The sequence below is a fragment of the Humulus lupulus genome, chromosome X (genome assembly GCF_963169125.1).
Source record: "Humulus lupulus chromosome X, drHumLupu1.1, whole genome shotgun sequence".
NCBI classification, from domain to species: domain Eukaryota; kingdom Viridiplantae; phylum Streptophyta; class Magnoliopsida; order Rosales; family Cannabaceae; genus Humulus; species Humulus lupulus.
The window spans coordinates 107,948,362-108,020,450 of record NC_084802.1 but is presented as its reverse complement, the minus strand read 5'-3'; the positions used below and the strand labels follow the sequence as shown (position 1 = coordinate 108,020,450).

The following is a 72,089-nucleotide window of genomic DNA, read 5'->3' as shown; positions in this document are numbered from 1 at the left end:
CCGAAGGGCATTACTTTGTAACAGTAAAGCCCTGTGTCAGTCCGAAAGCTAGTGTGATCCTCATCAGGGGGATGCATACTAATCTGATTATACCCGGAGTATGCATCCATGAAAGAGAGAATCCCATGCCCTGCAGTGGCATTGATCAGTTGGTCGATCCTAGGGAGTGGGAAACAATCCTTAGGGCAGGCTTTATTGAGGTCTATGAAATCCACGGATGTTCGCCATTTTCCATTCGGCTTGGGAACTAGCATGGGATTAGAGAACCACGATGGATAAAATGCTACCCTGACGAATCCATTCTCCTTAAGCTTCTCGACTTCTTCTTTCAAGGCCTTTGATCTATCTTTGTCGAGCAGCCTCTTTTTTTGTTGTACCGGTGGAAAACTTTTATTTATATTAAGGATATGGCTAATGACTACAGGGTCTATTCCAACCATGTCTTTATGCGACCAGGCAAAGAACTCCTAGTTTTCCTTCAAAAATTCCACCAGTGCTTGTTTTGTTGTTGTCTCTAAATTTCTACCGACTTTCACAACCCTGGTCAGATTTTCTTCATCGAGTTGGACCTCTTCAAGGTCCTCGATGGGTCCTATCTCTTCCTTAAAATCCCCAAAGCGAGGATCTAGGTCTCTATCCTCACTTTGGGCAATGCCCTATTTGGCAACATTATCACCTGATTGGGTTTGTACATCAACTGCCATTTGTAACTCTTTTCCGGGAACGTCCCTTGACACACCTTTCTTCGCCTTCGTTATCAAGGCGTTGTAGCACTCCCTTGCTTCTCGCTGATTTCCCAACATGCATCCTACCCCTACGTCTGTTGGGAATTTCATGGCAAGGTGCCATATTGAAGTGACGGCTCGCAGGTTGACCAGAATTGGTCTCCTAATTACAGCATTATATGCCGAAGGACAATCAACTACTATGAAAGCAGTGAGTAATGTCCTATTAGCAGGTGTAGTACCTGCTATTACTGGAAGCCTAATCGACCCAGTTGGGGCGAGCCCTACGCTAGAAAAACCATAGATGGTTTGGTTGCATGGCTCCAAGTCCTTGACGGACATCTTCATTTTCTCCAGTGAAGACTTGTATAGGATGTTGACCGTTCTACCTGGTCAACCAACACCCTCTTCACCATCATGTTGGAAATTTGCACATCCATGACCAGCGGATCGGAGTGTGGGAATCGTACGTGCTGGGCATCGTCTTCAGAGAAGGTTATTAATTCCTCCTCTGCTCGAGCCTTCTTTGGTGCTCGATCCTCCACACTCATCATCTCGATGTCCTGGTCATGGCGTAGAGTTCGAGTGTATCGTTCCCTTGCCTTTCCACTGTCCCGTGCATGGTGTGGGTCGCTGCAGATGGTGAGTAAAGTGCCTGCCACAAGAGCTGGCTGTAAAGGTGGTGAGCGCTGGCGTGCAGGCACCTGCTCGTTGCCACCATGAGCCTCTCACTAAGACCCCCATGCGGCTCACACATATCTCCTTAGATGTCCCTACCTAATCAGGAACTCAATTTTGTCTTTCAACTAGTTGCATTCGTTAGTGTCGTGCCCGTAGTCGTTGTGAAAACGACAGAATTTCGTCGTGTCTCTCTTAGATATATCCTTCCGGATAGGTGCGGGTCGTTTATAACGCATGTTAGAGCTGGTTACCTGGTAGACTTCCGCTCGACTTTCGACAAGTTCCGTGTAGTTGGTGAATCTTGGCTCGTATAAATTGCCTTTGGGGCGTTTATTCTCAGAAGCTGAGGGTTCATTGCTCACCCATTTTCCACCATTCCTACCATTGCCATTCCCATTTTCCTTGCCATTGCCATTGGGTTTCTCCGACCCGTTGGCAGCCTTGGCGGATTCTTCCTTTGGCCCCTTGTCCTTCATGGGCGATTTCCCCTCATTGGCAATCGCGTCCTTGAGCTTGATATATCGATCAGCGCGATCCAAAAACTCATGGGTGCTTCTTACTCTAAAGGGGGAAGTGGCGCCTAACCCTTGCAGTTAAGGCCATCATCTTGCCTTCATCACCCACTGTCTTGGCTTCAGCCACTGCTCGCATAAAGCGCTGGACATACTCCTTCAATGGCTCTCCCTCCTTCTAGCGTATCTTGACCAGCTGGTTGGCCTCTGTGGGGTGTACCCGACCCGCATATAATTGTCTGTAAAATTCCTTCACAAATATCTCCCAAGATACTATAATAGCAGGAGGGAACTTAAAGAACCACTCCGGGGCGGTATCAGATAGTGTCGCGGGGAAGATCCTGCAGCGGGCATCTTATGACACTTTTTGTATATCCATTTTTATCTCAAATTTGTTGACGTGAGATACTAGGTCTCCGTACCCATCAAAGTTTGGCAGTGTCGGCATCTTGAATTTATTGGGGGTTTCAGCCGCAGCAATCCTTTGCACAAACGGAGTGCCCCTCCTCCTATCGTACTATATGTGGGACGTTCGTCCCCCGACCAGCTATTGTACTGCTTGGTTCAGAGCATCAATCTGAGCCTGAACCACTTCTGGGACCGCTGGGGCGACCAGTGCTGGGGGAGTGTACTCATCATGCCTCTCATGATGGTCGCTGAGTACGTCCCTTAAATCATCATCCCTGCGTCTCTGCTCGCTAACTCCTAGCCAGTCAAAGACGTTATGCTGCCTGGGTTGCCCCCCAGCGATATGGCTAGCTGGCCTATTTTCTCTAAGTGAGGGGTTTCTGCCTCCACCTCTCTCCTCATTCCTCCGACCAACATTTCCTCTTCCAGAGTCAGCTTCATTATAATCATATCTGTCTCTAAACTGGGGCAGACTATGGTGTGATGGACTGTTCATGCTATTTCCTCCTCGGGCTGGTATTTCCCGAGCGTTAGGGGGAGGCCTGTGTTGGTCGTTGGGTCCCTTTGCATTATTATGGTGTGAGGGTCCCCTGACCGCAGAGCCTGACTTGTTGTTCCTTCTGTTGGCAGAAGGACTCTGTCCCCTGCTCGGTGGATTTGGCTCTTCATCCCCCAGGCGTCTAGGGCTATGGGGCAGTTGCCCAGCCCTATTATGCCTCTGGCACTGGGGATTTCCTCGACTAGCTTGAGATGGAGGCTACTGCTCAGGATCCCGAATTGGGACATCATCCTGAGCCACAAGTAGCTGCTCCGGCCTTTTGGGGCTTACTGGCTGGAGTGTAGGACTTGGATTGTGAGCCCGCTGCGATGGCGCGCTCGGTGGCTGATCCGGCTGAGAGGCCGGCGCAGCCTGTCCTCAAGCTAATTGAATGGCTGCTTCGAGAGTGGCCATGGCATCCCTCTGCCGACGGTCCATGTCCGCCTGCCTCTCACTCAGCTCCTAGCGTTGACGTTTAATTTCTCTCTGCTGATGCGCCATTGTCTCCGCTGCATTCTCCTGATTGGCCCTCAGATTGGCCAACTCATCCTGCAACACCCCCAGTGTTGCCCTCAGTGTTTCCGTATCCAACTCCTCCTCTTCAAACTCTAAATGTGGTTCATTCTCCACCACATTTGGAGGAGGAGGTTGAGATGATGCAGCGCCAGCGGCTAGTCCAGCTTTCTTAGATGTCTTTGCCATTAGATTTTCTTATAGCTTTTTGATCAATCTATCAATGAAAGCACCAGAATGTTGACCATCGATTTAGCCAACGACATGGAGTCAAGAATACGACAAGAAATGAGATAATAACCAAGAGTTTAATATAATGGTCAAGAATAAACACAGATGATTTATAGTGGTTCGGCCCCAATGAATGGTAATGACCTACGTCCACTTAGTACTATTATTAATATTGAATTCCAATGTCGTGATCAAAGAACTAGGGTTCTTGAGTTTCACAAACCTTGAGAGAATTACAACAAGACGATGGATAATCGCACTATATGCTCTCTCTCTCAATATTCAGAAAAAAGATTCAAAGGTCAAAAGTCCCCCCCCCCCCCCCCCCCCCTTGAGCTATTTCATGCATATTTATTGGCTCAAGAGGGGTTACATGGGCCAATGGGCCTTAACTATCCTTAATATCCGAGTATCAAGGCAATAAAGAGGAAATAATCAACGTAGTTATTATAAGATTACAATCTTAGAAGGACATAAACCGAATCATACGACCAGACTGGTCGTATCTAATAGTCAGGCTTAATGAAACAATGTGTAGCTGATCGATGATCGAACAGCACTGCCTTATCTTGACTCTGCCACGTGTCAACCACGTGTGAGAAATCCTTGCCACGTCATCAGCAGTTGTTTTTGGGTAAACATATATATATTTATAATAAACCAAATTTTCATCACATTATTTAAAATAACAAAATAAAAAAATAATTAGAAAAGTTAACAAAATATTAATAATTTTAATTATAAAATTCGGAATATTATAAAAAAATTTAAAAAAACATAGAAAAATAAAAAATTATCATCAAAACAATGTTTTAGCAATCTATAGATGTTTTCAAGCTCAAAAACATCTTGCAATGAAAAAAATCCGGTCAAAATCCGACAAGAAACACCAAGAAACCATGAGAAATAATACCCACGGCCAAATGTATTTTTTTCTCTAAAAAACCAAAAAAAAAAGGATATTGGGGCTATATTTCAGTTTATAATAAAGAAAAAACAAAAAAAAAAGGTTTGAAAAACAAAAATGGTGTTGGCTCACGGTTGTTGTTTACCGAGTTTTTTGGAAACCTTAATAATAGAAGATTAGAGAGCTTAGAAAAAAGGATTTAAGGAGTAAAGACAAGGTTTTTACGTGGTTGGGGCATTAATAAGCCTTAGTCCACAAGACAGTTGTATTAGAGCTTAGAGAACGTTTGACAATGGAGTTTTTCTACAAGTTTTTGCAGAGTAACTACTTATAATCAAAATCTCGATCCCCTCCCTAGTGCACTGGGTTGACCCGAGCCCAATAAGGGCGTAAATATCATTGGCTTCTCAGATGGGAGCCCAGTACAAAGGCTTAAAATAAGAAGCGTACAATAAGCTAAGCCCATTGGGCCGAACCAAACAATATCTTATTCTAAGGAATGAGACAAACTGAAGTTTTAGTCTGGGTTCTCTGGGCTACGAGGAAGATTTGGGGGACAAGATCGATCAGAGATGTGGCGGCGCTGTTCTGAACCAATGGTGTGCAATCCCGAGGTAGCCTCTTCTGCAGGTTTAAGCATGGGGACAACCCCCACGCTTCATGGGACGATGTCAGTATCTTGGGCACTTTACCTTGCCCACCTCGGACAACCGACCCGGGTTCGTTTACCTACGTCCCCCTCCGTTCACCAAGGTCCCGGACCATCTACCAGGATCCCAGACTGTTTACCAGGCTCCAGGACTATCCACAACAATCCTGACTCCTATCTTGGTTTCCCGACCCGCGTCCTTCTCTGTCGCGCCTCGGGGAGTTGGGGGGAGCGGTCCCAAGACCATACCTCCTGCCCCTGGTGAGGTCCCGGCTCGAACTCTTGGACGCTCTTTGGGCCTTGCCCAAACTTGGGCTGCCAACATCCATTTTCCTCTTGCCAAATGGGCCTGATCTAGGCCTTAACTCCAAACCGGGCGGCCCACGGGCTTAGAGGGTGGGCCCGGCCACCCGAGAAGAAACGGGGATAACAATTACCCCCCAAGCCTTCATCTGGGCTCGCGGTGGAGGCTTGTCTCTCTCCCGGACCATCTCGTCACTTCCCGATTCATTTCTAAGGCGACGGGACTGCAGGTGCGGGACATTGTGTGCTAAACAATCATGGAATTAAACCCTGCTATGATATCCCGGGCTGACTCCAAAGGGGCCGGATCGTTTACCAGGATTCAGGTTCGTTTACCAGAGCCCGAGTTCATTACGAAGTGTGCACATGTCCCCTTGCCACTGGCACATTGATGGAATTAGGTTTTTAAAGGTCAGCAAACACCCTAATGGCTACTACGCTAGGGTCTAGCATGTTGGCTCGGCTTACAAAGCGTCCACTTCCCACGAGTGTTCCCATTATTGCCTCTACGACAAGGTGGACCGTTGGATGGGGCAACCTTTGAGGTGCCCTGATTCTGGGCCATTGGATTAGGGCGGCGCGGATCCTACCTCGGGGGTACCGTGATCCAGTACTCGAGTAGATCCATTAATGTCCCTACACGATCCAGGACCGTCTAATAGGGGGGATCGCGCCTAACTGTTAGATCAATGCAGCCTTTTGGCTCTTATATATAGCCTCAGGTTCTCATTTGAAATCTTTACATTCTCAGAGAAGAAAAACACTTAAAAGGATCTTTTATGACTGAGCTTACCGACGACATTTTTCATCGTCTTCGCCGTCGCCATCGCCGTCGCCATCGCCGTCGCCTGTTCCCTACGCGCCTAGTATCCATACCTTTGCCTGAGCAGACGACGTCAGCCTGCCCCATAGACGAGCTTTTGGGGTGCCTGCACCTGTTCAAAGCCATGATCCTACTGCTGCTGTCGCCGGAAACCCACCATTCTTCACGACCAGCCTTTTACAATAAGTTTTCTAGACTTGTGCTTTTATTTTCCTACGCTTGCCATATCGTCACATTTGTCTATTTAGGCTGTTAAATCTTGCCTGCATTTAGATTGGCTCTGGGTTCCCTAGGATAGGTTAGGGAAAGAAAACTAGTCCGAACTTCCCCGGATCTCCTCGGGTTAAGGTGGTTCCCGAACAAGTTGTCATAGGCTGGCTTAGGAGAACAGCCAGATCCTTTCCTTTTCTTTTTCTATTCCCGATCAAGGTTCCGCGGCTTCTTAGTGAGCCTGGACCTAATCCGGAGGGGACTCCTCCAAGAAGTTCGTAGGAGAGCCCCCGTACCTTAACCGACCTTCTTGGGTTTTGGTGCTGACTGCTTGGTTGTTTGTTTTGTTCTGTTTTGCTCCCAGATCATTAGCCATGACCTCGGGCGTCACCATTCACTCAGAAGAACAAGTTAACGCAGCCCCTATCACTCTACCCGAGTCCAAGACTCCCAGAGGCATTAGGTGGGAGATGGACGTGGCGCCGAACCTGTTCCGGAACTACCGGATGTTGTATGCCCTGAAGAAGCGTTTGGACGTGGATACGACTCCTGGACTATTCTATAACCACCTGGCCAGGAGAAAGGAGAAGGCTCACACTGGGGTGTGTGAGTTCGGGGCCTGGAGTGTGGGCCACATCAGTGCGGGAGCAACTCTCCCGCTCCACGACTATTTCTTGTAATTCCTCAACTTTGTGGGGATTGCGCCATTCCAACTCATGCCTCAAGCGTACCGGCTGCTCATGGGATGGCGCATCTTTTGCATCGCGAAGCAGATCTCGAATCCGACCCCGACAGAGGTGCTGTATTCCTACAAGCTAGAGCCCCTGGTCAACGTCAAGGACAAGACCCTGGACAACTTCTACAGGCTTAAACCGTGGGGAAACTACCGTGCTCCTACTAGCACCTGGAAGCATCCATCGGACATCAGACATTACTGGTTCATGACGTCCAGGTTTCTTATAGAAAAGAACCCTACGCTAATGCTGGACTTCCAGCAAGTGGGTAAGTGGTTTCTCGTTCCCTAGTTTCCTTTTTTTTTTGTCTTCGCTTTTTATTCCTCATTCTCAACTCATTGCCTTGGGTGGTAGGACCCTATGCCCAGACTCCCCTCACCCAGTTCATCCTGGACAAGAAGAAATTTTACTCCGAGCTAAGCGCGAAGGATTTGGACGTGGGGGGCTACATCAACACCAACAAGCTCCGAGTGGTTGGGATGCTGGCGGCCAACCAAACGATCATGGCCCCAAGCCTCTAGGGGATACAATGCGAGAAAGACCCCGCGCTGAGGGAGGCGTTTGCTCTTGAGGACATCAGGCCTGTGGAGGATGCGGCTCGGGCAGACGCGGCCAAAAGGAAATGGGACTAGGCTCAGCAGAGGGAGAGCGCCACCTCCGAGGAGCTGGAAGCCCTCTTTGACGAGGCCCAACCGAACATGGGGACCCCCGGTGCTAGTGTATCAGGGCGAGGTAATTCGCCTTTTCTTTTGACTTATTCTCCCCGAGTTAGGGACTTAGTTAGGGATAGACTAGTTTATCGAGGCCCCCTGTTCGGGGCTGATGGGGAGATGAGGCCTTCGTCTCCCGTCACTGTCGATTCGGAAACTCTCATGTATTTTTCTGGGTTCCTTCAGTATGGGAACTTCCTTAACCCAGATGACATGGGAGATCGAATCCACTCCTTCGCCTTAAGAGAATTGAGTCAAGTTCGGGGTTTAGACAAGGGTTCGTCCCAGAATATTCTTAGTCTTGTTATTACTCATTCGCATTGATCTACTTATTTTGCTAACCCCTTTTTGTTTGTGTTTATTTCAGAAGATTCCGACATGTCCAACCCCGTGGACAAAATAAAACAGGCCCTCGAGATCTGGGCTACCAAGGTGAAGGCTGCAGCCAAGAAAGCTGCTAGAGGCGCACCCAAGCCGAAGCCGGTGCTGGAATCTAATTCCATCGGGGAGGCTTCAGCCATGGTCCCGATCATGATCGTCGATCCAGCAACTTCCCCCGGTCCCCCGCTTGTCCTCCGGTAATTGACCTGGAGCAGGACCCACCGGCCAGCCGGAGTTCTAAGAAGAGAGTCGCAGAGTCGGGTGCAGGCGACGCCGTGGCGGGGGCGAAGAGGGCCAAGACCAAAGGTGTTGGCTTGGCCAAGGAATCTTCCGGGGAGAGTCATCTCATTGGCAACGAAATCCCGGAAGCGCCCGCGCTCCCTGTCCATCTGTTCATCTCCCAGGCCCTCCACCATCAAGCCACGGCTGTAAGTTATCTGTTTACATCTCCTTTTTCTTCTTGCACTTCTAGTTCAGATTTTTCTAACTTTAATTTGTTCCAAGACACTTTACTGGCTCATCGGAATGCTGACTTGGTGGCCAAGATTGCCATGAAGATGGAGACGATCCAACTGAAGTTGGAGGTGGCCGTGAACCAGTGGGAAGCCGCTAAGGAATCCTTAGCCAAGGAGGTTGAAGAGGCCGCCCGGAATAAGTTTCAACTTGAAGAGACTATGTCCCAGAGAGAAGCCAAGACCGGGAAGCTGGTTGCCAGTCTAGAGGCGGAGCTCCTCCGAGTAAAGGCTCTGCAGGAAGCGGGCGCAGCCTAGTCTACCCAGGATCGGGAGAGGATCATCGGTATGGAGTCCCGGGTCCGTGAATTGGACAAGTTGCTCCAGCAGGAGGTGAAAGCGCACGATGAGACTCACCACGAGAAAGAACAAGCGGATGCCATGTTGGAGGTTACCTTCGATGAGGCTATCTACATGGCCTGGCTCTAGGATAAAAACATGAACTTCCTGCTCTACCCTGACCCTGCCGCGAAGAGGGCTGAATTTGAGGCCAAGGAGAAAGCTAATGCGGAGCCCCTGGATGAGGATGAGGCGGATGAAGCCGTCCTGGATGCGTCAGGGCATGGTGAAGCCTAGGCCCGGGTCCCCTTTTTGTTTTCCTTTCTCTGTAATTTTGTAACACTTTTATGGACGCAGGTGCGTCTGAGAAATTTTTTTGTTCTTATTTACTTTGTTTTAATTCGTTAAGCTTTCATCAAGTGTTTTACCACTATTCATGAATGAGTCAAGTGTTTGGTCCCGGTTCCAACAGCCGGGAACTCTCCTGGTGATCCATCTTCGCATCCCCACGGCCTGGACTAGATTACTCCTGATTTTAACCTATCAACTTGCTTTAATCCTGCTGCTCATGTTCCAATGGTCTGGGCCATTAGGGAGTTGATAATTGTTCCTGAATGTCTTTCTCCAGTTCCCCGTGTTAAAAATATGACGGTCAGGACCGTCGAGGATTAGTTGATTAGTTTGTTTTGAACCTTAGGTTAGGTTCCCACGGCCTAGGCCGTTTCTAAGACTAATTTTAGAAAACTTACACCTGGGGTTCGCATTCTAATAATCCTGTGCTACTAAAGGAATGATGCGGATGGGTATTTAGTTATTTGGGACCACGTACGGTCAACCAAGTTTTAGGTATTTTATATCCTCGGGACATGCATGTCCGAGTTAGGACCTGGGCTATCCCATACGTCCTACTAGATATTTCACCTCCCGGACTGCGCTCGTCCGGGCCGGGACCAGGCCAGAGCCATGGGTCCTTTATATTGCACCCCCGGACCACTTATGTCTAGTCTGGGACTAGGCCTGAGCCATAGGTCCATTTGGGCCTTCACCCCCCAGACCTTGTCGGTCCGGGTTGGGACTAGGCCTGAGCCTTACGTCCATTTGGGCTTCCACCCCCCAGACCTTGTCGGTCTGGGTTGGTTCGATCCTGGAGCATTTGGCTTCCTGAGGTCTGGGATTTGTTTATTTGTTTATAATGGATACACCCCCCCCCCCCCCCTCCCCCTCCCAAGTGAGCAAAGACTGGTCTTGGGTCACTTGCTTATGGAGGTAGATGAGAATTTTCATTATTTTACAATATTTCTTTATGACATTTTGTACACGCCATTTTTATTGCTCAAGAAATTCGCCCTAGGGCGTAAATTATTTTCAACGAAAATATAAAGCTAAAACATGTTCTCCTGACTACTAATAGTATTTACGAAGATGTTCCGCATTCCAGGCCCTGGGGATCCCAGTGCCATCGAGTCGCTTTAAACGGTACGCTCCCGGACATACTTCGTGTTGAATTTCTTACGGCCCTTCCCAGTTCGGGCCCAGAACCCCCACTCCTGAATCTTGGGTTGCAGGGAAGACTCTTCTCAGGACTAACTCGCCGGTTTCGAACCTTCGGCTTTTTACTTTCGAGTTAAAATTCCGAGCGATTTTTCCCTGGTACATCTTCAACTGGACGTGCGATTCCTCCCGGATCTCTTCGATGAGATCCAAGGATTCCTGGAGCTAGACGTGGTTCTGGGCGGGATTGTTCGTGTCTCTTCTATGGGATGGGATCATCGTTTCTACTGGGATGATGGCTTCGCACCTGTACACCATGGAGTAAGGAGTGTGTTTGGTAGACGTTCGTTCGGTGGTGCGGTATGCCCATAGTACGCAGGGCAACTCTTCTGGCCACTTGCTCTTGCAGGCTTGAAGCTTTTTCTTTAATGTCCCCTTCAAGATTTTGTTGAAGGCCTCTGTTTGCCCGTTTGCTTGAGGTCTGGCGACCACGGAGAAGCTCTTGATGATGCCATGTCTTTCACAAAAATTCTTGAAGTGGACGTTGTCAAACTGCTTCCCCTTGTCGGACACAATCTTGTAGGTGAGCCCGTACCGGCATACGATGTTGTTGACGACAAAGTCTAAGCCCTTCTTTGAGGTGACGGTGTTCATGGGCTCCGCTTCGACCCACTTGGTATAGTAGTGGGCTCCCGGATACGCATCAGAGGTATGGCATGGAAAATCCCCTACGCTAGAGCTTTCCGTCAAACACGACGTACCTATGGACCTAGTACTGAAGCATCCTAGCTGCTGCCCTGTCCGTTGGCAACCCCCCAGTGGTCAGGTATTGGATGATGGGCCCCATCCAGGACATGGAGTAGTCGACCACATTGATCGCGGAGGTCAGAATACCAGGTATGGGGAGATGGTTGATTGGGACTAGCCCAAAAAGCTCTGCCTCAACATCCATGGCCAATTTTACCAGAGTGTCTGCAAACACATTTTACTCCTTGGGGATCTGGCGGATGGAGTGCTTCTTGAAAGTTTGAAGCATCTCTCGCGTCTGAGTCACGTAAGCTGCCATCTTTTCCCCTTTAGTTTGGTATTCTCTCGATATCTATCTGTCAACCAACTGGGAATCGCTATAGATCTCCAAGTTTGCAGCCTCTACTTCCCGGGCCAGGCGCAACCCATCCAGCATGGCCTCATGCTTGGCCTCGTTGTTCGAAGCCTTGAACTGGAAACACAGGGCATTTTGTAATTGGTGCCCCTGAGGCGAGACTAGGATGATTCCGGCCCCTGCTCCGTTTTCATTTGAGGCCCCGTCTATGAACACCTTCCACACGGGCGCTGCGGGATTTGCGGGATCGTCTTCTTCAGTAATTCCGGAGCATTCCACGATGATGTCGGCTAGGGCCTGCCCCTTGATTGAGGCTCTAGAGATGTAAGCGATGTCGAACTGACTCAGTTCCATGGCCCACTTCAAGAGTCTCCTTGATGATTCAGGTTTTTGCAACACTTGCCGCAAAGGATGGTTGGTCAGGACTCTTATGGCATGAGACTGGAAATAAGGCTTGAGCTTCCAGGACGCGATTAGTAGACAAAACGTTAACTTTTTTATTAGTGGATATCGTGATTCTGCACCCAATAATCTTTTGCTTACGTAGTAGACCGGGAGCTGGGCCTTCCCGTCCTCGCGCACTAGGGCGGCGCTGATCGCGTGTTCGATCACGGCCAAATAGAGGTATAACGGTTCCCCCTCCTCCGTTTTTGCCAATATCGATGCTTAGGATGAGTGCTCTTTCAGTCGTTGGAAAGCCTCTTCGCACTCGGCTGACCATTCCAATCGCTGGCTTCCCCGAAGGACGTTGAAGAACAGGATGCACTTGTCTGTGGCCTTTGAGATGAAACGGCTCAAAGTGGCTATCCTCCCAGTCAGGCTTTGTACATCTTTGTGTTTATGGGACAGGGGCATCTCAACCAGTGCCTTGATTTTGTCCGAATTGGCTTCTATTCCCCGGAAGCTTACTATGAACCCCAGGAACTTTCCAGATGCTACGCCGTAGGTGCATTTTTTTGGATTCAACTTCATCCCGTACCTTCGAATGATCATAAAGGCTTCGCTCAGGTCGTCAGAATGTTCGCCGGAGGTTTTGGATTTGACCAACATGTCGTCGATGTACACCTCCATGTTTCGTCCCAGCTAGGCCCGGAACATTCTCTTGACTAGCCTCTGATAGGTGGCTCCAGCATTCTTGAGTCCGAAGGGCATGACAATGTAGCAGTACACCCCCTTGTTTGTTTGGAAGCTGGTGTGTTCCTAGTCTGCTACGTGCATAGAGATCTTATTGTAACCTTAGTAGGCGTCCATGAAACTCAAGATCTCATACCCGGACGTTGCGTCCACCATCTGATCGATCTGGGGGAGCGGGAAGCAATCTTTAGGGCAAGCTTTGTTTAGATCCGTGAAGTCGATGCATGTCCTCCAGGTCCCGTTTAGCTTAGGTGCCAAAACTGGGTTGGCCAACCACACGGGATACAAAGCTTCTCGGATGAAGTTGATCGAGTATAACTTTTCGACTTCAAGCTTGAGGGCTTCCGCCCTTTCCGCCCCTAGGGGCCTTCATTTTTGCCAGACCGGGGTCGCACCTTTGTCAATATTCAAGGTGTGGCAGATGATATTGCAGTCGATCCCAGTCATATCCGAATGAGACCAGGCCAGGACATCCTGGTTCTCCTTTACCCGGGTGATGATTGCGGCCCAGACCTCTGCTTTCAGGTTCTTCCCAACTTGGATTTTTTGGTCGGGTCGGTGTCACTGATTCACACTTCTTCAATCTCCTCCATGGGCTCAAGGACGCAGTCCTCCCCTATACGCAGATCCAGCTCGTCCTCATCCCGGACAAACCGTCCTGCCGAGAGAGGGGCGCGACTGGATTGGCAATTTCCTCAAGGGGTTCTTTGCGGACCATGCACACAGGTCAGGCGGATACGTGGTAGCATTTCTGCGCACTTTTATGATCTCCCCGTACTGTTCCCACTCCCCCATTATCGCAAGGGAATTTCATGCATAAGTGGCAGATAGAGGTGATTGCCCCGAAATTGACTAACGCGGCGTGACAGAACATGATGTTGTAAGCAGTGGGGCAGTCCACCACCACAAACCTACAAAATTTGAACGAGCTTTGCATCTCGTTCCCCAGAGTTACGGGCAACTTGATTTTTCCCATGGGGAGTATTGAGTCCCCATTGAAGCCGTAGATCTGTGTTGGGCACGAGTCTAAGTCCACCTCGGTCAAGCCAATCGTAATGAATGCAGATTTGAACAGAATGTTGACAGAGCTTCTGTCATCCACTAGCACTCTGGACACCATCTTGTTGGCGATTTGGGCGTCAATGACCAGAGGTTCGTGATGCAGGAAATGGACATTACGGGCATCATCTTCCGTGAAGGTGATGTGGAGGTTCATCAACTTCGGGCGTTGGGCCGGTGCCTAGACTAGAGCGCGTACCTCTTGGTCGTGGTCAAGCTCGCTGAGGTAACGCTTCTGATCATTTTAGGACGATCCTTCCAGATAGGGCCCACCCAAGATGGTGGCTACGTGACCATCTACTCGCAAGGGCGATGTCCCAGACGGGTAAGGCATTCCGGGTTTGGGCGCTTGCACGACGGAAGCCCCCTGAGGGGCCTGCAGTCCCGAACCCTTTGTGTATCCTCCCTAGGGAGGTAGGTATGCTCCAGGCGCGCCCGGGGACTGCTGACAATCCCGGAACTCCCACAGGCATCCTGACCCATTGGTGGAGGTGTCCCAGTTTGATCAGATTTTCGATCTCATCCTTGAGCTGCCAGCATTCTTCAGTTGTATGGCCCACCTCCTTATGGTAAGCGCACTGCTTACTAGTATCCCTTGGATTCCTTCCTCCTTTGAACATGGGGGCCAGTTTCCGGTAATGGACCGTCCTTTCAGTGGCCAAGTAGATGTTCTCCCTGGTATCCGTAAGGTTGGTGTACTCCGAATATTGGGGCTCGTAGCCCTTCTTGCGCTTCTTAGATGACTGGACCTGATTTTGTCCCTTCCTGGATCTCTTTCCCCGGGAGGGATTCACACTCGCTTCGGTTCCCCCTACCTAGGACGGCGGGCCTCCGACAGGAGCAGCACTGTACCTGACTGGCGCGATTCCGCACCCGGAATAAGGTGTAGACTGGGCTGGGGCGTACCCCGAAGGGGCAGGGCCATACATGGTGCAGTAAAGGTCATTCCTGGTGCGGCTGCCGACCCTAGTAGAATCGGGGGAGTGACGTACTGCTGGGCCGGGTACTGCATCCCGTATCCCAGAAATGTTTGAGCACTTGGCTGAGGAGTTGGCTGCCACCCGAATGCTTGGATTTGGGCCTCCTCCCAGTTAATGAAGCATTGGGCCCTTCTTATGAATTCGTCGAGGGTAGCCTCCTTGCTGCGCTGCATGTCATCCCAGAGGGGAGATCCGGCCCGAATCCTAGATTGCAGGGCCACCAGGTGCTGCCCATCATCCACCTTGGTCTTGGAGGCTTCCTTAGTGAAGCACTGGATTTAGGTCTCTAACGTCTCTGTGGGGAGCTACTTGATGTTGGCGAGGGCACTGATATGCATGTCCATCCTCATGGTGGCCACGAACTATTTGCGGGAAGCTGACTGCAGTCTAGACCAGGATTGGATGGATCCCGGCTTAAGCCTCTTCCACCATTCTTCAGCAGGTCCGCCTAGAGTAATCGAGAAACAGAGGCATTTTCCATTGTCGCAGACATGGGCTACGGTCATCAAATGATTATAGCGCGACAGATGGTCTCGGGGGTCGGTGTTCCCAGTATAGGTGGGCAGGCTTGGCATTTTGAATCCTTTGGGGAGCACCACATCCAGGATGTGCCTGGCGTAGGGCTCCTTGTCTTCCTCGTCGGAATCAGTGTTGGCTCCCTCCTGCTTGCGGACCAGGCGATCTGTGACTTTCTTTAAGGCGGCCAGCTATTCCATGAACTGCTTGGTCGTACCATCCTCCAGGGGAACTCTCTCGTTCCTTCTGTCGTTAAGATTGTTTCTCAAATCGCCATCTCAGGGGCGAATCTTTTCTTTGCGGGCCTTCTCCTTTCGAGCATTCATCCCATCGCGTAGGTCTTCCCAAGATGTATCGTCCCCAGAACTAGGGGTGTTTAGCTCATCGTTCTGCTGGTGCTCCCGGTTGTGCTGGTTCACTGAAGTGCTTGGGTGGAAAGACTGTTCCCATCCGGTCTGCCCTGGGACGGGCCGGGGCCTGGTACCCTGCAGGCGCGTCCCTCAAGGATTGATTGGGTGGCCCTGTCCTGGGACAGGGCGCACCTTCTCTTTCCTAGGGAGCGGCCGGGGACGGGTCCCATTCTTCTGGACCGAAGGGACTTCCCTTTGGGGGTTTGCTTTGGCCTTCCCTTTCTCTTGGGCCGGGTTAACCGAAACCTGTCCGGGATCTTGTCCCGGAACGAGAATCAGCCTCGCCTCTCCGGGCGCACCGTTCCTAGCCTGCGGAGTAGGCGGCTGTGTTTCTGGAGGTGGAACGACTGGAGGGCTAGCCGCTAAGCCTTGGGCAGCTATGAAAGCTTGCAGGGCTTGGAGGGACTCTTGCATCCATTGAGTGGCTTCCTTTTGCTCGGCAATCCTAGCCTCTTGGTCCAGGACCTGCTGTCTCAGTTTAGTCACCTCCAGGTCCTCCTGGTTGGGTTCTACTTCTTCAGGGATCGCGGGATCCTCAGCTTCGAGATCGTGGTATTCCCCCTCATTTCCCTCCTCTTCTTCGTAGTAATCTTCCTCATATTCTGCCCCGCCTTCGTAGTTCTGCGACTCGTCAGACTGGGATATCTAATGAGGTGCGTCTTCAGACTTACCTTTAGGAAGAGGCTGGCTGAGCAGTGGCTCTCCATTGCCTTGTTCTTGATTAGTAGGGTCGAAAGTGGTGTGTCTTGTGTTCACCATTGTTGCCAACCTTCAAGATCAACTCTAGCTTTCTCAGGCTCTCAATGAAAGCACCAAAATGTTTACTGAGTTTTTCGGAAACCTTAATAATAGAAGATTAGAGAGCTTAGAAGAAAGGATTTAAGGAGTAAAGACAAGGTTTTTATGTGGTTGGGGCGTTAATAAGCCTTAGTCCATGAGGCAGTTGTATTAGAGCTTAGAGAACGTATGACAATGGAGTTTTTCTACAAGTTTTTACAGAGTATCTGCTTATAATCAAAATCTCGATCCCCTCCCCAGTGCACCGCTATCCGTATTGATAGGCACAATAGTGCACTGGGCTTGGGCTGGGTTGACCCAGGCCCAATAAGGGCATAAATATCATTGGCTTCTCAGATGGGAGCCCAATACAAAGGCTTAAAATAAGAAGCATACAATAAGCTAAGCCCATTGGGCCGAACTAAACAATATCTTATTCTAAGGCATGAGACAAACTGAAGTTTCAGTCTGGGTTCTCAGGGCTAAGAGGAAGATTTGGGGGACAAGATTGGTCAGAGATGTGGCAGCGTAGTTCTGAACCAACGGCGTGCAATCCCGAGGTAGCCTCTTCTGCAGGTTTAAGCGTGGGGACAACCCCCAAGCTTCATGGGACGATGTCAGTATCTTGGGCACTTTACCTTGCCAACCTCGGACAACCAACCCTGGTTCGTTTACCCACATCCCCCTCCGTTCACCAAGGTCCCGGACCATCTACCACGATCCTGGACCATTTACCAGGCTCCAGGACTATCCACAGCGATCCCGACTCATATCTTGGTTTCCCGAGCTGCGTTCTTCTCTACCGCGCCTCGGGGCGTTGGGGGGAGCGGTCCCGGGACCATACCTCCTGCCCTTGGCGAGGTCCCGACCCGAACTTCCGGATGCTCTTTGGGCCTTGCCCAGACTTGGGGTGCCAAGATCTGTTTTCCTCTCACCAAATGGGCCTGATCTTGGCCTTAACTCCAAATCGGGCGGCCCACGGGCTTAGAGGGTGGGCCCAGACACCTGGGAAGAAACGGGGATAACAGTTGTTAATGGAGGTTTTGGGGTTTTTTTCTACAGAGGAGAGAGAGAAAGATATGACCGTTCGGGTGGGAGAAGAGGGTTATATAACCCTTCTACTTTGGTTTTTAGGTAAAAACCAAAGTAGAAGGGTGGCTGGGTTGTGCACCTTTTACTTTGGTTTTTAGGTAAAAACCGAAGTGGAAAGTGCACTTTCTACTTCGGTTTTTACCTAAAAACTAAAGTGAAAGGTGCACAAGGGACACATTTCGCTTGGCCCTTTTTTCAAATCTTTATTCTCTCTAAATAGAAGTCACGAGTTTGTGCAACCAAACATGGCCCTCTTGGCTTTGTGCAACCAAAAATCAACACAAAGTAGGTTCGTACTTACGTTTTTCTTCGAACTGTTCTTGTACTGAAACCTTCAAGAATACTCTCCTTTCCTTTGCTTTCTTCTATAATGGATTAAGAGGTTCTATGAACGTGTTGAGGGTCTGTAACTTCAATGAAAAACCCAAAGAAAATAACTCACCTTGTTGTTATCCCCTTGGACCCGAACGTACAACACCACAAGCACTGTGCACTTCTTCTTCTTCCTCTCTCTCGGTCCTTTCCAATATCGCCAATGGCTGATGCAAATGAGCGATAATGTCTCTAACTTCCTCTCAACCTCTAATAACCACCCTTAGATATTAAAAAATTTCCCTCCCATTTTGAGTGCTTGGCTGAGACTTAATGAAGAAGCACAATGCATATGTGCTGAAAGTTACATATATTTATCCAAAATAATCCATTAAACCATAGCTTAAAATAATTAAAATCATAACTATGGTCTAAGCACTAAATAATGCAACTTTGGTATAAACTTATGTCTATGATTTTATGTGAGTCCTTTCAACATAAAATCATAATTTTAATCTCATAAAATTCCTCTTGAATTATTCATAGCGAAGTAGTATGTAATTTTTTTGAAAGCGCCAAATTCAAAAAGTGAAGTAAAAGAGTTTGAAAAGGTTTTTACTTCAGTTTTTTTGTATGCTCAGTATAAAAATCGAAGTAAAAGCCTATATTTCTAGTAGTGAGGCCTAGCACCCAGAAGATAATCAAGCCTAGCACCTAAGCTCTAAAGGGTCATCAGGCCTAGCACCTAAGTCTCATAGACCAACCAAGACTTAGCGTTTTCCCGAAGGTTTCAATATTGCATCGTCAACCAATATCCAGAGAAACGACAAGAAGATCCATGATCTCATAATCATGGGGAGGTGGACACGTATCTCCACTACAGAATGATCGTGTACCAAAGCACGATCCCCAGTCTTGTTGATCATGTAACAACCATGGGTACTATAAATAAAGGACCCAGGGCTTCATTTAAAGGGGACGATTCTGGGAAGGATACTTTTTGGGAGGAAACTCTAGGAAAATTTGTGACAAGTGAACTCTTCAGTTCATCTTGGTAATTGTCAATCGAGTGATTCAATACTAAAGACTAAGTGGATTAGGTTATTGCTGTTTATCAGAATAGGGCTAAACCACTATAAATTTATGTGTATTTTGTTTAGATATTTGTACTCTATTGTGTATTTATATTTATCTTGTTCAAAAGGTGTCGTATACCGTACATACGACCGTTGGCCAATTTCACAAGTCAATAGATCCCAATGTATAACTTTTATGACTTTAATGAATGTCCAAATCTTTTATAATTAACGTTCGCCAAATGAGTCTTTATTTTTATTTAATCACACTTTTTTACCTGAAACCTCGATTTGCGAGTTAATGACACATTTATAAATCACATAGTAATGACTCTAAGGTAGTAGGGCATTACACCAAGCCTTATAGGTCAATATGCCACCCCATAATTTTGGATCCACCTTGATCCATTTTTCTTGCAATAGCAAGATACTTCCAGCAAAAGATGTAACATGCTTATGTTCATCTTTTCTTATCTCAGAAAATGAGATGCTCATCTCTTAAATGAGAAAATTAACATTCCCAAATAATTTTTAATTCACAAAATAAATGGTAATTCTTCACATACCAACAATAATATAGGATAAAACTTTTTTCTATTATTTTCACCTTAATTATCACATTATATGACACATCATAATAATCATGATAATTCACATGTATATTCACATATTAATATACTTTTAAATATTTACCTTTTTAATCACATAATTTATTGTAAGTATATATCACTAATATCATTCTCATACAATAATTCACATATGCTATATTCTATTGATTCGCAAAATCTATATATAGGCATGTAAAATTTAAAACCACCTAATTATCATACTTATAAATTCTCAAAACATAATTTTCATTTCAATATATGTATTACTTTCTCTCATATAGCATGTATCTCATATTGCGTTAACATGTTTAAAATCTACACTCAATTATTCATATATGAACATATGAAAAACATGCTTATAACATCTCACTGCTATTATATAAAACATTATTCTTAATCATAAGTGGCTTGAAGCCCTTACCTTTAAAGTTGGATCATCTCAAGATCTCTATGCTTTCTCCTTCCATTGGAAAGTAAATGATAATCTTTTAATTGTTAGATAATATATATTTGAATGGAGGAAACCTCAAGATTACAACTCTAAGCACAAAGTTTACAATGTAACTTATAGAGAACAAAATGAGGAGATTATAACTGTAAGCAAAATCAATACATATAAATATAATTATAGATGACAAGATATACAGAAAAAGAAAAAAATACAACACAAGACAATATTATACAAATAAGCACAATAGAGATAAAGTTGAAGAAAGAAAACAAACTCTCACTCACACTACCAAATTGAAGAGTAGTGGGGATCACTAGACTTGAACAAGGTTCAAGACCTTTGTCCAAAAGCTTATTTCTTCCTATTCTCTTAGCACTAAGGGACTCTCAAGTTTAGAAATAGCTCTATGGAATTATCAAGCCTTTTGTTTTTCATCCAAGTGCTAAAATGGATGAAAAACTCATATTCACGAGTGACCAAATAGTCTATATTTATAGAGTTTTGAGACACCCTTTGAATTTCAAATTTCACCAACCCCTTGGCTGTTATCAATGTTAAATGGATTGTTTATGTAATTAAATGGAATATTTGGGAGTTACTTAAAGTGATTCAAATGTTCAAATTGAGGAAAATACAAAAATGGAATTTCGCTATCAGCGCCCTAGGCCGCGACCTAAGCCTTTCTAGGCCACAGCGGTGAGTCTCTGACTCCCAGGCCGCAGCCTGGGATACTCTAGGCCAATGCCTAGAGCTTGTAACCTCCCAATTTTTGCACTTTTCCACAAAAACCTCAAACTCTTCCCCTTTTGATTTTGTAACTTCCTAGAGTACCATTGACTTTTGGAACTGGAAAGGTTATGAGCGCTCACGTCGCAAACTTTTTGTGACACAACCTTCACTTGTAAAGTCAATGGTACTCTAGGAACAAGATATAACTAAAAGGGTAAAACGATAATTTATTCCCTTTTAATTATGAACCATTAATAGAGGATTAACATTGAATGTAATGATACAAGGGTAAAATTGTAATTTAGGAATTTGAATAAAAATTTATTTTTCGGGTCAAGTATACAATTATATGATAATTGAGGTTGAATAATTAATTTGAAATTAATTATTAATTTTCAAAAATATATTTATTAATTTGAATATATAATTTTTGAAATTCATATATATAAATAAATAAATTTTTGAAATTAATTATTTTATTTGAGTGGGAGAAAATAAAATTGGTAAGTCAAAAATATTTTTTGATGTATTCAATTTTAAAAGATGATGATCATCAATTTGAATTTTGAATTTTGAATTTTGAATTTAAAATTTAAATTTTGAAATATGGTTGTCTTCTTTTCCTTAAAAAGATAAATACCTTATTTTGTGGGAGATTGATTTTAGTTAAATAAATAAATAAAAAAAGTAAAAATGCAATATCCCTGAAAAGAGATATAGCAGTACACGCATGAAACAGCCCAAGGACTACGCCATGCATGTACCAACTGCACTGATATTGTGTCAATGTTGTTTTTATTTTATTTATTTAATTGATTAATAATTTAAAAATAATTTTTTCAAATTTGATGAGTTAGATATTTACCAAAATCAAATCCTATCATCATTATGATATTATAATTATATTACTATTATTATTAGGAATAATAAAGTAATATAATTATCTCTATATATATGATATAGAATAAAGAGAAGAAATACAACAAAAGATAATATAGATACAATTTCATAATAGTTCTCAGAATTTTTGATAGACAAAAACTCTTTCTTCTTCTTCTTCTTCTTCTAGCCATTCTCAGACCATAATCCAAGTTCTCATGTGTTGAGAAATACTTGTGATTCCTAAAATTGCGAACTCATGTTCTCTATGTGCCCACACACAACTTGAGGTATAGAGAACATTCTGGAAGATCGTGGTTAGAGTGTTTAAAGCTTTGGAAAGGAAGATCGATAAATATACGAAAACACTTAAGGACACTTGATAGGCTTCAAGAGGTAAAAAGTTCATGCTCTTGAATATTTTTATGTGTATGTGTTTATATGTTATATATAAATATATTGTATATTAATATTTCTGGATGGATGTTTTCTTGGTCATATAAATTGTTTATATGATTAATGAATTTTTTTATTGTTGTACACAATGGGCCCACCACGCTCGTTTCACTGCGTTCTCTTAATGTTTTTCCAACAGTAGGTTATTACCCTACTCTGAGGACGAATCACTATAAAATCATTGTGTCGTTTTAGTTCTTGTATTTAGTTTTATAATTCTTATCGTCTTTAGTGACTCCGTGTTGTTGACAAAATCAATGGTCAATATTTTGGTGCTTTTATTGAGAGTTGAACTCATGAACTTCAAAACAACATGTAGAGTCCTACAATATATACTTAACTAGCTAGATAGTAGTAGTAGTAGTAGTTAGTATTAGTTTGTAGTATGTTAGCTTCCGTGGATTTTGGTTCAAGTCGGGACTTAGTTGGAAACTCGTAACAACAGTTATGAATTTTATAAGTTTAACCTATAGTTTAAAAATATTAATTATAACATAAGGTTTAATTTTTTAGTAGTTGTGATTATTATAGTATAGTATAGGTTTATGATATTAGTAGCCTTGTTTGTGGAAAAGGGGGTGATTGCATAAGAATAAATTAATTATGATATTATTAAAAAGTGTTATGGATCGAGCCTACATAAAGCCCAATAAGATTTTGGGCTTAGTAAATTCGAAATCAGCCTAGGAAATTAGAGTTTGTTATTTTATGGTTAGTTAAGATATTTGTGGATTAGGTTGTTATTTAGATAATTAAATAGATTTTTCGTAATTTTAGGGTACTGTAACTTCTGACCTATTTTTGACCAAGTTATATTATGAATTTCGAAAAATAGTATTCTAGAAAGTTGTAGATAATTGAATTAGCTTTCTAACGGTATAAATATGGTCTAAATCAGAATCTTACAGCTCTAGTTATGTTGATTTTACTACAAGTGAGTTTAGAGTTATGAGATTTAGGAAGTTTGAGGTTGGGATATTTTTTTATGTTAGATTATTCCTCAATTATTTAATAAAATAATTTAGAGATATTTTCTATAGAAGTTAGGATTCTATTTTATTTTAATTTAAATTTGGATTATAGTTAGAATGAAATTAAGTATTTTTAAATAAAAGAAAGATCTAGAAATTCTAGAACCTTCCAAAACCATTACGAGCATGACACTTGTCATAATCATGTTTATTTAAGGATTTAAGTTTTTTTTTTTAATAGGATAGTTTCACTCCTCAAACTCTATAAATAGGACCTAGTGCTCAATCATTTTCTTCATTCTTCAAGTACTTGATCAGAGCCTCCAAGGTGCTAGTGTTAGTATAGAAGGATACACTTGGGTTTGGGATAAAAGCTTTATCATTCTAAGCTTTCTAAACACTTGGGAAGTGAGATATAGTGTGATTTTGGTGTTGAGGTTTAGATCAATCTATAAGATCAACCAAGGTATTCCTATTCCTTAAGTTCAGTTCTTTATAATCCTTTAGTTTTCTTTAGTTTCTTTTATTCAAATCCTAACTCTTGTTTATGATTCTTGATTAGGTATTTAAGTTCTTGAAACTTAAGGTCCTTCTTGGTAAGTTTCTTCTTGTTGGTTTATTTTTCATATCCATCTCTATTCTTAGAGATTCTCATATTTTTCTACTGTTGGTTTATAGGAGTTTGCTAATCTCGTTCTTATTCTCAAATATCCCGGCTTTTGGTAAGGAAAATAGGATAGATTTTATGTGCTTATATGTTATGTTTATGTTATAATATGTTTATGTTATGATATGTTATGCTATGATATGTATATGTATGATATGTTTTAGTTCTTGGGTATATGATTTGCTTAGATAACAAGCATATAACTTGTTTAGATAAGAAGTCCCAAGAATATATTCCTTGGGCATATGATTTGTTCAGATAACAAGCCCCATAAATTTCTATGATTTTTTTAGATAACAAGCCCCGTAAATTTATGGGCATATGATTTGCCTAGCTAGCAAGCCCCCAAGAAGAATGATGGCCATTGTAGTTCTATATGATATATGTTTTTATAGTCAGATGTTTTATAGTGTATGTTCATATTTTAGTCTTATGATTTATGATGTATGTTTTTAGTAGATTTTCCTTGCTGGGCATTAGGCTCACTCCTTTATTTTTAGTGTGACGCAGGAAAATGATATGGAAGGCGAAAGGATTCTTGGTAGCTTGGCTTATGTGTTGAGGATGAATGGAATGAATGGACTGCATGTCGATCGAGGATGAAGTTATTTATTTTTAGTCTTTTAAATCATGTTTTTCCGCATTTAGTTTTTAAACAATTGAATTAAAGTTTATGTTTTTCTTTTAAACAATGGTTACCCATGCCAAATTTTATATTATCGTGTATTTGATACAATATTTTGAGTTTTCAATAAAGTTATATTATTTCGTATGTATCTTTCTCCAAAAGTAGTAGCTATGACTAGTAGCTTTTAATGGTCCAAGGTCTTAGAAATAGTTGGGTCATTACACAGCAATGGGAAGGAACATCAAGAGAGCAGGTCAAGCTGGACAGACATCTTAAAATATGCCAAATCCACCTCGACCACCAAGTGTGGCGGAGGATGAGCCACGGGTGGAATTGGAAGAGGAGGAGATGGATGCTGAAACCTTGCAAACAGCTTTAGGAGTGCAGCAAGACGAGTTAGCCACTCTAAAGTCTAACCAAGGGAATGTGGCTAAAACTATGGTGATGCAGCAAATCGAGATCAACCGGCAACGCCGAGAGCTGAACGAGCGACAGGCCGACATGGATTGTCAGCAGAGAGATGCTACAACGACTTTAAAGGCAGCCATTCAGTTGGCTTGAGGATAGCTTGTTCCACCTGCACCAACCTCTCAGCCAGATCTGCCACCAAACTCTCACCCTCCTCAAAATCCACAATTAGAACACCCTCAGTGTCCTCAAAATACACCACACTCAAGGAGTCCACAGCGACCAAAACAACCAGCTGCTCAACAGGAAAGGCAGACTCAGAATCCTAACAGAAATAATGAGCAGTAACCACCCTCTCATGCTAGTCGAGATAATACTCATCAACACAGAGAGAATAGGGACAAGCAGTGTCCTAAAAGCCCTAGATGTTAAACACCCGAAGAACAGAACCCTCCTGACAGGGGACAACGTCACTCAGGAAGCAAGAGGCAAATGGACTCAGGCTATGTGGTTTGGAACCCCCCACGATAAAGCAATGTCAGGGGACCCAAGGACCAGCGCAGGCCACCACCTGTTTATCAGGACGGACCAGGGAGAAGAGAGGGGAACAGTTCGTACATCAGGTCATGCACTCATAGGTCACAATTCAGAGACGGCCATGATTACAATGAAGCGGACTCTGGTTATGATAGGAAGAACATTGGTCAGCAACAGGATGAAAGGAACGGGCAGAAAAATCCTCCTCCGATGGACAACCGATCAACGAGCCAGAATGTTGGGGGATAACTCAAACAACCTAACTTCTTTGACTAACTAGGTGCTAGCGAGCATAGACGTAGGGATGAGGATTTAAGGGACGTACTTATTGACTAAAGGGAAAGACACGATGAGTACTTCCCCGAGCTTCTGCCACTCCTACCATAACAGACGTTATTCAGGCTCAGATAGATGCCTTGAATCAAGCTGTGCAACAGCTGGTCGAGAATAAAATGTCCCATATAGAATATGACTGGAGAAAGGGCACCCCATTCATCCATAGAATTGTTATGGCAGAAATCCCAAGCAAGTTCAAAATGCCATTACTGCCCAACTTCAATGGAAGAGAAGACCCGGTGTCTCACGTGAATAAGTTTGAGATACAAATGGACATCTGGAAGGTGTTCGAAGATGCTAGATGCAGGATCTTCTGCAACTTTGTCTGATTCTGCCCAAGAGTGGTACTTCAAGTTTCCACCAGCCAGCATAGTTTCACGGGAAATGTTCATGAAAGAATTTTACAGACAATTTTATGCTGGTCGGATACATCTGATAGAGACCAATCAGCTGGTCGATATCCAGTAGAAGGAAGGAGAATCTTGTAAAGAGTATATACAACAGTTTATGCGAGCAGCTGCTCGGGCCAAGACTGTTGAAGATGAGGGAAAGATGATGGCCATCACAGCTGGAGTGCAACGCTAATCTCCCATCTGGAGCAGCTTATGGAAAAATGGAGTCAAGATCACTCAAGAATTTCTAGATCGAGCAGATAAATACATCAAGCTGGAGGAGGCTATCGACAATGAATGAAAGTCCCCAAAGGCTGACCAAGGCAAGAAGGAATAGTCGACCAAAGCTGCCAGCGGGTCTGGAAAATCAAACAGCAATAACGATGGTGGAAAGAGGGCAAAAACTGAGCAGGCGACGTCTGATAACAAGTGCCCTAAACAAAAGAGATACGAGTCGAGGTTCACCAACTATGCGACCCTGGTCGATAGCCGAGCTAAAGTGTATCAGGCCAGTCATACCACAGTCCCCTTTAGGTGACCTGCCCCGATCAAGAAAGACATATCGAAGAGGGACACAACGAAGTTTTGTCGTTTCCACAATGACTATGGCCATGATACCAACGAGTGTAACCAACTTAGGGATGAGATCGAGTTCCTTATCTAACAAGGACATCTGAGAAGATATGTGCGACCAGGGGGAAATTCCCAGGAAGAGGTCAACGGAGGCAACGAGCAGACACCAGTACACCAATGCTCACCTCCTTTGCAGGCAGCTTCGGTTGCTGGTACTTTGCTAACCATTTGTTGGGGACCACATGCATCTGGTGACAGTGGTAAGGCATGAGAGTGATATGCCAGAAACCTACGTCACGATCAGGACATAGAAATGTTAAACGGCGAGGAGTGAACTCCCAAAAAATCTCGAATAGAGGAAGAGTTAATAACTTTCTCTGAGCTGGACGCATAGCATGTCCAATTCCCCCACTCAGATCCTTTGGTCGTAGATGTACGAATCGCCAACATGATGGTGAAATGAGTGTTGGTGGATACTGGAAGCTCGGTAAATATTCTATACAACTCTTCACTATAAAGAATGAAACTATCAGTGCAAGATCTGGAACCATGCAACCAGACCATCTACAGTTTTTCTAGCGAGGGGCTAGCACCAATAGGGTCAATCAGACTCCTGGTCATGGCAGGAATGGCACCCGTGAACAGGACATTGCTTGCTACTTTTATAGTAGTTTATTGTCTGTCTGTGTACAACGTTGTGATTGAAAGACCCATTCTCGTCGATCTGGGAGCAGTAACTTTGATTTGGCATCTGGCCATGAAGTTTCCAACCGATGTAGGAGTTGGATGCGTATTGGAAAATTAGTGAGAAGCCAGAGAATGTTACAACTCCTCGATCACGAAGGCAAGAAGAGATGGACTGGGAAGCGCAACAGAAAAAAAAAATTGCTAGTGGTAAACGAATCACAAGCCCAATCAGGTGAACAAGTCACCAAATAGGGCATTGCCCAAAGTGAGGATAGAGACATAGATCCTCGCTATGGGGATTTTGAAGAAAACACTGGACCCATGGAAGACATCGAGGAGATCCAACTAGATGAAAAATTTCCAACCAGAGTTGTGAAAGTCAGTAAAAACTTAGAAACAACAATCAAAAAAGAGCTGGTGGAGTTTTTGAGGAGGTACTGATAGGATATATTTTTAATTATGATTAGTCTTATTTTTTTTAGTTTTATCATTATTATTTCATATTTTTAATTCTTTTTATGTGTGGTTGTTGTATTTTTCAGGTTGTCATTTGTTAAATTGATATTTGAGAAATATTCCAAAATTTATTTGAAATATTATCTTCAATCAAGAGAAAAATAATAGAAGATATTTATTTGAATTGATTAGAGAAGATAAAGGAGAATTCGAACTTAAATTGTTTGAAAAATCTGAGGCAGTTTCGATATTTTGACCATATCTCTCGACTCACTTATCCAATTTACGTGTTTTTGTGGCGTTGGAAAGCTTATTCAAAGTCCTACGAAATGTTTTTTTCCAAGAAAAATCAAATTCGGACGTTTACTTGGTCATATTCGACCTACAAGATTACGGAGGCTACAGTTACAGGATTTGAAATTCAAATGAAGATATTTTGGAGCATTATGAAGTAACAAGTGGAACATCTATAATTTTTTTTCACAACCTTGTCACTATAAAAAGAATGCTTTATATTATTTTAGAGACCTCTCTTGCTTTCTTCTTGACGTCTCTCTATTTCCTCTCTTTCTTCTCTTCTTTTTCTATTATTTTCCTTGAACTAATTTTCTTTTCTAGGGTTTTAATATAGTCTTTTGATACTCTATTATTATTCAATGCAAGTTTTATGATTTCTTCTTCATACTTGTGATCTATTCAATTTGTGTTTAATGCCTGTGAATTCTTGATCACCATTTGCACGATTTATATGATTTTAATTCAAAATTTGAAAGTGAGAGTTAAATATGCTATAGTTGTTTAGACACAAATTTCGATATTGGACGAGAGTACCTGTATGGTTTGTGTAGTTCTTAAGTTTCTATGTTTAATGTCTGTTGTATGTTGAAACTTATCACAGAGATGTAGAAAGTTTGCATATAGGTCGATATTTATATATCCTAATAAGAATATAGATTGCTTTAGTAAATCTGCTATCACAAGGAGAGGAGGAATAATAAAAATTGTATTGATGATAATAGAGTGGAAAAATGATGAAATTAAATACCTAGATTTTTCATCCGTTGAATTATTTGTTATTTGTTTCTTTTAATTTTCAATTGTTAATTTAGTGATTTTGTTATTTTTCTTTTGATTCTTGAAATCCATTTTTTAGTAACTAAATAGAACTAAGAAATTAATTCATTTGTAATTAATATACAATCCTCGTGGGAACGATACTCTATTTATAACTTTATTACTTGTTTACGATTACGTGCACTAGCATAGTACATAATATCTCACAACAAGTTTTTGGCGCCGTTGCCGGGGACTAATATCCAATAGCAAAATTAATTGTTTTTTGTTCTACTTTGGTTTTTTTTTCTTCTTTTAGTACTCATTTGGATCGAGGTTGTATTGTGTTTCAGGAATTGTTGGTATATGCGATGAAGTAGACAAAAGGAGCTCATACCAGTAGATCTTGAAATTGAAAAATGTGTAGACAAAACCGAAAGATAAAGAAAAGGATGGATTTTTCCATGGCTGAGAATCAAGGAAATGCAGCAAACAATGCTGGTAATGCTAATAATATCCCAAATATTGCAGAGGTCCCAGTGAAACAAGGACCAAGGATGCTTAGAGACTAGGTACTTCCTACTATCACAGGAGTTCATTCATGCAATAGACACCCCACTATTGCTGCAAATAATTTTGAGATTAAGCCAACAATATTACAAATGGTAAAGTCTACTGTTCAGTTTGGGGGGTTGCCCACAAAAGATCCAAATTTCCACATAGCCAATTTCCTGGAGCTATGTGCAACATTTAAGATGAATGGGGAGAGTGACGATGCGATTAGACTTAGATTATTCTCATTCTCTCTACGAGAGCAGACGAAGAGTTGGCTAATTTCACTGCAAGCAAATTCTATAACAACATGGGAGGAATTAGCCCAAAAGTTCTTAGCAAAGTTTTTCCCTCTAGCAAAAGTTGCCAAGTTGAGAGGGGAAATCAATAATTTCTACCAGACAGAAGGGGAATCGTTGTATGATGCATGGAAAAGATTTAAAGAGTTATTAAGGAAGTGCCCACATCATGGTATAGAGAAGTGGATGCTAGTCCCTAATTTTTATAAGGGGTTGAATTTTACTACTCGTACCATAATAGATGTTGCAGCTGGAGGTTCGTTCATAAGAAATAGTGCTAATGAGGCGTATGAATTACTAGAGGAGATGGCAATGAATAACTACCAGTGGCCAACTGAAAGGGGACAAACCAAGAAGGTGCCTGGTATGATTGAATTGGATGCTATTTCCATGCTTACAATGCAAGTGGGGGCTTTAACGAATCAGTTACAACAAAGCAACTTGTCAGCCCAAACCATGCAAGTTCAGAATTTATGTGGGGCATGTAGGAGTGTTCATCCATTAAATCAGTGTCCTGCAATGGATATGAATAATATACCTATGGAACAAGTCCAAGCTATAGGAAATTTTCAAATACCAACCAACAACCCTTTTTCGATGTCATATAATCAAGGGTTGAGGAATCATCCTAACTTCTCATGGAAAAATAATCAAGCTGCACAACAGCCTTTCCCTCAAATTCAGTAACAATACCCACCTGCATAGCCACAACCACATCAGCCAACACATAGGAAACAACCTGAAGCCCAATGTACTGAACCAGTTAATGACAGAAACTAGGGCATCTATCAGAAGTTTGGAAACTCAATTAGTGAAGTTGGCTAGTTTGATGACAAACCATGCTCAAGGGAACTAACCAATCACTAGTGAGGTAAACCCAAAAGAGTAGTGCAATGCAATATCCTTGAGGAGTGGTAAGGAGTTAAAAGAGCCAAAAGTGGTTGATAAGGAGAAGGAAGGAAGTGAGCTTTTCATCAGTTGCCCATCCACAAGCCAACAGACAGGTAGAAGTTGTAAACAAAATTCTGAAGGACACATTGAAGAAAAGGCTTGAAGAAGCAAAGGGAGCATGGCTAGAACAATTGCTAGAAGTACTTTGGTCATATAGAACGTCACATCGAATAGCAATATGCCATACGCCATTTTCCCTAGTCTATGGATATGTTACCAGTTGAGTTAGATCCACCCTCACATAAAAGGATAACATACGACCAAAATATGAATAACCAATTATTAATGAATTCTTTGTACTTGGTTAATGAAAGGTGCGAGCAGACTCAATTACGAGTTGCAGCTTACCAGCAAAAGGCCGCTCTATATTTTAATTCTAAGGTACGTGAAAGAATGTTTGATGTAGGAGACTTGGTACTGAGAAGAGTTCTTCTCAACACTCATGATCAGGCTGCTGGAGTACATGGGTCAAACTGGGAGGGTCCGTATCAAATTGAAGAAATTCTTCAACTAGGCACATACAAACTTGCTCGCTTAAACGGAGATCTAGTTCCTCGCTATTGGAATGGAGAACACCTGTGCAAGTATTATCAATGAACATTTCTTTTTAAATATTTTTCTTGTATTAATTTTACTTTTACAAGTTTTTAAACAAGGGCTAGCCAGTTAGATGGCTGGTCGCTTACAAGTGTAAGATCAATATTTTCTGACTTGTACAGACACGAATTTTTTTCCATTTTTTTACAAGCAACAAAAGGAACTGTGCGTAGCCAGTTACTCTTGCCAATTATTGTATTATAAGAATTTTCTCATTACGTGTGTTGTTTCGCTATATTATCATTTATTGTTTATAAGTACTCAAGTAGTAATGTTCAAACAGGTATTGGTTAATGGAAAGTGCCCGAGAACCTTAAACTCTCTGATCACTTAGGGGGCATATAAGATACTTAGCGAGCCAGGAATATTATAAACATATGTAATTAAGGAAAAGCATACTGCTCGGATGTAATTAAAAATATTAAAAGTAAATAAAACTGCCTTAGGCAGCAAATTGTCTTAACATGGTGAACAATCTGTTCAGGTATTCTAGTTACATAAAAAAAAATTATAATTATTGTGCGGCTGCAGAGGGGTCGTGGATCAACATAGGGTCTGGCTTCCTCCTCGGCACCATTGATGCTCATCACCAAGGAAAATTCACGAGATTCTGGGACATCTTTCTCCTCCTCCAGGCGAGCAGCGCACTTGGAGATTCCAGAACATGTAAATGTGGCTCCTCGAAACATCTCCAAGTTTTGGGCATTTTGTGCCTCGAGCAGCTTCACTCGATCTTCTACATTGTTCGCCTCCTTCATGCTTGCCTCCAAAGCTTCTTCCAGCTTGGTTGCTTCCTTGTAGTTGGTTTCGAAGGCTTCTTTGAATTTCTCCTTCATAGCAACATCCTTAGCCAGATCTTCTTGGCTCTTCTTCAGCTCCTTATTCAAAACGATACCTTTGTCATCAACTGCCTTGATCTTGGCCTCCCATGCCTTGACCTCCTCAGCATGATTGGCCTTAGTTGTCTTAACCTTTACCTCCCACATTTTTATCTCCTCAGCATGTTTTGCATCAACCTCCTCGACTTGGAGCCAACTGTTGTTTACGGTAAGAAGTCCCCGCGAATAGTAGAAAGATAAAGTCGTCAAAAAAAATAAAAAGAGATGGTGTTCGACTACAATAAAATACTAGAAACTTACGCTGAGGACTTCGTTGAACCCACGAGCAAAGACCTGGCAGGGTCTCAGCGAAAGGAGAGAAGCAAAAGCCTCTTGGTTATGATGATGTTTGACTATCTTCTGAAGTTTATAATTTATTGAGCAATAGGCATTGTTAAACAACTCTATTGCCAAAGCCGTCTGGTCGGTTGAGGGCTTGGTACGAGGAGGAGGAGGATGTGTAGTTGTTATGGAAGGAGTAGGTGCTAGAGGGTCTTCAGGTCGAGCCTTTTTTCCCTCGAAGGTTCACCGCTAGCATCTCCATAAATTTTTTTGCTCGATTTCTTCAAGCTAGCCAATTTGCTTCCAGAGGTATAGATGTCGAACTGTTTTTAGGGTTTTTGAATTATTTTCGCATAACTACAAGAAAAAAAACAAACAGATATATCAAGAAATAGTTTTGCATGATAAGGAAAAAAACTAAAAATAAATTCTAAGTAGTATACCTGAACTACAATTATTGGTCACTACATTATCTAAGGAACTACTACTACATTCATTATATGCCTTGAAGAAGTACAAGCTAAAACTACTGGTCGTAAAATTAAAGTTGTCATCTTGGCAGTTTATCTAAGAGTAAAAAATCTATATTGTTCTCGTCAAAGGAATCGAGTATATGACCAGCATATTCAAGTAATTTTTCCCCTCCCATGTTGGGGGGGGGGGGGGGGGTATATTGGCTGGATGAATGTGGGGGTTGTGTTCTCGAATGGTGACTCCCATTGGTCATCGCCTTTGGGGTTGTGACACATCATGTTGCTGCTCAGGGTTTTCTTGTGCTTCAGTGCCATCTCCAGTGGCACTCCCCGCAGTTGATTCCCTCACTTCTTGGTGAGGTTCTAAAAGGCCGACCAGCCTCAAATTGCTTTTCGTGACCAGCTCCTTGACGCTTTCTTCTATATTTGTCATGCTGGCCAGGGCTGTATCTCCTATCTCCATTTCTGGAGTAGGTTCTGTTGACCCTCAAATTGGTCAACGACACATAGTCAAATAAACGATAAAAAACGAGATGAAAACAAGAAAAATTAAATGGAAAGCAAACGACACAAACGATTTATAGTGGTTCGACCCCGAATGGATGGTAATGACCTACGTCCACTTAGTATTCTGATTGATATTGGATCCCAACATTGTGATCAATGAACTAGATTTCACGAGTTTCACAAGCCTTGGGAAGATTACAACTTCGGTGAAAATCACACTATATTGTTCTCTCAGGATACCAAGATCAAAGGTTCCAAAAGCCCCCTCCCTTGAGCCCTTTGAGTCTTATTTATAGGCTCAAGAAGGTTACATGGGCCAATGGGCCTTAATTACAATTAAAACTTGCATATCATGGTAATAAAAGAAAATATAATTAATGCAAATATTACAAGATTGCATATCCAAAAGGAAGTAAATGAAAGTATGGGACCAGACTGGTCGCACCTAAGCGTAAGGCTTGATAAATCAATAACTCTCTAGTCGATGGTCGAATAGGATTCTTTCTCTTAAAGTTGCCACGTGCCTGCCACGTGTAGGTCGATCCTGCCACGTCATTAGGAGCCGTTTTTTGGGTAAACATTTGTCCCCCAAGTTTATTTTACTGCGACCAGCAAAAAGTAAACTTAGACAACCGACCTTTCGTATGCCTTGTCAAATCTGTCAGAGTTGTCCATGCCTTCTTGAAAAAAGCAACCAAAAATGGTTTGACGGCTATTATACTTACCCATGCCTTGGAAAGTTACCCCTTACGATTACCTAGGTAACTGCACCTCGACCAATATAAATAACCCTTCAAAATCACTTTTTACTTTTTACATTTCGCTTTCTCCTTAAGAACACCGAAGAACAAGGCGTAGAAAACCCATAAACTCAGGCGATCTTGACGATCCATGAAGCTTCTGCCCAGCCACTTGACTTAGCGTCTCAGAGATTTCCTCCAATCTTTATCCAAGTAAGTTTCTCAAATTTCTCAGTCATCGAGATGCCATGCAATATCTATTCTATATCTGTTTCAGTCCTTGATTTCTTGAATTTTCTTGAAAGAAAGTGTTTTGGGGTAAATGGGTACATAAGTCTGAGCATAATAGGATAAAGCAATAACACTTCAAGAGGCTTAGGAATTGGTTCGGGAGTTAGGACTATTAATTTAGGGCGTAAAATTGAAGTAAAAATTCGATTTTTAAGCATGTAGAAAAACTGGGGTTTTCCCGCCCTTTCAAAGTCGAAAAGTTTTTCTTGAAAAACTTTTCACTTTTTCTTTTTAATTCATTTTCCAAACTGTTCGCATAAAATTTAGTGTTTTTGTTAGAATGCTGCTGGTCGTTTAGAAGCTTAACTTTTATACACGAGCAACGTTATTCCAACTTTTATGCTTTCTTGGTCTTTTGGCCGCAGATTCTCATCTTCCCTTCTCTGTTCGCAGATTTTCATGCAAGATCCGTGGGGAGGTGAGAGGCCGATCGACGATGACTTGCTCGCCCAGTTTCTCGAAGATCAGGAACAGCCTTAGTCACTTATCCCGGAGATTCCTTTTTCTCATACCCCTTCTAATAGACCTTCAACCAGTCTATCGAACATGGGTCGAGTAAAATCTACCGCCCAAAAGAAAAGGAAAGCAACCTCTCCTCTTGCCAAACAGCCTGCTCCTCAGGCTAAAAATCCATCGCCCAGACCCCAGTCTGAAAACATTTCCCAGCTAGAAATCCAAACAAAGGCCCAACCTAGGGATGTCCTTCGACCAGAAGTCGAATGGTACGTGGTACCTCCTAGCAATATCACAGATAAGATGGTAGGGAATTATCTCAAGAAGTACGGACTTCCTAGGATAAACCTATTCAAGCCCACCATCGACCAGCGGGCAAACTTTCCTGAGGGCGCTTATAGCGCCTGGTCGAGATATCATATCGAGGCAGGGGCAACCTTGCCTCTTCATCCGTTTTTCCAGGGGGTGGCCAACTACTTTGAGGTCGCTCCCATTCAAATAACACCAAATGGGTATAGAGTGCTTTCTGCTCTCTATATCCTGTACAGTCATAAGAAGTGGCCCATTCCGACTCCACACAAGATCAACTATCTGTTCGATCTCAAGTCCAACCCCAATCACAACAACACAGGGTTCTTCCATTTTTACCACCAGAAGTCTGCTCGCACCTTCCTGAGTGAGATCACCCACAAGTCCAACATGGGAAAGTACTTTTAGGAGTACTTTTTAACTCCAGATTTGGTCGCTAACAATCTGGCCTTCACTAAAGGAGGTAAATTCTTCATTTATTGGTCATTTAATTTCCTTTAGCTTTTCCGCAGATTCCTTAGAATTTTAGTATTCTTCAGGTCCATGGCACCGACCAGCTCCCACTCTAGAGATGGAGATACAAGCAGCATCCCTAGCCAGCATGACTAATATAGAAAAAAGCATCAAAGAGCTGGTCACGGAGAATAATCTAAGGCTGGTTGGCCTTTTGGCTCCTCACTAGGATGTGAGGGAAACAACTACGGGGGAGTGCTATCGGTGGAGAAGTTCCCGATAGAGTGCTATGGGGAGTGCTCCTCACCAGGATGTGAGGGAAACAACTGCGTATGGTCCAAGCGTATCGCTCTCTCACCTTCCCATTATCTCCTACAAGGTGTGGGCCGCCACAGATGGTTAGCAACGTACCTGCCACAGGAGCTGGCTGTAAAGGTGGCGATTGTTGGCGTACAGGCGCTTGCTCGTTGCCTCCTTGAGCCTCTCGCTGAGAACCTCCAGTGGCTCGTACGTATCTCCTCAGGTGTCCCTGTCTGATAGGGAACTCAATCTCGTCTTTCAGTTGGTTACACTCATTAGTGTCATGACCGTAGTCGTTGCGGAAACGAAAAAAAATTGTTGTATCTCTCTTGGAGATATCCTTCCTTATTGGCGCTGGTCGCTTGTAAGGGACATTGAAGCTGGTCGCCTGGTACACCTCTGCTCTGCTCTCGACAAGGGTCGTGTAGTTGGTGAACCTTGGCTCGTACCTATTGCCCTTAGGGCGCTTATATTTGGATGTCAATGGTTTAGTGTTTGTCCTTTTTCAACCATTTTTACCGTTCCCGTTGCCTTTGCCGTTGCCATTGGGTTTATCTGACCCATTGGCCGCTTTGACGAGATCTTCTTTTGGTCTCTTATCTTTCGCAGGCGATTTCCCCTCATTCGCAATCACATCTTTGAGCTTAATGTATCGATCTGCTCAATCAAGAAACTCCTGGGTACTCTTCACCCCATTCTTTCTTAAGTTGTTTCAGAGGGGAGAATGGCATCTTACTCCAGCAGTAAGGGCCATCATTTTCCCTTCATCGCCAACCGTTTTAGCCCCAGCAGCTGCTCACATGAAATGCTGGACATATTCCTTTAAGGATTCTCCCTCCTTCGGACGTATCTTGACCAGCTGGTTGGCTTCAGTTGGGTGCACACGAGTAGCGTAGAATTGCCCGTAGAATTTCCCTCACAAACATTTCCCATGATACTATGCTAGCAGGAGGGAATTTAAAAAACCACTCCTTAGCAATATCAGATAGGGTGGCCGGAAATATTCTACAACGAGTGTCATCTGACACCTTCTGGATGTCCATTTGTATTTCAAACTTATTCACGTGAGATACTGGGTCCCCCTACCCATCAAGGTTTGGCAATACCAGCATCTTGAATTTGCTAGGGGTTTCCGCCATAGCTATTCTTTGTATGAACGGAGTGCCTCTTCTCCAATCATACTCGATGTGGGGTGTCCGGCTCCCTACCAGCTACTGGACAGCCTGGTTTAATGCATCGATCTGGTCCTGTACGGCGTGTGGGATCGCTGGGGCAGCTGGTGCCGGAGGAGCGTACTCATCATGTCTTTCACGCCTGTCGTTGAGCACATCCCTTAGGTCATCATCTCTGCGTCTTTGCTCGCTAGCGCCCAACCAATCAAAGACGTTAGGCTTCCTAGGCTGCCCCCCAGCGTTCTGGCTCGCAGGCCTATTTTCTCTTGGTGGTGGGTTCCTTTCTCCACCTTTTTCTTCTTGCGCTTGACCAGCATTCCTTCTGCTAGAGTCAGCTTCATTATAGTCATGGCCGTCCCTAAACTGCGACCGACTATGGCACGACCGGCTGGTCGCGCTGTTCCCCCTCTAGCTGGCACCTCCTGAGCGTTAGGGGGAGGCTTGCATTAGTCGGTAGGTCCCCGGGCATTATCATGTCATGGGGGTCCCCTGACCGCAGAGATTGACTCGGGGTACCTACTATTAGCAGAAGGATGTTGCCCCCTGCTCGGTGGATTTTTCTCATCAACCATAGGGTGTCTAGAGCTTCGGGGAGGTTGCTCAGCCCTATTCTTCCTTTGATGCTAGCGATTATCCCGACCAGCGGGAGAAGGTCGTTGCTGCTCAGGATCCTGAATTGGGATATCCTGTTGAGCAACAGGTGGTTGCTCTGGCCTTTGAGGGCTCGCCGGCTGAAGTGGAGGACTCGGGTTTGGGGCCCGTTGTGGTGGTGCGCTTAGTGGCTAATCTGGTTGAGAAGCTGGTGCAGCTTGCCCCCAGGCCACTGAATGGCTGCTTCTAGGGCGGCAGTGGCATCTCTCTGCCGACGGTCCATATCTGCCTACCGCTCATTCAGTTCTTGGCGTTGGCGTTCGATTTCCCTCTGTTGTAATGCCAACGTCTCAGCTGCATTCCCTTGATTGGCCCTTAGATTGGGCAACTCCTCATGCAACACACTCAGTGTTGTCCTCAGGGTTTCAGAATCCCTTTCTTCCTCTTCAAAGTCCAATTGTGGCTCATCTTCAGCCACATTTGGTGGAGGAGGCTGGGTGGATGCGGCACTCGCAGTCTGCCCCGTCTTCTTGGATGTCTTAGCCATTTTACCTTCTTGAAGTCTTTAGTTCAACTCTCAATGAAAGCACCAAAATGTTGACCCTCAATTTGGTCAACGACACGGAGTCAAATAAACGATAAAAAACGAGATGAAAACAAGAAGAAAAATCAAATGGAAAGCAAACGACACACACAATTTATAGTGGTTCGGCCCGAATTTGATGGTTATTACCTATGTCCACTTAGTATTCTTATTGATATTGGATCCCAACACTGTGATCAATGAACTAGGGTTCACGAGTTTCACAAGCCTTGGGAAGATTACAACTTCGGTGAAAATCACACTATATTCTTCTCTCAGGATACCAAGATCAAAGGTTCCAAAAGTCCCATCCCTTGAGCCCTTTGAGTCTTATTTATAGGCTCAAGAAGGTTACATGAGCCAATGAGCCTTAATTACAATTAAGGCTTGCATATCATGGTAATAAAAGAAAATATAATTAATGCAAATATTACAAGATTGCATATCCAAAAGAAAGTAAATGAAAGTATGAGACCAGACTGGTCGCACCTAAGCGTAAGGCTTGATAAATCAATAACTCTCTGGTTGATGGTTGAACAGGATTCTTTCTCTTAAAGTTTCCACGTGCATGCCACATGTAGGTCGATCCTGCCACGTCAACAAGAGCTATTTTTTGGGTAAACAGGTTCTAGTCGGTACTATGGACCTAGGCACAATGCAAACTGGCTAAGAACAAGGAAAATATGTAAAATAACTAGAAGAATGTCAAACAGAGATTAAAGATTTTACCTGCTCGAGTGAAGGCCATGTTGTCTGTCACCAGGTCAATCGTGAGGAAGTACTTTCCCACATTGGATTTATAGGTCATATCACTCAGGAATGTGCAACCGGATTCCTGGTGATAGAACTGGTAGAACCCCATGTTGCATTGGTCAGAGTTAGATTTGAGATCGAACAGGTAGTTGATCTCGTGAGGGGTAGGCACAGGCCATTTTTTGTGATTATATAGGATATACAGTGTTGAAAGTATTTTATATCTGTTCGAGGTTATTTGGAATTGGGCGACCTCGAAATAATTGGTCACCCCTCAGAAAAAGTCGTGCAAGGGAAATATTGCCCCTGCTTCTATGTGGTACCTCGACCAGGCGCTATAGGTACCCCCGGGCACGTTTTCCCTTTAGTTGGGTGTAGGCTTATATAAAGTAATCTTAGGAAGCCCATACTTCTTACGATGCTTTGCCACCATCCTGGTCGATATGACGCTCAGAGGGGCAATGTACTAGGGCACCTTAGCTCGGGGGCATTCATGAGGATGGGCCTTGGGTTGTATTTCTGGTGGTGCAACATTCAAGGGTTGAGGCTCATTTGAAGGACCTTCGGTATTGGCTGCTGGCTGGCTGGTAGGTGAGTCTGTGGTTTTTCTTTTTCTATGGGTTGTATGTTTAACACGACCCATGTTTGGTTTTTTCTTTGGAAGTTCTTGTGGAAGACTGGTCGTAGGAATTGGGGGTGATGCCAGAATATCTAGAAAAGGCAGAGAAGGTTGTTCTTGATCCTTGAACAGTAGAGCGAGAAGATCGTTGTCTATTAGTCTCTCACCTCCCCAAGGATAGCATTGCTCATGTATAAAAGTTAAGCTTTTATATGACCAGCAGCATCCAGATAAAAATACAATAAACAAGCAAGTAGGGTAGAAAAACGGATCAAAAAGCGAATATGAAATGTTTTTTCAGAAAAACTTTTCAACTCTGAAAATAGGCGGGAAAAACCCAGTTTTCCCGAAATACCCAAAATCGAATTTTTACTTCAATTTTGGACCTGAAATCAGTGTAAATATACCCGATATTCCTTCTAAACATTTTTTTTATATTATATTGCCTAAAATCTCTATTCTAGCATAGTTATTCTGTGTTTTTTTCCTAAACACGATGTACCCAAAAACTCTCCAAGAACAATGTAAACCAATTACAAAAGCAGGTAATTTAAAGCCAAAATGTATTAAGATTGCTACAAAAAATAAGAGTAGGGGTTGAAAACTTACTCGGAGTATGGATTTTGGAAGAAACCATGAAGGTTTTGCTTAAAGTTGCTCGAGGATGCCTCAGATCGCACTGGAGTCTCTGGCTTCTTGGAGGTTTTTCTGAAGCGTTTGTGAAGAGAGAGAAGGTTCGGGTAAAAAATTAAAAGGGGTGAAGGGGCTTCAATTTATACTGCTCGGGGAATTAATGGAAAGTAATGATGGGAATAGGGTTTCGATGCATGGGGAATCACAATAACCATCAAAACGTGTCTGGGGAACCGAAAGAGCAATGATTACTTACCTTTTCGAGAAAGTAAGTACTGACAAATGTGACGAGTTAGCCGGATTTCTGGTCGAATAAGTTTATTATATACTGATCGCTTTAAAATGAACTTGGGGGGCAAATGTTTCCCTAAAATATATTGCATGATGATGTGGCATGTTTAAGATATGCATGGACATCACGTGACTGGGTATTGATGAAGACCTGGTCGACCAACAACCAGAGTGTCAAGAGGAAATTGAGCTACTCGATAGGCTCAAGGAATATGCTAAGCTGCAGAAAAAGAATATATGCTGACATACGCGGGCAGCTCTGCTCATAGGACCGAGGCCAGTATTCAAGGACGGTTATGAGTTAGATATTCCTAAGATATTTGGTTACTTTTATATGTAAATATCCTTATTTCTGTTACTATTTTGTTATGCTTGTAGCATAAGTTAAGGACGACCCATATGTAAATCCTTGAGCCTATAAATAGGATTCATGGGATTCATTTATTTCATATGCAGTATTTTGTATTCAGAGAGAGAACAAGTGATTTTATACATGATTCTTTGTATTCAACTTCGGAGCTTGTGAAACTTAGTGAACCCTAGTTCGCTAATAGCAAGTATTTTAGTCTACATCAATAAAAATACTAAATGGACGTAGGTTATTACTAATCTTTGGGGCCAAACCACTACAAAATTAGTGTGTCATTTTAGTTCTCGCTAATCGCAGTTTTATAATTCTTATCGTTTTTAGTAACTCCGTGTTGTTGACTAAATTGAGGGTCAACACACATTTTTTCCATTTATTTATAACTCTCAAATTATGTTACATGTGACAAATTCATTTTTCCACACTTATTTGATCTAACATTATATTATTTATAAATAATATAACAATAACATCTCTACGTCTCTGGGGTTTGGGATATCTCTCTGACGAGTCAACAAAGAAGTTGCATTTCTTTCTCTGTTGACAACTACGAAAGAGCATCCAGATGAGTATTTGCAGCAGCTCTTGACAGGTGTACTCTTTTTTCGTTTTAGTTAATAGTTATGGAGTAGCATTTGAAGATTTTGGTGGATTTAGCGACACATGTCGATTTGCTCTTTCTATACTTAAAGTAGTTTCATCTTTTGAAACCAAACTTAATTTTTTCTAGAAATCAGTCGGGGTACATTGTTCTATTTTGTTAGTCTTTTATTATTTTACCATTCTGTTTAATAATTTCCTTTTGATTATCTGTTACATAATATGATAAAGAGATCAATACATATATTGAAAATGTCGAAAATACTAGTAGCAATAAAGTCTTCTCCTTTTGCATCTTGTTGTGGCAGTTTACAAGTCTTTTCTTTAAGAAATGGAAGACCTTAATTGTTGAGTTTTCAAGCTTATTAAAGAGTTTGGCAGAGAAGTCAAGGACATGGAAAGTAGTCCATGGTGAGAAAAAGCATGATGCTTAGTGAGAAAAAGCAGTCCATGGTGTGTTGTTAATCCTATATTTATATGGCACATGATAATATGATATTTGGAATACTTTGTTTGCAATTTTGGTTTCTCTCCACTAATTTTGCTCTATGTGATCAAGTGATTTTAACTTTATTATATTTCCAATGCAAAATAAAGAGTTGAATTCATATGTTGCTTTAAATCAATAGTAAGTGAATTAGTTGAAAGTTGTTGACCTCCGATTTGGTCAACGACACTAAGTCAGAAATACGACGTAAAAGTAAGAACTAAACTAGAATAATAAAATGACACAAAGGGTTTATAGTGGTTCATCCCCGAGAATCGGTAATAACCTACATCCACTTATACTTTTATTATTGTATAATATCCCAAACTCACAATCAGATGAGTCTGTGTTAACTGAGTTTTGTCAGCCTGGGAAAATACAATGACTGGTGCTTAAAAGTATGATAGATTCTCTCTCTAGAATATTAGTGCCTAAAAAATAATGATTCGCTAAGCTCTGTATTTATACGCTTAGGAACTTACAAAATGGGTCGTGCGCCTCTCATGAATTGTGTAACAAACTGTAATAAAATAATGAATAATTAATACCGTTTACATTCAGAATAAGAAATATTTATGCACTATCTCTATAATAACAGATTTCGAGAACTTCTTCTGGAACAATCGACCAACCTTGGCCGAGTAGGTATCGAACAACCTGGTCGGTATTTTGTCATCATTTGTTCAAAGCAGCTTTGACTAAGGTCTTTAAATATTAAATAAATAATTAAAAGGAAAAATACATTATGCATGGAAAATTAATACATGCTCACCATGCATACCATGCGCATGCCACACACAAGTGCTCAAGTCTACCTCTACTAATCATACACCTTAATGCACACAACTAAAACTCAAGTAAGTTCATAAAATAAAACAATTAAAAATTTAATTCACATAATTTCTACCAAACAATTCAAATAATAAAAAAATTTCTTACACTTAACAATTAATAATTAAAATAAATAATTTTTTTGGTTCGCTACAAAATCCAAGGAATTTACCAGAACCTACTTCAAAGGAACACTTGAGAGGATTTAGCTTCATTTGGTATTTCTATAAGACATTGAAGCATTCCTCGAGATCTCTGATGTGCCCCCCCCCCCCCCCCCCCAATTTTCTTTGTTTTACTAACATATCATCAACGTATGCTTCCATATTGCTGCCAATTTGGTCTTTTGAACATTTGGTTGACTAAGCGTTAGAGGTCCTCTGACCGCAGAGCCTATGTCAGGCTGCCTTATATTTCCTGGTTGGATATTTTCTAGTTCCCTGCCACGCAAAAACTTTTCATCAGTGATCGGGCATCGGGGATGCTGCTCATCTTTACTTTTCCTAAGTGAAAAATCGCCATGTTGACCAAACTGTTAAGGTGGACACTGCTCATCTCATCTACCCGATTTTTGTGGCTGGTTCTATTTTTGAGTAGCTTGAGGTTGTTCTGCTTGCTGCGAGTTTTGTGGTGGTAGAAGATTCTAAGGCTATTCAAAAGCCTGAGGAATATGATCAAGTCGATATCCCTGAGCTAGCTATATAGCAGCTTCTAGGGCAGCGGTTGCATCCCTCTGTCGGTGATCTAATTCTGCATGTCTGTCATTTAACTCTCGTCGCTGCCTGTCAATTTCCATCTGTTGCATGATCATTGTCTCAGCCACATTCTCCTGGTTAGATTTTAAAGTGGCTAACTCATCTTGCATCATTCCCAATGCTTCTCGCAGGGTTTCAGGGTCCATCCCCTCACAACCTTCTTCCAACTCCACTTGAGATTCTTCTTCGGTATCTCCTGGGGGAGGAGGTGGAGGTGGGTCTTCTGGGCCCTTTGACACTTAGCCTGTCTGTTGTCTTTGAGTCTTCTTAGACGGCATGGTTGATGATTAGTAACTGGCTATTGGTGTTCTTGAGTTCAGCTATCAAAGAAAGCACCAAAATGTTGACCCCCGATTTGGTTAACGACACTGAGTTAGATATACGATGTAAAAGTAAGAACTAAACTAGAATAATAAAATGACACAAAAGGTTTATAGTGGTTTGGCCCCGAGAATCGATAATAACCTACACCACTTATACTTTTATTACTATAGAATATCCCAAACTCACGATCAGATGAGCCTGTGTCAACTGAGTTTTGTCACCCTAAGAAAATACAATGATTGGTGTTTAAAAGTATGATAGTTTCTCTCTCTAGAATATTAGTCCCTCAAAAATAATGATTCACTAAGCTCTCTATTTATTGGCTTAGGAACTTACAAAATGGGTCGTGGGCCTCTCATGAATTGCGTAAAATACTGTAATAAAATAATGAATAAGTAATACTATTTACATTCAGAATAAAAAATATCTAAGTAATATCTCCATAATAACATATTCAGAGGAATTCTTCCGGAACAATTGACCAGTCTTGGTCAAGTAGGTATCGACCAGCCTGGTCGGTAGTTTGTCATCATTTGTTCAAAACGACTTTGATTAAGTTTAGTCCAGCTGTAGGATGAATCTTCATGCGATTCTTTGTCAGTTGATCGAGTATCGACTAGACCCTTTATTAGTTGCACCATTGTTTAGATGTCATGTGTCGCAGATCGTCGCCATATCATCACGCTAGTTTTTAGGTAAAACAAAAGTATACTTTATTTTGTTGCCAATTGAGCAAAGAGAATTTAATTTCAGTCATGAATAACTATGCACTTTAAACCTTTTTTTTTTCTTTATGCACAAATATAATTTATACTTATTCATGTACTATACCCATTATGCATGTAACTTCTATTAATGCTTAAGTGTGTTATGTTCGATGATCACGGTGGCATGATATACGAACATATAATAGAGTTTCTTCAGCTAATTGAAAATATATGAGAAAATATGGTTGTTTATACTTTTTTTATTTTATTTTTATATGTTACTATTATTGAATGATGTTCATCCAATTGATACAGATATACAACCGGTTATGATACTGAAAAAGTTGACTTCTTTGATGGACTAGCATGCGAGCATGATGAAGAAAACGTCTTCATAACCTTGAGTAAGTAAATATATTGCATATAATTTACGTTTGTATTGGCATTGTGAGACCATGTAGGTAGTACAACTTGCATTATGTTGTACTCCATTTTTCATCTCTTTCCTTCTTTCAACTCACTCATGTTCATTATGGTTTTAGGAGTGTTCCAAAAGTCCCAACTCAGTCCATTATATCCCGGTAACTTTGGTAAGGAAAATAGGCTAGAATCTATATGTTTATGTTTATGTTATCTTATGTGTTATGTTATGATATGTTATGAATATGTTATAAATGTATGTATGTTTGTAGGCTTGGGCATATGACCCATATGACTAACAAGACCCCAAATGGATTATGGGCATATGACCTACTTAGCTAGTAGGACCCCACTAATTCCATGGGCATATGCTTGTTTAGTCTATGGGACCCCAAGTAATAATGGCCATTATAATAAGTGTATTATGTGTTATGATATGTCTTTACGTTATTATGAAATTATGTTTATGTTTATGACTATGTGTTAGATTTTCCTTGCTGGGCATTAGGCTCATTCCTTTCTGTTTTTGTGCAGGAAATAAGCTTTAGAGGCGGAAAGATTCGTGACGCTTAGAGGATGTGTATCGATGGTGAATGGAGTCAAGGAGCCGAGTGTTATTCGATTCGAGGATGTAGTCTTGTTTATGTTTTTATGGTTTTAAATGTATTTTCCGCATTTTCTATGTAACTCTTTTTACTTTAAGTTATTTTTGTTTTAAAGACAATGGGTACCCATATCCTACTTATTTTATGAAAGTAACTCTATTTCTACAAGTTTCCAATAAAGTATGGTATTTTCGCAAAAATGTAAGCTTTATGTATAGTTTCGTTAATGGTCCAAATAGTCTAGAGTAGTGGGTCATTACATTTGGTATCAGAGAAACGGTTCTTTTGCATGAATTTCTCCTCGATACACACGCTCAAAGCTCCGAATCGGACCGCCAAGTAAGTGTTTTAGTTACTAGTTATGTTACTTATGTGTATAGCTAACACCTTTAGTGTTTATGTTTTCAGTTAAGAATGAACGGAGCTTTAAGCAATGAGGATATCCGAGCCATTAAGGCTTTAAAAAGAATAAGGGAGCCAAGGAACACCGTAGGAGCACTAGAAAGGATCACTCAAAGATTGATCTTGTTCCACAAAGAGATAGGTCACCTTCAAGAGTCTAAGCAAATTATGATGAGAGCTGCAGAACAATATGTCCTAGTAATTAGGCTTTTAAAAGATTTTCCTTCAGCAATTTTAACTTTAGAAGAAATATGGGAGAATATATATAATGATGATGACTTACAAGCAGCCCTAAGATATTATTCTCTCATACTTAAGTTCACCTATGACTTAGAGTTTCAATTCACTAATGAGCAACAACATAGGATCTTCTTGAATCTTCCCCGAGGAAATTTTGAGGCTCAAGACAACGATGATTATAAGGAGATAGATGATGATATGCTAGATGAAGGATCGGATGTAGAAGATCCCGATTTTTAGAATAGCTAGTTTTTCATTGTTTGTTTTGTTTATTTCTTTATTTTATGATTCTAATAAGTGAAAATTATTTTTTCCAAATTAATTTCATGTTATTTTATCATCATGTATGAGTTTGATTTTATTTTCGCAATCATAATAAGTAATAAATAAAATGAATAATGACTAAGTTCAGTGAGGGTGGATACAAATCAATGAACCAAGTTTCCTTATTGAGAGTTAAGGGGCCTTAGTAGTGGGAATGATTTTACTGATCCCAGCCCTCCCTCAATATGGTTAACTTTGGAACAAAGATAAGTTTCGAGCCTGAGAATTAAGTCATATAGGATGATTAGAAACGCACTTAGAAAATAAAGATGACTTGTTTTTCTAAGTATAGAAACCCACTCTAATAATAAATAAAGACCTATATAATTTTTCATAAGAAGTCATAATAAATAGGTCCGAGATATGTTTGTTTTAGAATAAGTTTTTGCCTTAGAGCCTATTAGGGTAAGTCATTTACGTTTTTTCTACACTTAGGCTTATTCAAGAGTTTTCCTGGAAGTTTAGAGGGAACCGAGAAGCTAGGGAAGGAGAGGAAGAGCTAGTTTTCCTTGAGTTCAAGGAAGGAATTCAGGGCTGAGATTGGGCCAGCTAGAGTCAAGCATAGGCCAATTGGATGTGTGGCTTAGTGATTGTGAGGTTCAGCTTAGGAATCAAGGGAATTAAGCTTGGAATTAGATTTGGAGGTGGCTCAAGGTCGAATCCCTGTTTGAGGTAAGAATTTCGTGCATTTCTGAAGCTTATTTGCGGGTGTGGTTTAAGATTTCTGAAGTTGGTTTAAATTTTATAAAGTATGGTTTAAGTTTGTGGAGTTTTAAACCCCTAGGTGATTCTTGGGTTTGATTGTATGTTTGGGCTTGTTGTTGTTATTTTTGAGTTGCCATACTATTTATTTGGGGTTTCAGGTTTAATTGGGACTTGGGTGTGCCTTGGTATTGATTTGGAAGAGTTTTAGCTCGGGAAAAATGTTGGGAAAAACCCAGTTTTTTGGGTTCGTGTATGAGCGTTGTAGCCCTGTTCTTCCATGCCGCGATGCTATGTTGAATCAGGAGGTGGAAACCACTCTGGGAGCCGCGGCCCCTATAGGATTGTGCCACGGCGTTAGACTAATTTCAGGAAGGGGAAATTTGAGTTTTTAAGGTTTTGGCTCAGGGGGCTCGGGGATGCTTTCGCACCTTCGGTGGGAAAACGGGAGGTCCCAAGAGCTCGGGATTCGTTCTGGGGGATGATTATTAATTGGTTAATGAGGCTGCTATGTATGTGTTGTGACTAGGCTTTCAGCAAGGCTCAGGTTAGAGGATGGTGCTCGGGATTTCGGTGCTCAAGAAGCTCGGGACACAGGTAAGAAAACTGCTTCACCCGTAGAGCAGGGTGTAGCCCCATTGATTATGTTAATACATGTTTAAGTACTTGTTTAATTATGCTTTGTGTGCATATATGTGAATGATTGGCAAGAGCCGGGAACGGTGAAGGCCGAGAACAGCAAGGGGCCAAGAGCAGCGTTTAGCACGCGGAGTGCGAGTTGCCAGGGTGAGAAACTAAAGGATACTTGGGATATTCTCATGGTGTAGACCACGAACCCAGGGCCTTGTAAAGCGCCTGGGGCAGCATGGCCGTATATGTTTAGTCTGTTGGAGGATTAACTATGTGTTAAGTGAAAGATATGCATATGTTATCTGTTTGTGTGAGTTTTCTTGCTGGGCTTTGGATCACGGGTTCTCTATGGTGCAGGTAAGGGCATGGGGAAAGTAGACCAACCATGAGAACGGAGAGCGTGAAGCAGCGCGTACATGTTTGGCCTGCCTGGCTACCACAGCCAGGGGTATTTTTGGGAGATGATTGTACTAAACCTAGATTTTGTCGTTTAGCCGACTTTAGTTATATTTTTGAGTTGTAAATATTTCTAAACAATATTTTGGGATCCTAAATGTTAAACGCTTTATGATTTTCATTGAATGGAATTATTTTCACCATATAAGACTCTATTTATGGTTTAATTACACTTTTGACTTAAAACCTCGATTAGCGAGTTAATTGCATGTTTTAAACTCACTTAGTAACGACTCTAAGGGAGTAGGGCGTTACAATTTCTTAATCTACCGTTGGTGAAAAACCGTGTCAACAGTTTGGTGCTTTTATTGAGACTCCTTAATCCTTTACAAGTGTCATTCAACATTCATCGCGGTGGTTACACGATCAATGCACGACAACGAAATGTAGCAGCCTGGTGGGCAAGAGGTGCATCATACGGCCATTCCAACTCAAAATGGCCCACAAATTCAGCAACATCTCGGAAAGCAACAAGTTTGCCAAGACGATGCCGGGAGTTCAGCATCATTCCCACCAAATATTAATACATGATATCTAACAGCCATTGAGATGGAGAATTCCCAATTAAGGATTCATCTTACTTGGGCTAACAGGTAGATTGAGGAGGTCCTGACTCGGTTACCCCTCTTGCAAACAATGCTAACCTCAGAAAAAGGCAAAGTGGGTCCCATAGTTTCCACAAGAATAACCTACCCAATCCCAGTTGTTCTGCCAGAACCGAAACTTTGAGCTTTGTACCTTTAGAGCGAAATCAGTGGAGTGCTCAACCTACTATTCATCATAGGAACAATCATCCCCATGTTAGTCGATCAGTCAAAACTGCGACCCCCAGCTCCATGCCTTTCGCACAGATTCCAAGGAATTTTCACAACAACCTAATAAGGTGAGCTGGGACAAATTCACGGAGACAAAATTCCCTAGCGAATCCACCTATGTTGTGATCAGAACCACAGGGACAGAGAACTCGGGAGATCAGGGTAGAACCGAGATGGGCTAATTTAGTCCGACTTGATGGGACGAGGATAACCTCTCTGATAAGACACCCACCATCACCGATTAGACATCCAAAACCACCATGCTCGTAGAGAGATGCTCCAGTTCATGGGAATAGCAGGAGAAATCCTCCCCCATCAGTGGACTCCTACATCCCACGAGCTCACGTTGATAATGCAGGTCCTCGATCTCAGCCGCGGGTCGTAAGTTTTGCTAATGGAAGTTACTGCATGGGGAGCCAGGATGGAGGCAGGTCTGAAAGAGACCTAAGAAATGATCTGAGTTCCATGCAAAGTCCTCATTTCGATCCACATCTTGACCTACGAGACCATCTAAATTAGCAAAGGAGGTATCCAGCTCACAATTATCATATGATTTATACTCAGGTTGGGGGAGGTCCGTCTATCGTACACGACAATGAAAATGTGCCACCTAACCAAGCTTGAACTTGGAGGGAAAACAACCCATCAAATGTGTACAATAGGATGGGGGTTTGTGAATAGCCCCCAGCTAACCTAGAGACCAAAGATCCAATCGTGGAGCAACTGGCCTTGATTAAGGAGTAGATGAAGAAGCTCTTATCTAGAAAAGGAATTGATGATTGTGATTCCGATGAGGAGCTTGAAACTTTCACCCCAAACATTGTAGCAACTCTGTATCTTATTGGCTTCACAATGCTTACCATGCCTGCATTTGATGGAAACTCAGATCCATCCGACCACCTCGGGATGTTCAATATGCTGATGATGGCCCAAAATATTGGATTTGAATTAAGATGTATTTTGTCCCCAAAACTCTTACCAAACCTACCAAACAGTGGTTCAAAAAATGCAAAAAACATTCGATCAGCTCGTGGAAGAAGTTTTCTTTCGAGTTTAAAATAGTGTTACGAGCTTCAAAGGAAACTCGCGTAGAGGCTGACTCATTGGCCAACATAAAACAGCAACCTAGTGAGTCCTTGAAGGCATATCTGAGCAGGTTCACCAATGTTACAGCACGAGCTAGAGACGTTGATGATAGCTCCAAGATCATGGCAATGAGAACGGGAATCCTGGTAGGAGGCGATTTATGGCAGGAGCTCCAGCGTAAAAGAGTTAAAAGTATAGATGAGTTCTTGGCATGGGCTTAGGAATGGATAAACTTAGAGGCGGCGCGATCTGCTGTCGCAGGAACTAGCCAGGTCCCTATTCAGCTTGCTGGAGCAGTGACAAATGTTGCAGCTACGGCTCAACCTGTTACCCAGAATAACCATGTGGGAAACAATAAGAGGAAAGGGAATGGTGAGGAGGACCAGAATGACACAAAGAAGAACAAGCCCAGGGAAAAATTTAAGTGCATCTATGCCACCTACACTGAAAATTCTAATCGCCTTCCGTGGAAGAAAACAGAGCCATTAAGGCACCAGATGGGTTAGAGAGAACCCTCTAAGTTTTTTCGATATCACAATGACATCGGCCATAAACTGATGATTGCCAACAATTGAAGGATGAAATCGAAACTCTCATTCGGGGTGGACCGTTAGCCCAGTATGCCCGAAACCGAGTTGCTCCCAATAAATCAGCTGGGAAGAATTCTCGTCTAGCTTTGGAAACTCAGATAGGTTAGCCTAGGTGTAATGCCCCACGTCACTATGGGTGCTTTCCGGAATGACGATTGGCCCTACAAACCAACACGATTCTTTCCAATGTGCTTTGTCCTCACTCGCAAACTTCTTGGGAAAACTTCCCAGGAGGTAACCCATCCTGAGATTACTCCAGGTCAAGCACGCTTAACTTTGGAGTTCTCAAGTGATGGGCTACCGAAAAGAAGATGCATCTTGTTGATATAGGTAGTACCCATCAATCCATTTAAGCCCTCTTCAACTGTGTAGTCCCATACCTACGCAGTCTTAGAATCATCACACTTGACCTTCCCCAGGCCATGTGGGATTGTACAGCTTTACCCAGGCTTTCCCCCTATGGATCACGGGATACTGACTATCACAATCACCCCCCCTTAGGAGTCTGACGTCCCCCTCGGCCACACTTCAGACTAGGTCAAGGCTCTAATACCATTTGTAATGCCCCACGTCACTATGGGTGCTTTCTGGAATGACGATTGGCCCTACAAACCAACACGAGTCTTTCCAGTGTGCCTTGTCCTCACTCGCACGCTTCTTGGGAAAACTTCCCAGGAGGTCACCCATCTTGATATTACTCAAGGTCACGCATGCTTAACTTTGGAGTTCTAAAGTGATGGGCTACCGAAAAGAAAAAGCATCTTGTTGATATAGGTAGTACCCATCAATCCATTTAAGCCCTCTTCAACTGTGTAGTCCCATACCTACACAGTCTTAGAATCATCACACTTGACCTTCCCCAGGCCATGTGGGATTGCACAGCTTTACCCGGTCTTTCCCCCTACGGATCACGGGATACTCACTGTCACACTAGGAATCAGATGGATTAGGGGAACCAAGTTGACCCTCCTCCAATAGTAGGAGGAGATATAACCACTATTTTTGGAGGACCTCATTTGGCGGGCACGAGTAGCGGAGCCCCAAAGAGGTGTATAAAGTTGCTGAAAACTCACAACGACATTGAATTCATCCTAGAACAATGGTTATAAAAACAACAACGGTTGGAAAAACAACCAATCCTCTTCACGGAAGAGGATGCTATCCATGTTCAATTCCCACATAATGACCCGCTGGTGGTAACTGTTCAGCTCCCTAACTGACAGATACAAAGGATATTGGTTGATAATGGGAGATCAGTAAATGTGCTTTTCAGGTCCACCCTAGAAAAGATAGGATTGTCCATAACAAATCTTAAGGCGACCTCAACGACAGTATACGGATTATAACGTGAAGGACCAACAACCATAGGGAAAATCAAACTGGTGGTTACGCTAGGGGATGATACGTGAACTGTTACTAAAATACTTGAGTTCATTGTAATCGATTGCTTGGCTGTGTATAACACGATTTTGGGATGACCACGCTGATGGTTTTTGAGACCATCACCTCGGTCCGACACTTGGCAATGAAGTTTCCCTCAACATTAGAAACATGCACCATGAACGTAGACCAACTTGCTGCCAGAGAATGCTACAACATTGGCATGAAGGGAAAATCACAACCTGGAAAACAAGCAATGGTCATAGTCAAGGGAGGAAAAGAGTCTCGGGTAATGGAAGGTACCCATGGGACGAAAGAACCTAAAGAAGGAGATAACAAAGTCGCCCAACATGACAGCATTGATCCATGATTAGGTGAGGATAGGTCTGAGCTCCAACCTATGGTGGAGCTCGAGCAAATCAGTATCGACCTAGAAATACCTTCAAGATTTGTAAAAGGTTGGAAAAATCTTGTAGCTGAAAGGGAGAAGAAGCTAGTCGAATTCTTGAGAAAGAACCTGGATATCTTTGCCTAGTCGCACGAAGATATGGTGTGAATCAGTCTGAGTGTAATAATGCATACTTTGAACATGGACAAGAATGTGCCTGCAAAGTCCCAAAAATGAAGGCTTTTGGTGAGAGAACGGTCGGAAGCTTTAGAAGAAGAACCTACTTAAATGAAGATTTATCAGGGAGGCCAAATATCCGACCTGGGTTGCTAACCCCATTCTATTCCTGAAGCCAAACGGGAAGTGGAGAACTTGCATTGACTTCTCCGATCTCAACAAAGCCTTTCCTAAGAACTGTTTCCCATTACCTAGAATTGATCAGTTGGTAGACGCAATAGTCGGTCATGACTTGATGTATTTAATGGACGCATATTCCGGATATAACCAAATCGTGATGAACCTTGTAGACCAGGAGCATACCAGCTGTAACATCCCAAGTTGCTAATAAGGTTTAGGACCTTGATTAGCGTGCCTGGAGGGCAATAAGTGAATTAATATGATAATAAATGAATTTGAATGAATATGTGATTAGAATGCATGTTTAGGTGGTATAAATATGCATGCGGACCCCGTTTGTATGCTAGGGGTAAATTGGTAATTTTAGCCCGCTGAGCGCATAAAAGTGATAATTGTATTATTTGATTTGTACCATGTGAGTGTGGTGATATTAATGTGATGCACGTGCCGAGACAGTCCTAGGGAGCAAGTTAATTTAAAAGTCACAACGGGATTTCATACCCGGCTCGGGAGCAGCCTAGGGGTACTTTGGGGAATTTCGTGAGTTGAGTTGAGGATTTGTGGTTATTGGTGATTGAGTAACCATTAGTAATTGCTGAGAGTAACAAGTTGTAATGGAAAGTGGTAGAATAGTAATAGAAATGAAATGACAAAAAAGGGCTTTGAGGTTTAGTTGGGGAAGGATTACTATGAGGGGTAAGATGGTCATTTGCCTAAGGGTAGATAAGCTTCAGCTGAAGGGATAATGATTCACGTATAACACTTAGCTAGAATTGGGTTTATGCTGAATTTGGAGAAAGGGTTGGAAAAGAAGAAGGGGTTGAAGTTGGGAGACCTAGGAGGAAATTCAAGAGGGATTGGAGACAACCAAGGTCAAATTTAAGTTAGGACTACTTAGAGGTAAGGATTATGTTCTGTTATTGCTTGAGTTCAAGGTTGATTTTTCAGAGATTGAGTGTGGAAACCTAAAGTGAATATGGCTGGTTTTACTTGGAAATTTAGGAGGAAAATGAAAAGGAAAGGGGGCTTGAAGCTGGAATTGAGAAGAGTTCAAGCTGAGCTTTGATTGAGGTATGAATCCTTAGCATGTTTAAATTTCGTACCTAGTGTGGCTTAAGATTTTAGAAGTGTGGTTTGCAGTTTTTAAGCTTTGGATTATGTTTTAGAAGCCATGGTTTGAACTTCTGAAATTTGAAACTCAAGAGTGGATTTTGAGTGTGATTGTAATTGAGTTTGTTTTTTATGTTTATAGGTTATTAGAGGGTTCATTTGGGGTTTTAAATTGATTTTGGGGCTTAGGTACTTGTTTGGGTTGAATTGGAGTTGTTTGAGCTCGGGAAAAATGCAGGGGAAACCCAGATTTATGGGTTCGCGAAGGAGCGGCGCGGCGCGAGGCTGTTTCTGGGATGGGGGAATGCTCTCTGACTAGCTCGGCACTGCGGCTCTCAAGAGTAGTGCCGTGGCGCTAGGCTATTTTCAGAACAAGGAATTTTGCAATTTTTGGCTTTTGCTCCGGGGGTTCGGGGGATGTTCCTGATGTATTGTTTTAGGAATTGGGGATTCCGAGAGTGTGGGATTGGTCCCGGGAAGTGGTTTTGGATTGGTTAGCATTAAAGGATGTTTTATATGTGTTGTGACTAGGTTTTCGGAGAGGCTCGGGATAGAGGACCGTGCTCGCGGCTTTGGTGCATTATGAAGCTCGGGATACAGGTAAGAAAACTGGAGCACCCGTAGAGCAGGGCTTGGGCCCATACTATTTTTGCAGGGCGCGGCCCTAGATTGTATCATTGCTAGGATGTAGCTTTAAATGAATGGTTATATATTTGATTGTTATTTGAGAATGCTAAATGTGGTAATAGCAGAGTGAACGACAAAGGGGCCGAGAACGGCGAAGGCCGAGAACGGCAGTGGGGCCGGGAATACAACTTAGCACATGGAGTGCTTGTGGTTAGGGTGAGACCTCCAATGGATACATGGGATATCCTTATGGTGTAGACCGAGATCCCAGGCTTTGATAACGCTTCGGGGACGGCATGGCTGTATACGTGTTTAAATGTTATGGACTGTCGGATTAGATATGAGTTATCTGCTATAGCGATTGTATGATATGCATATCTTGTGTGCTGTATGAGATTTCTTGTTGGGCTTCGGCTCACGGGTGCTCTGTGTTGCAGGTAAGGGCAAAGAGAAAGTCAACCGGCCATGAGTACGGAGAGCGTGGGGGCGGCGCGTACATGTTTGGCCTACCCGACTGCTTTGGTTGGGGGAATTTTGAGAAATGGCTGTATTAAACTCTGTTTTTGATAATTAGTCAATTGTAAATCTATTTTGAGTTGTAAATATTTTACAAACCTCGTTTTGGGATCCCAAATGTTAAACTCTTGGAACTTTTTGTGAAATGGAGTAATTTTAAGGATTACAGCCTTGTCTTTTTGTTTAAGCACATTTTTGTTCTAAAATCCTCGCTTAGCGAGTTAATTGCACATTTTAAACTCACTTAGTAATGGCTCTAAGGTAGTAGGGCGTTACAACTTGGTATCAAAGCGAGCCAAGTTTTATTGGTTCTGGAGATTGACCGAACATGTACGTACGCTGCCACTGAAAATCTCGACTCAAGGTTGATTGGTATGGTTGATTAATATACTTGACTATGTGTTTGAATGCCTTGCTTGCCTGCTTAGTTCATAAAGAGCATGATGGGTGACATAACATATGCATGATGCCGGGGCAAGGCATGTTGTGTGTTATATGCTATTTGTATTACATTTGGATTGTTTATTTTGGTTGGTGGTTGAGAATGGGAGGTGGAATTGATTTTGTTATCATGCCTGATGAGCAGTGTCACTGATTGCAGGCATATAGTTGTAATGCCTCAGCAATCATCTAGACTCCGCGGCAGCAGAGCAATGGATGACAATCAGGGTCAGGACCCTCCACCTGCCCCATAGAACTGGCAACTGCAGAGAACAGAGGAAGAAGTCCGTCAGATGAGGCAACAGGCCCCTCCACAGGTTACAGGGTTACCAATACAGCAGAATGTGGCGCCAGTGCCGGTTCAGCCTGTGACTGAGAACAGGTGGAAACCCTTGTACGAAAGATTCAGGAAGCAACAACCTCCTACCTTTGAGGGGGGATCGGACCCACTGCAGGCAGAGCGGTGGATTAACATGATTTCTTTGATCTTAGACTTTATGAGGGTCAAAGGAAGTGAAAGGGTAGCTTGTGCTAGCTACATGCTTAGGGAGGATGCTCGCATCTGGTGGGATGTGGTGAGTCAGCGGAGGAATGTTGCAGTCATGACATGGGAAGAATTTAAGAGTACCTTTAATGAAAAATACGACAGCATAGCAGTTCGAGCTGCGAAGGTTGATGAGTTTATCAACCTGACCTAGAACAGGTTATCAGTTACTGAGTATTCCCCGAGATTCGACAGACTGGCAAAGTTTGCGCCAGACCTAGTGCCAACGGATGCGGCCAGGAGAGATAGATTTGTACGGGGGTTGAATGTGATGATCGCCCGTGATGTGAATATTACGTTGATTCCAGAGACTACTACTTATGCTCAAGCGGTGGATAAGGCCCTTACTATAGAGAGGGCTGAGGATCAGATATGGAAGGACAGCGTTGTTAGGAGCGATGCCAGGAGGGCGGTGCCTCCTTTTGTTGGGTCTAATCGGGGCAGTGGCCCCTGTTAGCAGAAAAGAAGGATTCCAGATTCATTTACTCCTCCTAGTTTTGATAAGAAGGTGTGGGGTTCTATTGGTGGCCGTCAGGGCGGAGGTGACTACTGGAGGAGTTTTCCAGTGTGTCCTCGGTGCAGGCGACGACATCAGGGTGAGTGCCGGATTAGGGCATGTTTTATCTGTGGGAGTGCCAACCATCTGAAGAAAGACTGCCCACAAGCTAAGAAGGAAGAGCCAAAGTAGGGAGACAGTCTCGCTCCCGCCAGGGTATTCGCTTTGACTCAAACTGAGGCGGAGGCTAGTCCCTCAGTTGTGACAGGTCAGATCTCTAGCACTGGTTCTTTGTATACTGCATTGATTGATTCATGGACTACCCACTCATTTGTATCTGCTAGGGTGATAGACTAGCTTTGTAGACCTAGTATTGTGTATGCTAGGAATTTTCAGACTTTGTTGCCAACAGGAGAACTGGTAGTCTCTAGGAGATGGGTTAGAGCGTTACCAGTAGAGATAGATGGTAGGGAACTGTTTGTTGATCTGGTTGAAGGAGATATGGATGATTTTGATATGATATTAGGGATGGATTGGTTAACAAGGTATGGAGCAACGATTGATTGCAAGCGACGAATGGTGACTTTTGAACCAGAAGGTGAGGTACCTTTGTGTTTGTGGGGACAGTGAATGGACCACGAGTGCCTATGATTTCAGCACTGAAAGCTATGGACATGATGTAGGGAGGTTGCATAGGATTCTTAGCGAGTGTTGTAGATACCTCTAAGGTGGTGACAGTGGGACCAAATGACACTAGATTTGTATGCGAGTTTCCAGACTTGTTTCCAGTGGATTTGCCGGGGTTGCCGCCACAGCGAGAGATTGAGTTCGTCATAGAATTGGCACCAGGAGTGGAGCCAGTTTTCAGGGCACCCTATAGAATGGCTCCGGCAGAGTTAAAAGAATTGAAGATTCAGTTACAGGAGTTATTGGATTTGGGGTTCATCAGATCGAGTTTCTCACCATGGGGTGCTTCAGTGCTATTTGTTAAGAAGAAGGATGGGTTGCTTAGGATGTGCATTGACTACAGGGAGTTGAATAAGCTGACCATTAAGAATAAGTATCCACTGCCTAGGATTGATGATTTATTTGATCAGCTTTAGGGGAGTACGGTGTTTTCAAAGATCGATCTTCGGTGAGGCTATCATCAGTTGAGAATTAAAGAGGAGGACATACCGAAGACAACTTTTCGGACAATGTACGGGCATTATGAATTTCTGGTTATGTCCTTTGGATTAACCAATGCCCCAGTAGCAGTCATGGATATGGTGAATAGAATTTTCAAAGACCAACTGGATAAGTTTGTGATTGTACTTATCGATGATATACTGGTGTACTCTCAGTCAGAGACAAAGCATGAGAATCATCTGCGCCTGGTGTTACAGCAATTGATAGAGCACAAGTTATATGCTAAGTTTAGCAAGTGTGAGTTCTGGTTACCGCAAGTTACATTTCTGGGCCATATCGTTAGTAAGGAGGGGATACTGGTTGACCCAAGTAAGATAGAGGCAGTGAGAGATTGGCCTAAACCGAGCAGTGTTCTTGAAGTCAGAAGTTTTCTCGGATTAGTAGGGTACTACTGACGGTTTGTAGAGGGATTCTCTAGAATTGCTACTCCATTGACAGAGTTGACAAGAAAGAAGACTAAATATGTGTGGGCAGATCGGTGTGAGAATAGCTTTAAGGAGTTGAAGCAGCGATTGATTACTGCACCGGTGTTGGGTCTGCCGACAGACAATGAGAAGTTTGTGGTCTACTGTGACGCTTCTAGACAGGGTTTGGGATGTGTGTTGATGCAAGCTGGGAAAGTGATAGCTTATGCATCAAGATAGTTAAAGGAGTACGAGCAGAGATATCCCACGCATGATCTGGAGTTAGCAGCAGTGGTATTCGCACTTAAGGTGTGGAGGCATTATCTGTATGGTGAAAAGTGCGAGATATGTATTGACCACAAGAGTTTAAAGTATTTCTTTACTCAGAAAGACTTGAATATGCGCCAAAGATGGTGGCTAGAGTTGGTAAAGGATTACGATTGTGACATCCTGTATCATCCTGGGAAGGCGAATGTGGTGGCTGATGCATTGAGCCGGAAGGGCCCAGGACAGTTATTTAGTTCGAGGCAGGTATCAGACAGGCTGGTTGAGGAGATGGCTAGAGCAGGTATAGAGTTAGTGGTTGGTATGTTAGCCAACATAACTCTTCAGTCCACACTCCTCGAAAGGATTAAGGTGGCACAGGGAAAGGATCCCCAATTAATTGAACGTAGAGAGAATGTCCTAACCGGAACGGCTAAGGACTTCTCTATCACAGAGATGGGCCTATTGAGGTACAAAGGAAGGATTTGTGTTTCGATTGATCTAGATATTCGACGAGAGGTTCTAGATGAGGCTCACAGCACTCCCTAGTCTTTACATCCGGGTACTACGAAGATGTACCAAGACTTGAAAGTTTTGTACTGGTGGTCAGGCATGAAGAGGGATGTGGTAGACTATGTGGCAAGGTGCCTAACTTGTCAGTAGATTAAGGCTGAACATCAGAGGCCAGCAGGGTTATTGCAGCCTCTAGGAATTCCTGAGTGGAAGTGGGAGGATGTTAACATGGACTTTGTTGATGGATTGCTGAAGACCGTGGGTCAGCATGATTCGGTCTGGGTGATTGTAGACAGGTATACTAAGTCTGCCCACTTTTTACCTGTGAGAATGACTTATACTGTGGAGCAGTATGCTCAGCTTTATGTAAAGGAAATTGTTCGACTTCATGGGGCTCCGAGGTCGATAGTATCCGACAGAGACCCCACCTTCACCTCCAAGTTTTGGGAGAGCCTGCAGAAGGTAATAGGCACACAGCTACGGTTCAGTATCGCTTACCATCCTCAGACAGATGGGCAGTCTGAGAGGACAATTGAGATATTGGAGGATATGCTACGAGCCTATGTGTTAGACTTTGGGGGATCTTGGAGTAAGTATCTCCCATTGATTGAGTTCTCGTACAACAATAGCTATCAAGCGACTATCGGAGTAGCTCCGTATGAGATGCTGTATGGAAGAAAGTGCAGGTCACCGATACATTGGGATGAGACCGGTGAGAGAAGATATTTAGGTCCTGAGATGGTTCAGAGGACCAATGAGGCAATTGAGAAGATTAGAGCTCGTATGCTCTCCTCCCAGAGTCGTCAAAAGAGTTACTCAGATCTGAGACGCAGGAATGTGGAATTTCAGGTCGGCGATCATGTGTTCCTCAGGGTTTCACCCCTGAGAGGAGTGAAACGATTCGGTGTTCAGGGCAAGCTGAATCCCAGGTTTGTTGCCCCTTTTAAGGTTCTGGAGCGAGTTGGAGAGGTGGCTTACAGGTTAGCAATGCCTCCAGCTCTATCAGGGGTTCATGACGTGTTTCATGTGTCCATGCTTTGGAAATATGTATCAAATACTACTCATGTGTTGAGCTATGAGAATTTTGAGTAGGATCAAGATTTGTCATACGAGGAGAAGCCTGTTTAGATCCATGAGAGAAAGGACAAAGTCTTGCGGAGCAAGACCATCGCCTTGGTTACAGTGCTGTGGAGAAACAGCAAGGTTGAAGAGGCGACGTGGGAGCTTGAGTCCGATATGCGGGAGCGGCATCCCGAGTTGTTCAGGTAATTTTCAAGATGAAATTTTTGTAAGGAGGGGATAATTGTAACACCCCAAGTTGCTAATAAGGTTTAGGACCTTGATTAGCGTGCCTGGAGGGCAATACGTTAATTAATATGATAATATATCAATTTGAATGAATATGTGATTAGAATGCATGTTTAGGTGGTATAAATATGCATGCGGACCCCGTTTGTATGCTAGGGGTAAATTGGTAATTTTAGCCCGCTGAGGGCATAAATGTGATAATTGTATTATGCGATTTATACCACGTGAGTGTGGTGGTATTAATGTGATGCACGTGCCGAGACGGTCCTAGGGAGCTAATTAATTTAAAAGTCACAACGGGATTTCATACCCGGCTCGGGAGGAGCCTAGGGGTACTTTGGGGAATTTCGTGAGTTGAGTTGAGGATTTGTGGTTATTAGTGATTGAGTAACCATTAGTAACTGCTGAGAGTAACAAGTTGTAATGGAAAGTGGTAAAATAGTAATAGAAATGAAATGACAAAAAAGGGCTTTGAGGTTTAGTTATCGAAGGATTACTATGAGGGGTAAGATGGTCATTTGGCTAACGGTAGATAAGCTTCCGCTGAAGGGATAATGATTCACGTATAACACTTAGCTAGAATTGGGTTTATGCTGAATTTGGAGAAAGGGTTGGAAAAGAAGAAGGGGCTGAAGTTGGGAGGCCTAGGAGGAAATTCAAGAGGGATTGTAGACAACCAAGGTCAAATTTAAGTTAGGACTACTTAGAGGTAAGGATTATGTTCTGTTATTGCTTGAGTTCAAGGTTGATTTTTCAGAGATTGAGTGTGGAAACCTAAAGTGAATATGGCTGGTTTTACTTGGAAATTTAGGAGGAAAATGAAAAGGAAAGGGGGCTTGAAGCTGGAATTGAGAAGAGTTCAAGCTGAGCTTTGATTGAGGTATGAATCCTTAGCATGTTTAAATTTCGTACCTAGTGTGGCTTAAGATTTTAGAAGTGTGGTTTGCAGTTTTTAAGCTTTGGATTATGTTTTAGAAGCCATGGTTTGAACTTCTGAAATTTGAAACTCAAGAGTGGATTTTGAGTGTGATTGTATAATTGAGTATGTTTTTTATGTTTATAGGTTGTTAGAGGGTTCATCTGGGGTTTTAAATTTATTTTGGGGCTTAGGTACTTGTTTGGGTTGAATTGGAGTTGTTTGAGCTCGGGAAAAATGCAGGGGAAACCCAGATTTCTGGGTTCGCGAAGGAGCGCCGCGGCCCTGCTCTTGGGCGCCGCGGCGCGATGCTATTTCTGGGATGGGGGAATGCTCTCTGACTTGCTGGGCACCGCGGCCCTCAAGAGCAGGGCCGCGGCGCTAGGCTATTTTCAGAACAAGGAATTTTGCAATTTTTGGCTTTTGCTTCAAGGGTTCGGGGGATGTTCCTAATGTATTGTTTTAGGAATTGGGGATTCCGAGAGTGTGGGATTGGTCCCGGGAAGTGGTTTTGGATTGGTTAGCATTAAAGGATGTTTTATATGTGTTGTGACTAGGTTTTCGGAGAGGCTAGGGATAGAGGACCGTGCTCGCGGCTTTGGTGCATTGTGAAGCTCAGGATACAAGTAAGAAAACTCTAGCACCCGTAGAGAAGGGCTTGGGCCCATAGTATTGTTGCAGGGCGCGGCCCTAGATTGTATCATTTCTAGGATGTAGCTTTAAATGAATGGTTATATATTTGATTGTTATTTGAGAATGCTAAATGTGGTAATAGCAGAGTGAACGTCAAAGGGGCCGGGAACGGCGAAGGCCGAGAACGGCAGTGGGGCCGGGAATACCACTTAGCACATGGAGTCCTTGTGGTTAGGGTGAGACCTCCAATGGATACATGGGATATCCTTATGGTGTAGACCGAGATCCCAGGCTTTGGTAACGCTTCGGGGACGGCATGGCCGTATACGTGTTTAAATGTTATGGACTGTCTGATTAGATATGAGTTATCTGCTATAGCGATTGTATAATATGCATATGTTGTGTGCTGTATGAGTTTTCTTGCTGGGCTTCGGCTAACGGGTGCTCTGTGTTGCAGGTAAGGGCAAAGAGAAAGTCTACCGGCCATGAGTACGGAGAGCGTGGGAGCAGCGCGTACATGTTTGGCCTACCCGACTGCTTTGGTTGGGGGCATTTTGAGAAATGGCTGTATTAAACTCTATTTTTGATAATTAGTCAACTGTAAATCTATTTTGAGTTGTAAATATTTTACAAACCTCGTTTTGGGATCCCAAATGTTAAACTCTTTGACCTTTTTGTGAAATTGAGTACTTTTAAGGATTACAGCCTTGTCTTTTTGTTTAATCACAATTTTGTTCTAAAACCCCACTTAGCGAGTTAATTGTACATTTTAAACTCACTTAGTAATGGCTCTAAGGTAGTAGGGCGTTACACCAGCTTCATGACTGAGCATAACATATACTGCTACAATGTTATGCCATTCGGGCTAAAGAATGCCGATGCATCATACCAACGATTAGTCAACAAAATGTTTGTTAACTATATCGGGAAAAACTTGGAGGTGTATATGGATGATATGATCATTAAATCATAGACTTCCAACAACCATGTGTCTGACCTGGAAGAGTGTTTTGGCGTACTAAGGATGTATGAAATGAAGTTAAATCTTCTGAAGTGAAGTTTTGGAGTTTCGTCGTGAATGTTTCTGGGTTTATAGTTCAGACATGGGGGATAGAGGCGAATCCAAAGAAAATCATATCATTATTGGAAATACCTTCGCTAAGGTCGCGTAAGGCGGTACAGAGTTTAACTGGAAAAGTGGCAGCCCTAAACCGCTTCGTTTTGAAATCCACTGACAAGTGTCTCCCATTTTATAACTTGCTTAGAGGAAACAAAAAGTTCAAGTGGACCGAACAATGCGAACATTTGTTTCACGACCTGGGAGCTCACCTGGATGCACCCCCCGTACTATCAAAACCGACATCTGGAGAATGTTTGCTTCTATATCTGGCTGGGACGAAAAATGCGATCAATGCTGTTTTAGTTCGAGAGGAGAATCGGCTGCAAAAGCTAGTGTACTACATAAGTAAAAGACTTCTCAGAGCTGAGTCCTGATATCCATTACTAAAAAAGCTCGCGTTTTGTCTTATTTTGTCTTCAAGGAAGGTCATACCATACTTTTAGTCCCCCCACCATCCATGTCTTAACCTACCAACCATTAAGGCAGGTCTTGAAAAATCCTGAAACGCCGGGTCGTCTACTAAAGTCAGCCATCAAACTCAGCCAGTTTGAGATATTGTATGTTCCATGCACAACAATCAAAGAGTCAAGCTAACCTGATGGGCATCGATTCCATACAAGTCTTAGGTTCAGATTCGAAGCATCCATTGAGTACGAAGCCCTATTAACAGGGCTAAGGGTGGAAAAAGAGCTAAAAGCAAAGGCGATCCAATGTTATAGTCATTCCCAACTCATGGTTCATTAAATATTGGGGGAATATCAAGCTCGTGGTATCAAGATGGCAGCTTACTTTGCTAAGGTTAAGGGCGAGTTTTCTGAATTTGAGTTCAGCTCTGTTGAACAAGTACCCCACGAATAGAATTCCAATGTTGATGCTTTGGATCAACATGCTACCACCAAATAGGGGGATACACTGAACGTAGTACCTGTGGAGATCTTGGAAAAACCGAGCACAATAGCCGAATCAGTTGGGGTTAGAATGATTGACATAAAACTGACATGGATGACCCCCATAGTGGAGTACCTCAGATATGATAAGTTACCTGACGACCGAAAGGGTGCAATAAAGTTTCTATATCAAGCTCCATGGTATGTTATGGTTGAAGGGACTCTAAATCAACAAGGGCATTAACTACCCCTCATGTAGTGTGTTCTGCCCGAGGAAGCACAGACTTTCTTGCAAGAAATACACGAAGGCTTCTACGGAGACCGTGCTAGGAGGAAAAACCTGGCTCTAAAGGTATTGAGAGAGGGCTATTTTTGGTGTACGCTGATAAAGGACTCGGTCTTGTATGTGCAGAGTTAACCATGATCTCATTCCATTGGTTGTTCGCAATGTGGGGGATCGACATGATTGGTCCTTTACCAATAGGAAAAGGAGGAGTTCGTTATGCTGTTGTTGCCATTGACTACTTCACGAAGTGGGTTGAGGTCGAGCCTCAGGTGACCATAACCTCGAAGAGTGTTCTGGATTTCATCATAAAGAATATCATATGTCGATTTGGGCTTCCAAAGAAGATCGTGTCTAACAATGGAACTCAGTTTGATAGTGACCTCTTCACAAAATTTTGTGAAAAATACGACATAACCAACAGTTTTTCGTCGGTATCATACCCGCAGGCTAATAGGCAGGTCGAGGATGTAAATAAAACCCTAAAGGTAAGCTTAAAGAAGCGATTAGATGAAGCCAAGGGATTATTGCCCGAATAGCTCCCTCAAGTACTCTACGCCTATAGAACCTCACATCGCACCTCCACAGAACATATCCCCTTCTCTCTGACCTTCATAAATAAGGCTATCCTCTCGATTGAAGCACTGGTGATGACCCATAGACGGAAAACCTTTGATCAAGACCAAACCATGAGCTACTCAATGCATCCCTTGATTTGATCGTGGAAAACCAAGAAGCGTCACGATTGCAACTCGCTCATTATCAATAGAAAATCACTCGTTACTTCAACTAGAAGGTAAAAGGACACAGACTCGTACTAGGTAATTTAGTTCCTTGGAGGGTGTTTTTGGCAAGAAAAGATCCCAAGGATGGTTTGTTAGGACCGAACTGGGAAGGACCATACCAGGTCGGGGAGAACCTACGTGAAGGGACTTTTAAGCTAGCTCGGTTAAGTTATAAGTTCTGGTCGCTTAGGGGTACATAATCGAAGAGAGCTTTTAAAAGAGTTCAGTATATTTAGATAAGATTTGGAAAAACTTAGAATTTGAAAAAATTGATTGTTCAACGGCTTTTTAAAGCTCGAATTTTCAAAATAATCCAGAATATGAACTATGTTGGGAAATTTCTAAGACAAAACAAAAACTGGAAGACAAATAGGAAACCCTGGATATAAACAGGTCTGAGGCCAGATTATCAACAAGTACAATGCTATTAAGCAGACTAAACTACTAGGTACGACCAGGTTTGGTGCCTGATTCTTAACAGATATAATGCAATTAGGCAGGAAAAATCTTTGATGCAACCAAGATATCGACTAAAATTAGTTAGTCAAGCCATCAAAAACCAATCCTGATCTAAAGAAAACCCCAAAGATTTCGAGTGTATAAGAATTCAAGATTCATAAACATGAGTAAATAATAGATCAAGGGGAACACAAATTGATCACAAGCTCACATACATGTATTCAAAAGTATTTAGTTATCTCGAGGAGGAAAAAACTCCAATGAGAGCCCGAAGGCGATTGTTTCAATCCCTAAGGACTTAATTACAGAAAAAGGCATCATTAAGCTCCATCGACTTACTCAAGGGATGTCACCTCCTCGCCATCCCCATCAGCAACTTCGAAAGTCTCGACAGTCTCAAAGGGTTCCTATGAGAATCGAACCTTGAACTTGGCAAGATAAGGCTCCCAAAACTCTGGCTACATGAAGGAAAAATCTCCATCTTGGTTGAAAGCCCAACACCAGTAGAGCATATCATCTAGAGAATTTTTCGACTCTGCAATCTCCAACCTCGCCCTCTCGGCCTCCTCCTTGGCTTTGGTCTCATCCTTGTCATGCATCTTTTTAAGGCTAGCATTCTCGGCCTCCAGCTGGTCCAGTCGTCGACTCACTTCCATGATTTGGTCTTTAGCGATCTGCTCGCTCTCCTGGGGGTAGCTAGGGAAGCCTTGGCAGATCGCTCACTCTTTTGGGAGTCGGTCAGAGTGGCTTAGAGATCATCACTCCTAGCTAAAACTTGAGCAATACCACAGAGTTTGGCCAGGACAGACTGCAAAGGGAAAATGCAGGTCAAGGTTCGTAAAGAAAATTAAAGAGAGGGAAAAGAAAAAGAAGTACTATAGGAGGAATGAAGGTGGCTCACACGAGGTTCATTCCCATGGCAGGCTCAAGAACATCTTCGATAGTATGCTCCTCCATGGCCCTCAAGTCCTTGCCATTGGCTTTATATGCATGGCACACCATATGGCTCGCCATCTCGTATACAATCCCTCAGAACACTTCAAGGATCCTTGCCAGCTCGAGTGGCTTTACAAGGTTCTGAATGGAGGGAATCTAAGCAAAGGGAGCTTCGCCCTAAATAACTTGAAGAACCGAGGAAGATATAGGTCGATGGAGGGGATGAGGAACCGCGTGGACAGTGACGGCTGTTAATGGGGCTAGGGGTTGAGTCTGTTGTTGCTACCAGGTGGAGTTGGCACGTTTATCTTTGACATGAGACTCGGTGGAAGTTCGAGTCTTGGAGGCATGTTTCTTTGGCAGCCTAGGCCTTTATACCACGGGCCTTGCTCCTGCCCCACCAGCCTTGAAGGCACCCTTTAAACCTGAGTCATCCAGAAAATCCATCTCTTCACTTGCAAAGGAATGAGCAGAGGATTCAGATACAAGGAATAGTTAGTCAAAATAATGCAAAGAATACAATAGAGCAAGAACCCTACCCTCCGAGCTAGGGGAGGAATCTATTACGATCAGCTTGGGGTTATGAACTGGATTGGGTAAAACCTCTACCTCCTAGACTACTACAGGTGTGGGGGACTCTAGAATTATTATACCTTGGGTCCTAAGGGGTTCAGGCTCTTCTTCCGAGCTGGATTCATCTACGGAATTATAAAACAAGGAGAGAATACACTCTGACGTAAGGAAGGCCATGTCCTACGATTCGTACCATATTCCTAAAAAATGGTGGACCTAAAATGGAGGGTATTGTCTTCCACAATGGTGCATCTGGGGTAGCTATGGTCATAACGTACTACCAGATGATCCACACAATGGAGGAGCATTTTGTTCAGGTCCGGGTCAACAAAATGACGACTCACGAGCTGATGTGGGTTGAATCGAATTAGCCTAAAACTGGCAGCAACCCGATCTAGTTCTCTATATGGGTTACCTTGGCCGGAAGTGTCGACTGCTGCCCGAGACTCATATCGGTCCGGGTCAGGATGCTGCCCAACCTCAGGAACTCTACTCTTGCGCACCAGCGCCGCCACATCTTTTTCCTCCTCGGTGTCTTCAATGGCGGGCAGGAATTCTTGAGGAGGGGGAAGCTCGGGAAGCATGAGAAATGGACCTCAGGTTCTGATAGCCAGCATCTGACCTTTGCGGATCGAATTGCAGGCCACCATGGGAGCATTGTTTATCACCTTCTGGAACTCCTTCTCATTCGAAGGAAGACGGGACATAGTGTCGTACTGACCTCCAAGGGACTTAGACCGCCCTGTCCTCTTGAATATAGCTGCACATAGAACAAACTCAGCTAGGAGGGTTAAACTTAATAAAAAAATAATAAGGGAATTCACATATAGAGTTCAAAAAGTTAGGAGACTTATGCTGACGTTGACGTATCAATGAGTGCAGTTCTTGAATCCATTCGACATAGAGAACTGATTTTTATAGTCATTTGGGTGGCTGGGGAGGTCAATGACGGAGGTTGTGTTGAGGAAGCGAGTGAGGTAGTAGAAGTCGTCACCTCGTCCCTTCTGATCAGGGCTAGCTTTGAGACAGAAGAAGTACATAATATCAGCCGGAGTGGGGACCTCCCACTCGTCCCTCAAAAATAAATATTTTAACTCCGCCAAAAGTCGATACGAGTTTGGGGGCAGTTGGAAAGGAGCTAGTTCGAAGTCATTCAAGAAATCTACGAAGTACTGGTCCAAGGGATGGAAAGCACTTGCTTTTAGATGCTCATCACTCCAAGCCCCCAAGTCATCTTGAAGTGGGGTGCAACTTCGCTCTCCTTCCAATGTAGGTCGGGCGATAAGGCCCTCAATCCCCAGCTCGATCCCGATGCTCAGAAATATCTTGTTCACCTTCCCCTAAGTTGTTATTTGGGACACGATGTGCTCGGCCTCAAAAAAGGAGTCAAGGTCAACAATAATGTCCCTGTCCACCATTGGGTCAAAGTGAGGAATAGGAGATTCGGACGCGATCTGCTTGCCCTTATTATTATTATTTTTTTTTGCGTAGAGGAGCTTGTGATGTTTGTCTTTGGTGGAGCCAAGATCTAGCTCACCTGACTACAAAGCGGCCCATTAGTGGCGACCTAAAATAATGCCTAGCTACGATGATAAAGATAAGGTGACCCATGGGTTTGGGTGTGGTTTATTTTTGGCCTACGGTGTTCCAAAATCTATGGAGCTAAGCTATCTCCTAACATCAACGCATGTTTCCACGCGCAGTCCTAGGGCACACGCTATAAACTCGGGATATTCAATGATACTTCGGGATTCGCGTGTCAGACCCACTAATTTTATTTTGAAAGTGGTTTAATGCCAAACCATTTAAGGAATCATGACCCTTAAGCTACCCTGAGCCAAACCTAAAACCTCTCAACTTTCACATCCAAACAGGTATTTTATTCGATTCATCAACAATGCTTTCCTTACAAAACCCAAAAAAATTGCCTGGTTTTCAAACACCTTATTTCTAAACAATTATAATATCGTTCTTATAGCCTAAATCGATCCCTATTGAGCTCAGAAATGGCTAGAACACGAAACGATACTGAATGTAAAAAATATTTTTTTAAATAAAAGGAACTCGTTGGAAAATAAAGGGTGAAAGATTGAAACTAGATGAGGAGATACTTACATTTTATACGTTCACTTGATGAGAATGTTGGTGCTTCGAAAGGAAGGAGCTTTAGAGCTTCTGAAAAATGGAAGGGTAGTGAAGGTTTTTGAAAAAGGCTTGATAGAAAAAAAAAAAAGGAAGTTTTGTTTCTGAATGGAAATTTTTTTAATACATAGGTGGTGAGGTTCAGGTCTAATCTCCCTAGTTATACATAAGCTTGGGAATTAATCTGGGCCATCTGAACGGGTCAGCTCGGGATCAAAAGGCCAAGATTGATTGACCCATACGGCGGCAGAAAGTTGACAGGGCAGTTGTCACAGTCCTCGAAACCCGAACCAACACTAATTATAGACGACCACATGTTCAACCCTCGAGTAGTGGGCAGTCACGATTTCACAGGACAGATGCCTAAAAGCCCCTACTGCGCGTGTGAGAAAATGATGACGTCAAGCACGAGTAAGAGCTTGGACGGCAAATGTTGTACCCTAAATATTAGCATGGATTCAATCACTTAGCTAGGGGTATAATTGGCAGACGATCACGTGGAAAAAGCTGACATGTAGAACATCTAGCTAATGATGATATGAGTAGCTCGAGTTAGGACTTGACACTACGACATGCAAATAATTTCAGACCGCTTCACAGGACAATGATCTAGTTTGAGACATGTAATGGCAAGATCTCCTTTACAGTGCTCTGAACTTAATCCGAACTAAAGTTCATTCACTCTTCAACCTCCAACTCGATAAAGATGTTCAACTTGTGGAGACATGGTCTTGATGCACAGTGAAGGATCCCAAAAGACTTGGAGGCTCTTTATATACTCATTAATGCCCAGGCTGTATTGCACATTTATTTCCCAAGATAACGAGAGTGATGTCCATAGGCAATCGTATCCCTACGAAAATGGGAATTATCTTAATTACATGCTTGCCATATTTATGCACGCAGTTACCCAAACCTGTCCAGGAAATTCCACTATAAATATCAGGGATAATAGACTGGAAAAGGGACTGCTTTTTGTAATACAGAAACTCAGCAGAAATTGTGAGAAAGAAATAATATTGTCTCGTGGACTAGGTGGATTTTAACCACTAAACCACGTAAAATTATGAGTTCGAGAAGTTGTTTACATAATTCATTACAGTTTAGAAAAGAGCACTAATATCTTTCTTATTGGATTTCTTAATCTACTGTTAGCAAAAAACTGCATCAACAGAACCCTAAACCTAATAGGCAATAGCCAAAACCATATATGTTTAAACACCAACAAACCCAATTTCTTAAAATCATATGAACCCAAAACAAAATACAACATCCAATAATTCTAACATGCTTCCTAAGAACAAGAGAAAAAAAAGATTTCATCAACAACATGAAGACCATTACCCTAGCTTAAACCCGTAGGCAATTGGAACCCCAAATAAAATTTTCAATTTCACAACAACATTCTTAGCATGGTTCTAAATAGACATCACCATCAATTACATCAATTATGCTTATATCCAATCAACAATCTCCTAACCAAAATAACAACTCACCAAACTTAAGCATATATTGACAAAACATCAAGTATTATAAAACCACAACCAAGAATCAATTCATCAACAAACAAAGATTGAGAGAAAAATCCATTATCTTCCTTGATAGAATTCAAAAACTCAAACAAAGTGTCCTCTCTGATACAACCCTAGGGATTTCGAATCCACAACAAGAAAAGAAGACAAAACAACAAAAAGAAGGTGAAGAGATGGATTAATGGATTCAACCACTAGAGAAATCAAGAACACAAACCTAAATTGTTGAAATCCCCTTTATCTTCTCTTCCTTCTTCTTTCTCTCTTCTCCCACGAGATCCTCTCTTTTTCTCTCTCTACAATTGGAAGCCAAGACCGAAATGAGCCTTCAAGCTCTTACTTATTTTCTATTTAAATGCCCTAATCACCAAAACCTAGCTAAGGAAAATGTAATTATCATTTTCCTTTATTTTCCCTAAATAAAATAAAATAATAATTGTTCTCAGCCAATCAATCCCTTTCACAATTGACATCACACTAACTTCTCTTTTTCCTTCCTTGGCACAACACAAAGGAAATGTCTAATTTTCGTAGTTCTAGGGTCCTGCCCATTAAAACTCGAATTTGACCCTTATTTGTTGCGTTTTAGGAAACATATTATTTGACAAAAGTTGTAGATAATTTAATTAGTTTTCTAACGTTACCAATTTTCTATAAATCAGATATCTACAGCTCATGTTATGACTATTTTGCTGATGCTGGGTCCAAGGTTATGGGAATTCAAAACAAAAAAGGTAACTCTATCTCTTCTTACCATTTGTTTACCATTTCTTTCTTGTGTGGACACATGCTTGGAAAAATTATTGCATGCTCATCATGCAATCATGCACATGCACACACACACACACAAGTGCTCAGGTGCATTTCTACTAACCATACACCTTGGTGCATACAACCAAAACTCAAGAGTTCACACAAAATAAAAAATTAACAATTTTAATTCACATAATTTCTACCAAACAATTTAAAAAATAAAATGAATTCCTAACACTTAACAATTATAATTCAAATAAAGCACACAAATTAATAAAATAAAATAAAAAATTGGTGCGCTACACACAAATCCTAAGATTGCACATAGGAAAGTCCAACTACCACTAGAGGACCCCATCCATATGCGCTCGTGTCATTGCTGGTGCCTGCACCATTGACATAGTACTTTCTATATAATCGCTCTCAGGTTGAGCGTGTTGCTTGTTGAGCTTGTCTTCTAAAATCTTCTTGTATCTTGCTCGATTACAAAACAAAATTAGTCTTTGGAAGGTTAAATAAGTAATTAATGTACTTACGAAGTCTTGTTCAACTTGCTCAATGACAAACTCA

The 72,089-nt window shown here is 42.7% G+C and overlaps 1 protein-coding gene and 1 non-coding gene across 2 annotated transcripts; one reads left to right on the top strand and one right to left on the bottom strand.

Moving 5' to 3' along the window:
- Nucleotides 1-29,558: 29,558 nt before the first annotated feature.
- LOC133806142 (uncharacterized) lies at nt 29,559-30,434 on the top strand. Its single transcript, XM_062244267.1, has one exon. The coding sequence runs from the start codon at nt 29,559-29,561 to the stop codon at nt 30,432-30,434; it is 876 nt and encodes a 291-aa protein (XP_062100251.1).
- On the bottom strand, nt 29,817-29,923 carry LOC133807866 (small nucleolar RNA R71). Its single transcript, XR_009879753.1, has one exon. It is a non-coding gene; the product is annotated as a small nucleolar RNA R71 (small nucleolar RNA).
- Nucleotides 30,435-72,089: the final 41,655 nt, after the last annotated feature.

What these genes read in the sequence shown, in the direction of transcription:
- LOC133806142 (XM_062244267.1), top strand. Translation starts at nt 29,559, where the DNA reads ATGGTAAAGTCTACTGTTCAGTTTGGGGGGTTGCCCACAAAAGATCCA.